Below are 66,327 nucleotides of genomic sequence, written 5' to 3'. Positions count from 1 at the left end.
AGTGTCAGACAGTGTCGGAGAGTTTCAGAGGGTGTCAGAGAGTGTCACAGACTGTCAGAGAGTGTCCGAGAGATTGCAGAGAGTGTCAGAGAGTTTCAGAGAGCTTCAGAGAGCTTCAGAGATTGTCAGAGAGTGACAGAGAGTTTCAGAGAATTGTCAGAGTGTGTCAGAGCGTTTCAGAGCGTTTCAGATTGTGTCAGAGAGTGTCAGAGAGTGTTACAGAGCTTCAGAGAGTGTCAGAGAGTGTCTGAGAGTTTCAGAGAGTTTCAGAGAGTGTCAAAGAGTTTCAGAGAGTGTCAAAGAGTTTCACAGAGTGTATTAGAGAGTCAAAGAGTTTCACAGTGTGTCACAGAGTGTCAAAGAGTTTCAGAGAGTGTCAGAGAGTGTCAGAGAGTGTCAGAGAGTTTCAGAGAGTTTCAGAGAATGTCAGAGAGTGTCTGAGAGTTTCAGAGAGTGTCAGAGAGTTTCAGAGAATGTCGGAGAGTTTCTGAGAGTTTCTGTGAGTGCAAGAGAGTGTCACAGAGTGTCAGAGACTGTCAGTGAGTGAAAGAGAGTTTCAGGGAGTTTCACAGATTGTCAGCGAGTTTCAGAGAGTGCCAGATCGTGTCAGAGAGTGTCAGAGTGATTGCAGAGAATGTCAGAGAGTGTGGGAGAGCTTCAGAGTTTCCGAGAGTTTCAGAGAGTTTCAGAGAGCTTCAGAGATTGTCAGAGAGTGACAGAGAGTTTCAGAGAATTGTCAGAGTGTGTCAGAGCGTTTCAGAGAGTTTCAGAGTGTGTCAGAGAGTGTCTGAGAGTGTCAGAGAGTGTCACAGAGCTTCAGAGAGTGTCAGAGAGTGTCTGAGATTTTCAGAGAGTTTCAGGAAGTGTCAAAGAGTTTCAGAGAGTGTCAGAGAGTGTCAGAGAGTGTCGGACAGTTTCAGAGAGTGTCAGAGAGTGTCAGAGAGTTTCAGCGATTGTCTGAGCGTGTCAGAGATTGCCAGAGAGTTTCTGAGAGTTTCTGAGAGAGTCAGAGAGTGTCAGAGAGTTTCATAGAGTGTCACAGACCGTCAGAGAGTGTCAGAGAGATTGCAGAGAGTTTCAGAGAGTGTCAGGGAGCTTCAGAGAGTTACAGAGAGTTTCAGAGAGCTTCCGACAGTGTCAGAGAGTGTCAGATAGTGACAGAGTGTTTCAGTGAGTGTCAGAGTGTTTCAGAGAGTTTCAGAGAGTGTCAGAGATTGTCTGAGAGTGTCAGAGAGTTTCAGAGAGTTTCACAGAGTGTCAGAGAGTTTCAGAGAGTGTCAGAGAGTGTCAGAGAGTGTCTGAGAGTGTCAGAGACTGTCAGAGAATGTCGGAGAGTTTCTGAGAGTATCTGTGAGTGTCTGAGTGAGTCAGAGAGTTTCACAGTGTGTCACAGATTGTCAGAGAGTTTCAGAGAGTGTCAGAGAGTGTCTGAGAGTGTCAGAGACTGTCAGAGAATGTCGGAGAGTTTCTGAGAGTATCTGTGAGTGTCTGAGAGTATCAGAGAGTGTCAGAGAGTGTCAGAGAATGTCGGAGAGTTTCTGAGATTATCTGTGAGTGTAAGAGAGTGTCAGAGGGTTCTGAGAGTTTCTGAGTGCTTCAGGGAGTGTCACAGAGTGTCAGAGACTGTGAGAGAGTGTGAGAGAGTTTCAGAGAGCTTCACAGAGTGCCAGAGAGTGTCTGAGAGTGTCAGAGAGTGTCAGAGAATTTCGGAGAGTTTCTGAGAATATCTGTGAGTGTAAGAGAGTGTCAGAGGGTTCTGAGAGATTCTGAGTGTGTCAGGGAGTTTGACAGAGTGTCAGAGACTGTCAGAGACTTTCAGAGAGTTTCAGAGAGTTTCAGAGTGTGTCTGAGAGTGTCAGAGAGTGTCACAGAGCTTCAGAGAGTGTCAGAGAGTGTCTGAGATTTTCAGAGAGTTTCAGGAAGTGTCAAAGAGTTTCAGAGAGTGTCAGAGAGTGTCAGAGAGTGTCGGACAGTTTCAGAGAGTGTCAGAGAGTATCAGAGAGTTTCAGAGAGCTTCAGAGATCTTCAGAGATTGTCAGAGAGTGACAGAGAGTTTCAGAGAATTGTCAGAGCGTTTCAGAGCGTTTCAGAGCGTTTCAGAGTGTGTCAGAGAGAATCAGAGAGTGTTACAGAGCTTCAGAGAGTGTCAGAGTGTGTCTGAGAGTTTCAGAGAGTTTCAGAGAGTGTCAGAGAGTGTCAGAGAGTGTCGGAGAGTTTCAGAGAGTGTCAGAGAGTTTCAGAGAGTTTCAGAGAGTGTCAGAGATTGTCTGAGAGTGTCAGAGAGTTTCAGAGAGTTTCAGAGGGTGTCAGAGAGTATCAGAGAGTGTCACAGTGTGTCACAGAGTGTCAGAGAGTTTCAGAGAGTGTCAGAGAGTGTCTGAGAGTGTCAGAGAGTGTCACAGAGCTTCAGAGAGTGTCTGAGATTTTCAGAGAGTTTCAGGAAGTGTCAAAGAGTTTCAGAGAGTGTCAGAGAGTGTCAGAGAGTTTCAGACAGTGTCAGAGAGTTTCAGCGATTGTCTGAGCGTGTCAGAGATTGCCAGAGAGTTTCTGAGAGTTTCTGAGAGTGTCAGAGAGTGTCAGAGAGTTTCAGAGAGTGTCATAGACCGTCAGAGAGTTTCAGAGAGATTGCAGAGAGTTTCAGAGAATGTCAGAGAGCTTCTGAGAGTTTCAGAGAGTTTCAGAGAGCTTCCGAGAGTGTCAGAGAGTGTCAGAGAGTGTCGGACAGTTTCAGTGAGTGTCAGGGAGTTTCAGAGAGTTTCAGAGAGTGTCAGAGATTGTCTGAGAGTGTCAGAGAGTTTCAGAGAGTTTCACAGAGTGTCAGAAAGTATCAGAGAGTGCCACAGTGTGTCACAGAGTGTCAGAGAGTTTCAGAGAGTGTCGGAGAGTGTCAGAGAGTGTCTGAGAGTGTCAGAGACTGTCAGAGAATGTCGGAGAGTTTCTGAGAGTATCTGTGAGTGTCTGAGAGGGTCAGAGAGTTTCACAGTGTGTCACAGATTGTCAGAGAGTGTCAGAGAGTGTCTGAGAGTGTCAGAGACTGTCAGAGAATGTCGGCGAGTTTCTGAGAGTATCTGTGAGTGTCTGAGAGTATCAGAGAGTGTCAGAGAGTGTCAAAGAGTGTCAGAGAGTGTCAGACAGTGTCGGAGAGTTTCAGAGAGTGTCAGAGTGTGTCACAGACTGTCAGAGAGTGTCAGAGATATTGCAGAGAGTGTCAGAGAGTTTCAGAGAGCTTCAGAGATCTTCAGAGATTGTCAGAGAGTGACAGAGAATTGTCAGAGTGTGTCAGAGCGTTTCAGAGCGTTTCAGAGTGTGTCAGAGAGTGTCAGAGAGTGTTACAAAGCTTCAGAGAGTGTCAGAGAGTGTCAGAGAGTGTCTGAGAGTTTCAGAGAGTTTCAGAGAGCGTCAAAGAGTTTCAGAGAGTGTCAGAGAGTGTCAGAGAGTTTCAGAGAGTGTCAGAGAGTGTCAGAGAGTTTCAGAGAGTGTCAGAGAGTTTCAGCGATTGTCTGAGCGTGTCAGAGATTGCCAGAGAGATTCTGAGAGTTTCTGAGAGTGTCAGAGAGTGTCAGAGAGTTTCAGAGAGTGTCACAGACCGTCAGAGAGTGTCAGAGAGATTGCAGAGAGTTTCAGAGAGTGTCAGGGAGCTTCAGAGAGTTTCAGAGAGTTTCAGAGAGCTTCCGAGAGTGTCAGAGAGTGTCAGATAGTGACAGAGTGTTTCAGTGAGTGTCAGAGTGTTTCAGAGAGTTTCAGAGAGTGTCAGAGATTGTCTGAGAGTGTCAGAGAGTTTCAGAGAGTTTCACAGGGTGTCAGAGAGTATCAGAGAGTGTCACAGTGTGTCACAGAGTGTCAGAGAGTTTCAGAGAGTGTCAGAGAGTGTCAGAGAGTGTCTGAGAGTGTCAGAGACTGTCAGAGAATGTCGGAGAGTTTCTGAGAGTATCTGTGAGTGTCTGAGAGAGTCAGAGAGTTTCACAGTGTGTCACAGATTGTCAGAGAGTTTCAGAGAGTGTCAGAGAGTGTCTGAGAGTGTCAGGGACTGTCAGAGAATGTCGGAGAGTTTCTGAGAGTATCTGTGAGTGTCTGAGAGTATCAGAGAGTGTCAGAGAGTGTCAGAGAATGTCGGAGAGTGTCTGAGAGTATCAGAGAGTGTCAGAGACTGCCAGAGACTTTCAGAGAGTTTCAGAGAGTTTCACAGAGTGTCACAGAGTGTCAAAGAGTTTCAGAGAGTGTCAGAGAGTGTCAAAGAGTTTCAGACAGTGTCAGAGAGTTTCAGCGATTGTCGGAGCGTGTCAGAGATTGCCAGAGAGTTTCTGAGAGTTTCTGAGAGTGTCAGAGAGTTTCAGAGAGTGTCACAGACCGTCAGAGAGTTTCAGAGAGATTGCAGAGAGTTTCAGAGAATGTCAGAGAGCTTCTGAGAGTTTCAGAGAGTTTCAGAGAGCTTCCGAGACTGTCAGTGAGTGTCAGATAGTGACAGAGTGTTTCAGTGAGTGTCAGAGAGTTTCAGAGAGTTTCAGAGAGTGTCAGAGATTGTCTGAGAGTGTCAGAGAGTGTCAGAGAGTGTCGGAGAGTTTCAGAGAGTGTCAGAGAGTTTCAGAGAGTGTCAGAGAGTTTCAGCGATTGTCTGAGCGTGTCAGAGAGTTTCAGAGAGATTCTGAGAGTGTCAGAGAGTGTCAGAGAGTTTCAGAGAGTGTCACAGACCGTCAGAGAGTGTCAGAGAGATTGCAGAGAGTTTCAGAGAGTGTCAGGGAGCTTCAGAGAGTTTCAGAGAGTTTCAGAGAGCTTCTGAGAGTGTCAGAGAGTGTCAGATAGTGACAGAGTGTTTCAGTGAGTGTCAGAGTGTTTCAGAGAGTTTCAGAGAGTGTCAGAGATTGTCTGAGAGTGTCAGAGAGTGTCACAGTGTGTCACAGAGTGTCAGAGAGTTTCAGAGAGTGTCAGAGAGTGTCAGAGAGTGTCTGAGAGTGTCAGAGACTGTCAGAGAATGTCGGAGAGTTTCTGAGAGTATCTGTGAGTGTCTGAGAGAGTCAGAGAGTTTCACAGTGTGTCACAGATTGTCAGAGAGTTTCAGAGAGTGTCAGAGAGTGTCTGAGAGTGTCAGGGACTGTCAGAGAATGTCCGAGAGTTTCTGAGAGTATCTGTGAGTGTCTGAGAGTATCAGAGAGTGTCAGAGAGTGTCAGAGAATGTCGGAGAGTGTCTGAGAGTATCAGAGAGTGTCAGAGACTGCCAGAGACTTTCAGAGAGTTTCAGAGAGTTTCACAGAGTGTCACAGAGTGTCAAAGAGTTTCAGAGAGTGTCAGAGAGTGTCAGAGAGTTTCAGACAGTGTCAGAGAGTTTCAGCGATTGTCGGAGCGTGTCAGAGATTGCCAGAGAGTTTCTGAGAGTTTCTGAGAGTGTCAGAGAGTTTCAGAGAGTGTCACAGACCGTCAGAGAGTTTCAGAGAGATTGCAGAGAGTTTCAGAGAATGTCAGAGAGCTTCTGAGAGTTTCAGAGAGTTTCAGAGAGCTTCCGAGAGTGTCAGTGAGTGTCAGATAGTGACAGAGTGTTTCAGTGAGTGTCAGAGAGTTTCAGAGAGTTTCAGAGAGTGTCAGAGATTGTCTGAGAGTGTCAGAGAGTTTCAGAGAGTTTCACAGAGTGTCAGAAAGTATCAGAGAGTGTCACAGTGTGTCACAGAGTGTCAGAGAGTTTCAGAGAGTGTCGGAGAGTGTCAGAGAGTGTCTGAGAGTGTCAGAGACTGTCAGAGAATGTCGGAGAGTTTCTGAGAGTATCTGTGAGTGTCTGAGAGGGTCAGAGAGTTTCACAGTGTGTCACAGATAGTCAGAGGGTGTCAGAGAGTGTCTGAGAGTGTCAGAGACTGTCAGAGAATGTCGGCGAGTTTCTGAGAGTATCTGTGAGTGTCTGAGAGTATCAGAGAGTGTCAGAGAGTGTCAAAGAGTGTCAGAGATTGTCAGACAGTGTCGGAGAGTTTCAGAGAGTGTCAGAGTGTGTCACAGACTGTCAGAGAGTGTCAGAGATATTGCAGAGAGTGTCAGAGAGTTTCAGAGAGCTTCAGAGATCTTCAGAGATTGTCAGAGAGTGACAGAGAGTTTCAGAGAATTGTCAGAGCGTTTCAGAGCGTTTCAGAGCGTTTCAGAGTGTGTCAGAGAGTGTCAGAGAGTGTTACAGAGCTTCAGAGAGTGTCAGAGTGTGTCTGAGAGTTTCAGAGAGTTTCAGAGAGTGTCAAAGAGTTTCAGAGAGTGTCAGAGAGTGTCAGAGAGTGTCGGAGAGTTTCAGAGAGTGTCAGAGAGTTTCAGAGAGTGTCAGAGAGTTTCAGCGATTGTCTGAGCGTGTCAGAGATTGCCAGAGAGATTCTGAGAGTTTCTGAGAGTGTCAGAGTGTCAGAGAGTTTCAGAGAGTGTCACAGACCGTCAGAGAGTGTCAGAGAGATTGCAAAGAGTTTCAGAGAGTGTCAGGGAGCTTCAGAGAGTTTCAGAGAGTTTCAGAGAGCTTCCGAGAGTGTCAGAGAGTGTCAGATAGTGACAGAGTGTTTCAGTGAGTGTCAGAGTGTTTCAGAGAGTTTCAGAGAGTGTCAGAGATTGTCTGAGAGTGTCAGAGAGTTTCAGAGAGTTTCACAGGGTGTCAGAGAGTATCAGAGAGTGTCACAGTGTGTCACAGAGTGTCAGAGAGTTTCAGAGAGTGTCAGAGAGTGTCTGAGAGTGTCAGAGAGTGTCACAGAGCTTCAGAGAGTGTCAGAGAATGTCTGAGATTTTCAGAGAGTTTCAGGAAGTGTCAAAGAGTTTCAGAGAGTGTCAGAGAGTGTCAGAGAGTTTCAGACAGTGTCAGAGAGTGTCAGCGATTGTCTGAGCGTGTCAGAGATTGCCAGAGAGTTTCTGAGAGTTTCTGAGAGTGTCAGAGAGTGTCAGAGAGTTTCAGAGAGTGTCATAGACCGTCAGAGAGTTTCAGAGAGATTGCAGAGAGTTTCAGAGAATGTCAGAGAGCTTCTGAGAGTTTCAGAGAGTTTCAGAGAGCTTCCGAGAGTGTCAGAGAGTGTCAGAGAGTGTCGGACAGTTTCAGTGAGTGTCAGGGCGTTTCAGAGAGTTTCAGAGAGTGTCAGAGATTGTCTGAGAGTGTCAGAGAGTTTCAGAGAGTTTCAGAGAGTGTCAGAAAGTATCAGAGAGTGCCACAGTGTGTCACAGAGTGTCAGAGAGTTTCAGAGAGTGTCGGAGAGTGTCGGAGAGTGTCAGAGAGTGTCTGAGAGTGTCAGAGACTGTCAGAGAATGTCGGAGAGTTTCTGAGAGTATCTGTGAGTGTCTGAGAGGGTCAGAGAGTTTCACAGTGTGTCACAGATTGTCAGAGAGTGTCAGAGAGTGTCTGAGCGTGTCAGAGACTGTCAGAGAATGTCGGCGAGTTTCTGAGAGTATCTGTGAGTGTCTGAGAGTATCAGAGAGTGTCAGAGAGTGTCAGAGAGTGTCAGAGAGTGTCAGACAGTGTTGGAGAGTTTCAGAGAGTGTCAGAGTGTGTCACAGACTGTCAGAGAGTGTCAGAGATATTGCAGAGAGTGTCAGAGAGTTTCAGAGAGCTTCAGAGATCTTCAGAGATTGTCAGAGAGTGACAGAGAGTTTCAGAGAATTGTCAGAGTGTGTCAGAGCGTTTCAGAGCGTTTCAGAGTGTGTCAGAGGGTGTCAGAGAGTGTTACAGAGCTTCAGAGAGTGTCAGAGAGTGTCTGAGAGTTTCAGAGAGTTTCAGAGAGCGTCAAAGAGTTTCAGAGAGTGTCAGAGAGTGTCAGACAGTGTCGGAGAGTTTCAGAGAGTGTCAGAGAGTGTCAGAGAGTTTCAGAGAGTGTCAGAGAGTTTCAGCGATTGTCTGAGCGTGTCAGAGATTGCCAGAGAGATTCTGAGAGTTTCTGAGAGTGTCAGAGAGTCTCAGAGAGTTTCAGAGAGTGTCAGAGAGTGTCAGGGAGCTTCAGAGAGTTTCAGAGAGTTTCAGAGAGCTTCCGAGAGTGTCAGAGAGTGTCAGATAGTGACAGAGAGTTTCAGAGAGTGTCAGAGATTGTCTGAGAGTGTCAGAGAGTTTCAGAGAGTTTCACAGGGTGTCAGAGAGTATCAGAGAGTGTCACAGTGTGTCACAGAGTGTCAGAGAGTTTCAGAGAGTGTCAGAGAGTGTCAGAGAGTGTCTGAGAGTGTCAGAGACTGTCAGAGAATGTCGGAGAGTTTCTGAGAGTATCTGTGAGTGTCTGAGAGAGTCAGAGAGTTTCACAGTGTGTCACAGATTGTCAGAGAGTTTCAGAGAGTGTCAGAGAATGTCTGAGAGTGTCAGGGACTGTCAGAGAATGTCGGAGAGTTTCTGAGAGTATCTGTGAGTGTCTGAGAGTATCAGAGAGTGTCAGAGAGTGTCAGAGAATGTCGGAGAGTGTCTGAGAGTATCAGAGAGTGTCAGAGACTGCCAGAGACTTTCAGAGAGTTTCAGAGAGTTTCACAGAGTGTCAGAGAGTGTCAAAGAGTTTCAGAGAGTGTCAGGGAGTGTCAGAGAGTTTCAGACAGTGTCAGAGAGTTTCAGCGATTGTCGGAGCGTGTCAGAGATTGCCAGAGAGTTTCTGACAGTTTCTGAGAGTGTCAGAGAGTTTCAGAGAGTGTACAGACCGTCAGAGAGTTTCAGAGAGATTGCAGAGAGTTTCAGAGAATGTCAGAGAGCTTCTGAGAGTTTCAGAGAGTTTCAGAGAGCTTCCGAGAGTGTCAGTGAGTGTCAGATAGTGACAGAGTGTTTCAGTGAGTGTCAGAGAGTTTCAGAGAGTTTCAGAGAGTGTCAGAGATTGTCTGAGAGTGTCAGAGAGTTTCAGAGAGTTTCACAGAGTGTCAGAAAGTATCAGAGAGTGTCACAGTGTGTCACAGAGTGTCAGAGAGTTTCAGAGAGTGTCGGAGAGTGTCAGAGAGTGTCTGAGAGTGTCAGAGACTGTCAGAGAATGTCGGAGAGTTTCTGAGAGTATCTGTGAGTGTCTGAGAGGGTCAGAGAGTTTCACAGTGTGTCACAGATTGTCTGAGAGTGTCAGAGAGTATCTGTGAGTGTCTGAGAGTATCAGAGAGTGTCAGAGAGTGTCAAAGAGTGTCAGAGAGTGTCAGACAGTGTCGGAGAGTTTCAGAGAGTGTCAGAGTGTGTCACAGACTGTCAGAGAGTGTCAGAGATATTGCAGAGAGTGTCAGAGAGTTTCAGAGAGCTTCAGAGAGCTTCAGAGATTGTCAGAGAGTGACAGAGAGTTTCAGAGAATTGTCAGAGCGTGTCAGAGCGTTTCAGAGCGTTTCAGAGTGTGTCAGAGAGTGGCAGAGAGTGTTACAGAGCTTCAGAGAGTGTCAGAGAGTGTCTGAGAGTTTCAGAGAGTTTCAAAGAGTGTCAAAGAGTTTCAGAGAGTGTCAGAGAGTGTCAGAGAGTACCAGAGAGTTTCAGAGAGTGTCAGAGAGTGTCAGAGAGTTTCAGAGAGTGTCAGAGAGTTTCAGCGATTGTCTGAGCGTGTCAGAGATTGCCAGAGAGATTCTGAGAGTTTCTGAGAGTGTCAGAGAGTTTCAGAGAGTGTCTGAGATTGTCTGAGAGTGTCAGAGAGTGTCAAAGAATTTCAGAGAGTTTCAGAGAATGTCAGAGAGTGTCAGAGAGTGTCTGAGAGTGTCAGAGAGTGTCAGAGAATGTCGGAGAGTTTCTGAGATTATCTGTGATTGTCAGAGAGTGTTAGAGAGTTTCTGAGAGTATCTGTGAGTGTAAGAGAGTGTCACAGAGTGTCAGAGACTGTCAGTGAGTGACAGAGAGTTTCAGAGAGTTTCACAGAGTGTCAGAGAGTGTCAGAGAGTGTCAGAGTGTGTCAGAGAATGTCAGAGAGATTCTGAGATTACCTGTGAGTGTCAGAGAGTGTCAGAGTGTCAGAGAGTGTCAGAGAATGTCGGAGAGTTTCTGAGAGTATCTGTGAGTGTCAGAGAGTTTCTGAGAGTTTCTGAGTGTTTCAGAGAGTGTCAGAGAGTGTCAAAGAGTGTCAGAGAGTGTCAGAGAGTGTCAGAGAGTTTCAGAGTGTTTCAGTAAGTTTCCGAGAGTTTCTGAGAGTGTCAGTGAGTGTCTGAGAGCGTCAGAGAGTGTCAGAGAGTGTCAGAGGGTGTCACAGAGTGTCAGAGAGTTCATGAGAGTTTCTGAATGTTTCAGTGAGTGTCAGAGAGTGTCACAGGGTGTCAGAGAGTGTCAGAGAGTGTCAGAGAGTTTCAGAGAGTTTCAGTGAGTTTCCGAGAGTTTCTGAGAGTGTCAGAGAGTTTCAGAGAGTTTCAGCGGGTGTCAGAGAGTGTCCGAAAGTTTCAGAGAGTGTCAGATAGTGTCAGAGAGTTTCAGAGAGTGTCACAGACTGTCAGAGAGTTTCAGAGAGCTTCAGAGAGTGTCAGAGAGTGTCAGAGAGTGTCGGAGTGTTTCAGAGATTGTCAGAGAGTGTCAGAGAGTTTCAGAGATTGTCAGACAGTGTCTGAGTGGGTCAGAGAGTGTGAAAGAGTTTCAGAGAGTGTCAGACAGTTTCAGAGAGTGTCAGAGAGATTCAGAGAGTGTCAGAGAGTGTCAAAGAGTTTCAGAGAGTGTCTGAGAGTGTCAGAGAGTACCAGAGAGTTTCTGAGAGTTTCTGAGTGTGTCGGAGAGTGTCAGAGAGTGTCAGAGAGTTTCAGGGAGTGTCACAAAGTGTCAGAGAGTGTCAGAGATTGTCAGAGAGTGTCACAGAGTGTCAGAAAGTGTCAGAGAGTGTCAGAGAGTGTCGGAGAGTTTCAGAGAGTGTCAGAGAGTTTCAGAGAGTGTCAGAGAGTTTCAGCGATTGTCTGAGCGTGTCAGAGATTGCCAGAGAGATTCTGAGAGTTTCTGAGAGTGTCAGAGAGTGTCAGAGAGTTTCAGAGAGTGTCACAGACCGTCAGAGAGTGTCAGAGAGATTGCAGAGAGTTTCAGAGAGTGTCAGGGAGCTTCAGAGAGTTTCAGAGAGTTTCAGAGAGCTTCTGAGAGTGTCAGAGAGTGTCAGATAGTGACAGAGTGTTTCAGTGAGTGTCAGAGTGTTTCAGAGAGTTTCAGAGAGTGTCAGAGATTGTCTGAGAGTGTCAGAGAGTTTCAGAGAGTTTCACAGGGTGTCAGAGAGTATCAGAGAGTGTCACAGTGTGTCACAGAGTGTCGGAGAGTTTCAGAGAGTGTCAGAGAGTGTCAGAGAGTGTCTGAGAGTGTCAGAGACTGTCAGAGAATGTCGGCGAGTTTCTGAGAGTATCTGTGAGTGTCTGAGAGAGTCAGAGAGTTTCACAGTGTGTCACAGATTGTCAGAGAGTTTCAGAGAGTGTCAGAGAGTGTCTGAGAGTGTCAGGGACTGTCAGAGAATGTCGGAGAGTTTCTGAGAGTATCTGTGAGTGTCTGAGAGTATCAGAGAGTGTCAGAGAGTGTCAGAGAATGTCGGAGAGTGTCTGAGAGTATCAGAGAGTGTCAGAGACTGCCAGAGACTTTCAGAGAGTTTCAGAGAGTTTCACAGAGTGTCACAGAGTGTCAAAGAGTTTCAGAGAGTGTCAGAGAGTGTCAGAGAGTTTCAGACAGTGTCAGAGAGTTTCAGCGATTGTCGGAGCGTGTCAGAGATTGCCAGAGAGTTTCTGAGAGTTTCTGAGAGTGTCAGAGAGTTTCAGAGAGTGTCACAGACCGTCAGAGAGTTTCAGAGAGATTGCAGAGAGTTTCAGAGAATGTCAGAGAGCTTCTGAGAGTTTCAGAGAGTTTCAGAGAGCTTCCGAGAGTGTCAGTGAGTGTCAGATAGTGACAGAGTGTTTCAGTGAGTGTCAGAGAGTTTCAGAGAGTTTCAGAGAGTGTCAGAGATTGTCTGAGAGTGTCAGAGAGTTTCAGAGAGTTTCACAGAGTGTCAGAAAGTATCAGAGAGTGTCACAGTGTGTCACAGAGTGTCAGAGAGTTTCAGAGAGTGTCGGAGAGTGTCAGAGAGTGTCTGAGAGTGTCAGAGACTGTCAGAGAATGTCGGAGAGTTTCTGAGAGTATCTGTGAGTGTCTGAGAGTGTCAGAGAGTTTCACAGTGTGTCACAGATTGTCAGAGAGTGTCAGAGAGTGTCTGAGAGTGTCAGAGACTGTCAGAGAATGTCGGCGAGTTTCTGAGAGTATCTGTGAGTGTCTGAGAGTATCAGAGACTGTCAGAGAGTGTCAAAGAGTGTCAGAGAGTGTCAGACAGTGTCGGAGAGTTTCAGAGAGTGTCAGAGTGTGTCACAGACTGTCAGAGAGTGTCAGAGATATTGCAGAGAGTGTCAGAGAGTTTCAGAGAGCTTCAGAGATCTTCAGAGATTGTCAGAGAGTGACAGAGAGTTTCAGAGAATTGTCAGAGCGTTTCAGAGCGTTTCAGAGCGTTTCAGAGTGTGTCAGAGAGTGTCAGAGAGTGTTACAGAGCTTCAGAGAGTGTCAGAGTGTGTCTGAGAGTTTCAGAGAGTTTCAGAGAGTGTCAAAGAGTTTCAGAGAGTGTCAGAGAGTGTCAGAGAGTGTCGGAGAGTTTCAGAGAGTGTCAGAGAGTTTCAGAGAGTGTCAGAGAGTTTCAGCGATTGTCTGAGCGTGTCAGAGATTGCCAGAGAGATTCTGAGAGTTTCTGAGAGTGTCAGAGAGATTGCAGAGAGTTTCAGAGAGTGTCAGGGAGCTTCAGAGAGTTTCAGAGAGTTTCAGAGAGCTTCCGAGAGTGTCAGAGAGTGTCAGATAGTGACAGAGTGTTTCAGTGAGTGTCAGAGTGTTTCAGAGAGTTTCAGAGAGTGTCAGAGATTGTCTGAGAGTGTCAGAGAGTTTCAGAGAGTTTCACAGGGTGTCAGAGAGTATCAGAGAGTGTCACAGTGTGTCACAGAGTGTCAGAGAGTTTCAGAGAGTGTCAGAGAGTGTCTGAGAGTGTCAGAGAGTGTCACAGAGCTTCAGAGAGTGTCAGAGAGTGTCTGAGATTTTCAGAGAGTTTCAGGAAGTGTCAAAGAGTTTCAGAGAGTGTCAGAGAGTGTCAGAGAGTTTCAGACAGTGTCAGAGAGTGTCAGCGATTGTCTGAGCGTGTCAGAGATTGCCAGAGAGTTTCTGAGAGTTTCTGAGAGTGTCAGAGAGTGTCAGAGAGTTTCAGAGAGTGTCATAGACCGTCAGAGAGTTTCAGAGAGATTGCAGAGAGTTTCAGAGAATGTCAGAGAGCTTCTGAGAGTTTCAGAGAGTTTCAGAGAGCTTCCGAGAGTGTCAGAGAGTGTCAGAGAGTGTTGGACAGTTTCAGTGAGTGTCAGGGAGTTTCAGAGAGTTTCAGAGAGTGTCAGAGATTGTCTGAGAGTGTCAGAGAGTTTCAGAGAGTTTCAGAGAGTGTCAGAAAGTATCAGAGAGTGCCACAGTGTGTCACAGAGTGTCAGAGAGTTTCAGAGAGTGTCGGAGAGTGTCGGAGAGTGTCAGAGAGTGTCTGAGAGTGTCAGAGAGTGTCTGAGAGTGTCAGAGAGTGTCACAGAGCTTCAGAGAGTGTCAGAGAGTGTCTGAGATTTTCAGAGAGTTTCAGGAAGTGTCAAAGAGTTTCAGAGAGTGTCAGAGAGTGTCAGAGAGTTTCAGACAGTGTCAGAGAGTGTCAGCGATTGTCTGAGCGTGTCAGAGATTGCCAGAGAGTTTCTGAGAGTTTCTGAGAGTGTCAGAGAGTGTCAGAGAGTTTCAGAGAGTGTCATAGACCGTCAGAGAGTTTCAGAGAGATTGCAGAGAGTTTCAGAGAATGTCAGAGAGCTTCTGAGAGTTTCAGAGAGTTTCAGAGAGCTTCCGAGAGTGTCAGAGAGTGTCAGAGAGTGTTGGACAGTTTCAGTGAGTGTCAGGGAGTTTCAGAGAGTTTCAGAGAGTGTCAGAGATTGTCTGAGAGTGTCAGAGAGTTTCAGAGAGTTTCAGAGAGTGTCAGAAAGTATCAGAGAGTGCCACAGTGTGTCACAGAGTGTCAGAGAGTTTCAGAGAGTGTCGGAGAGTGTCGGAGAGTGTCAGAGAGTGTCTGAGAGTGTCAGAGACTGTCAGAGAATGTCGGAGAGTTTCTGAGAGTATCTGTGAGTGTCTGAGAGGGTCAGAGAGTTTCACAGTGTGTCACAGATTGTCAGAGAGTGTCAGAGAGTGTCTGAGAGTGTCAGAGACTGTCAGAGAATGTCGGCGAGTTTCGGAGAGTATCTGTGAGTGTCTGAGAGTATCAGAGAGTGTCAGAGAGTGTCAGAGAGTGTCAGAGAGTGTCAGACAGTGTCGGAGAGTTTCAGAGAGCTTCAGAGATCTTCAGAGATTGTCAGAGAGTGACAGAGAGTTTCAGAGAATTGTCAGAGTGTGTCAGAGCGTTTCAGAGCGTTTAAGAGTGTGTCAGAGAGTGTCAGAGAGTGTTAAAGAGCTTCAGAGAGTGTCAGAGAGTGTCTGAGAGTTTCAGAGAGTTTCAGAGAGCGTCAAAGAGTTTCAGAGAGTGTCAGAGAGTGTCAGACAGTGTCGGAGAGTTTCAGAGAGTGTCAGAGAGTGTCAGATAGTGACAGAGTGTTTCAGTGAGTGTCAGAGTGTTTCAGAGAGTTTCAGAGAGTGTCAGAGATTGTCTGAGAGTGTCAGAGAGTTTCAGAGAGTTTCACAGGGTGTCAGAGAGTATCAGAGAGTGTCACAGTGTGTCACAGAGTGTCAGAGAGTTTCAGAGAGTGTCAGAGAGTGTCAGAGAGTGTCTGAGAGTGTCAGAGACTGTCAGAGAATGTCGGAGAGTTTCTGAGAGTATCTGTGAGTGTCTGAGAGAGTCAGAGAGTTTCACAGTGTGTAACAGATTGTCAGAGAGTTTCAGAGAGTGTCAGAGAATGTCTGAGAGTGTCAGGGACTGTCAGAGAATGTCGGAGAGTTTCTGAGAGTATCTGTGAGTGTCTGAGAGTATCAGAGAGTGTCAGAGAGTGTCAGAGAATGTCGGAGAGTGTCTGAGAGTATCAGAGAGTGTCAGAGACTGCCAGAGACTTTCAGAGAGTGTCAAAGAGTTTCAGAGAGTGTCAGGGAGTGTCAGAGAGTTTCAGACAGTGTCAGAGAGTTTCAGCGATTGTCGGAGCGTGTCAGAGATTGCCAGAGAGTTTCTGAGAGTTTCTGAGAGTGTCAGAGAGTTTCAGAGAGTGTACAGACCTTCAGAGAGTTTCAGAGAGATTGCAGAGAGTTTCAGAGAATGTCAGAGAGCTTCTGAGAGTTTCAGAGAGTTTCAGAGAGCTTCCGAGAGTGTCAGTGAGTGTCAGATAGTGACAGAGTGTTTCAGTGAGTGTCAGAGAGTTTCAGAGAGTTTCAGAGAGTGTCAGAGATTGTCTGAGAGTGTCAGAGAGTTTCAGAGAGTTTCACAGAGTGTCAGAAAGTATCAGAGAGTGTCACAGTGTGTCACAGAGTGTCAGAGAGTTTCAGAGAGTGTCGGAGAGTGTCAGAGAGTGTCTGAGAGTGTCAGAGACTGTCAGAGAATGTCGGAGAGTTTCTGAGAGTATCTGTGAGTGTCTGAGAGGGTCAGAGAGTTTCACAGTGTGTCACAGATTGTCTGAGAGTGTCAGAGAGTGTCTGAGAGTGTCAGAGACTGTCAGAGAATGTCGGAGAATTTCTGAGAGTATCTGTGAGTGTCTGAGAGTATCAGAGAGTGTCAGAGAGTGTCAAAGAGTGTCAGAGAGTGTCAGACAGTGTCGGAGAGTTTCAGAGAGTGTCAGAGTGTGTCACAGACTGTCAGAGAGTGTCAGAGATATTGCAGAGAGTGTCAGAGAGTTTCAGAGAGCTTCAGAGATCTTCAGAGATTGTCAGAGAGTGACAGAGAGTTTCAGAGAATTGTCAGAGCGTGTCAGAGCGTTTCAGAGCGTTTCAGAGTGTGTCAGAGAGTGTCAGAGAGTGTTACAGAGCTTCAGAGAGTGTCAGAGAGTGTCTGAGAGTTTCAGAGAGTTTCAAAGAGTGTCAAAGAGTTTCAGAGAGTGTCAGAGAGTGTCAGAGAGTACCAGAGAGTTTCAGAGAGTGTCAGAGAGTGTCAGAGAGTTTCAGAGAGTGTCAGAGAGTTTCAGCGATTGTCTGAGCGTGTCAGAGATTGCCAGAGAGATTCTGAGAGTTTCTGAGAGTGTCAGAGAGTTTCAGAGAGTGTCTGAGATTGTCTGAGAGTGTCAGAGAGTGTCAAAGAATTTCAGAGAGTTTCAGAGAATGTCAGAGAGTGTCAGAGAGTGTCTGAGAGTGTCAGAGAGTTTCAGAGAATGTCGGAGAGTTTCTGAGATTATCTGTGATTGTCAGAGAGTGTTAGAGAGTTTCTGAGAGTATCTGTGAGTGTAAGAGAGTGTCACAGAGTGTCAGAGACTGTCAGTGAGTGACAGAGAGTTTCAGAGAGTTTCACAGAGTGTCAGAGAGTGTCAGAGAGTGTCAGAGTGTGTCAGAGAATGTCAGAGAGATTCTGAGATTATCTGTGAGTGTCAGAGAGTGTCAGAGAGTGTCAGAGAGTGTCAGAGAATGTCGGAGAGTTTCTGAGAGTATCTGTGAGTGTCAGAGAGTTTCTGAGAGTTTCTGAGTGTTTCAGAGAGTGTCAGAGAGTGTCAAAAAGTGTCAGAGAGTGTCAGAGAGTGTCAGAGAGTTTCAGAGAGTGTCAGAGGGTGTCACAGAGTGTCAGAGAGTTCATGAGAGTTTCTGAATGTTTCAGTGAGTGTCAGAGAGTGTCACAGGGTGTCAGAGAGTGTCAGAGAGTGTCAGAGAGTGTCAGAGAGTGTCAGAGAGTTTCAGAGTGTTTCAGTAAGTTTTCGAGAGTTTCTGAGAGTGTCAGTGAGTGTCTGAGAGCGTCAGAGAGTGTCAGAGAGTGTCAGAGGGTGTCACAGAGTGTCAGAGAGTTCATGAGAGTTTCTGAATGTTTCAGTGAGTGTCAGAGAGTGTCACAGGGTGTCAGAGAGTGTCAGAGAGTGTCAGAGAGTTTCAGAGAGTTTCAGTGAGTTTCCGAGAGTTTCTGAGAGTGTCAGAGAGTTTCAGAGAGTTTCAGCGGGTGTCAGAGAGTGTCCGAAAGTTTCAGAGAGTGTCAGATAGTGTCAGAGAGTTTCAGAGAGTGTCACAGACTGTCAGAGAGTTTCAGAGAGCTTCAGAGAGTGTCAGAGAGTGTCAGAGAGTGTCGGTGTGTTTCAGAGATTGTCAGAGAGTGTCAGAGAGTTTCAGAGATTGTCAGACAGTGTCTGAGTGGGTCAGAGAGTGTGAAAGAGTTTCAGAGAGTGTCAGACAGTTTCAGAGAGTGTCAGAGAGATTCAGAGAGTGTCAGAGAGTGTCAAAGAGTTTCAGAGAGTGTCTGAGAGTGTCAGAGAGTACCAGAGAGTTTCTGAGAGTTTCTGAGTGTGTCGGAGAGTGTCAGAGAGTGTCAGAGAGTTTCAGGGAGTGTCACAAAGTGTCAGAGAGTGTCAGAGATTGTCAGAGAGTGTCACAGAGTGTCAGAGAGGGTCAGAGAGTTTCAGAGATTGTTAGAGAGTGTCTGAGAGTTTCAGAGAGTGTCAAAGAGTTCCAGAGAGTGTCAGAGAGTGTCAGAGAGTGTCGGAGAGTTTCAGAGGGTTTCAGAGAGTGTCAGAGAGTTTCAGAGAGTGTCTGAGCGTGTCAGAGATTGCCAGAGAGTTTCTGTGAGTTTCTGAGTGTGTCAGAGAGTGTCACAGACTGTCAGAGATTGTCAGAGAGATTGCAGAGATTTTCAGAGAGTGTCAGAGAGCTTCAGAGAGTTTCAGAGAGTTTCAGAGAGCTTCAGAGATTGTCGGAGTGTTTCAGAGAGTTTCAGAGAGTCTCTGAGATTGTCTGAGAGTGTTCGAGAGTGTCAGAGAGTTTCAGAGAGTGTCAGAGAAAGTCAGAGAGTGTCAGAGAGTGTCTGAGATTGTCAGAGAGTGTCAGAGAATGTCGGAGAGTTTCTGAGAGCATCTGTGAGTGTAAGACAGTGTCACAGAGTGTCAGAGACTGTCAGTGAGTGACAGAGAAGTTCAGAGAGTTTCACAGTGTGTCAGATAGTGTCAGAGTGTGTCAGAGAATGTCGGAGAGTTTCTGAGATTATCTGTGAGTGTCAGAGAGTGTCAGAGAGTTTCACAGTGTGTCACAGAGTGTCAGAGAGAGTTAGAGAGTGTCTGAGAGGGTCGGAGAGTGTCAGAGACTGTCAGAGAATGTCGGAGAGTTTCTGAGAGTATCTGTGAGTGTCAGAGAGTTTCACAGTGTGTCACAGAGTGTCCGAGAGTATCAGAGAGTTTCAGAGAGTGTCCGAGAGTGTCATAGAGTGTCAGAGAGTGTCAGAGAATGTCGGAGAGTTTCTGAGAGTATCTGTGAGTGTCAGAGAGTGTCAGAGAGTGTCAGATCGTGTCAGAGAGTTTCAGAGTGTGTCACAGACTGTCCGAGAGTGTCAGAGAGTTTCAGAGAGTGTCAGATCGTGTCAGAGATTGTCAGAGAGATTGCAGAGTGTCTCAGAGAGTGTGGGAGAGCTTCAGAGTTTCAGAGATTTTCAGAGTGTGTCAGAGAGTGTCTGAGAGTGTATGAGAGTGTCAGTGAGTGTCACAGAGCTTCAGAGAATTTCAGAGAGTGTCTGAGAGCTTCAGAGAGTTTCAGAGATTGTCAAAGAGTTTCAGAGAGTGTCAGAGAGTGTCAGAGATTGTCAGTGAGTGACAGAGAAGTTCCGTGAGTTTCACAGAGTGTCAGAGAGTGTCAGAGTGTGTCAGAGAATGTCGGAGAGTTTCTGAGATTATCTGTGAGTGTCAGAGAGTGTCAGAGAGTATCACAGTGTGTCACAGAGTGTCAGAGAGTGTTAGAGAGTGTCCGAGAGTGTCTGAGGGTGTCAGAGACTGTCAGAGAATGTCGGAGAGTATCTGAGAGTATCTGTGAGTATCAGAGACTGTCAGAGAATTTCACAGTGTGTCACAGACTGTCAGAGAGTATCAGAGAGTTTCAGAGAGTGTCCGAGAGTGTCATAGAGTGTCAGAGAGTGTCAGAGAATGTCGGAGAGTTTCTGAGAGTATCTGGAGTGTGAGAGAGTGTCAGAGAGTGTCAGAGAGTGTCAGAGAGTGTCAGATCGTGTCAGATCGTGTCAGAGAGTGTCAGAGAGTTTCAGAGAGTGTTACAGACTGTCCGAGAGTGTCAGAGAGTTTCAGAGAGTTGCAGATCGTGTCAGAGAGTGTCAGAGAGATTGCAGAGAGTCTCAGAGTGTGTGGGAGAGCTTCAGAGTTTCAGAGATTTTCAGAGTGTGTCAGAGAGTGTCAGAGAGTGTCACAGAGCTTCAGAGAGTGTCAGAGAGTGTCTGAGAATTTCAGAGAGTTTCAGAGAGTGTCAAAGAGTTTCAGAGAGTGTCAGAGAGTGTCAGACAGTGTCGGAGAGTTTCAGAGAGTGTCAGAGAGTGTCACAGACTGTCAGAGAGTGTCAGAGAGATTGCAGAGAGTGTCAGAGAGTTTCAGAGTGCTTCAGAGAGCTTCAGAGATTGTCAGAGAGTGACAGAGAGTTTCAGAGAATTGTCAGAGTGTGTCAGAGCGTTTCAGAGCGTTTCAGAGTGTGTCAGAGAGTGTCAGAGAGTGTTACAGAGCTTCAGAGAGTGTCAGAGAGTGTCTGAGAGTTTCAGAGAGTTTCAGAGAGTGTCAAAGAGTTTCAGAGAGTGTCAGAGAGTGTCAGAGAGTGTCGGAGAGTTTCAGAGAGTGTCAGAGAGTGTCAAAGAATTTTAGAGAGTTTCAGAGAATGTCAGAGAGTGTCAGAGAGTGTCTGAGAGTGTCAGAGAGTGTCAGAGAATGTCGGAGAGTTTCTGAGATTATCTGTGATTGTCAGAGAGTGTTAGAGAGTTTCTGAGAGTATCTGTGAGTGTAAGAGAGTGTCACAGAGTGTCAGAGACTGTCAGTGAGTGACGGAGAGTTTCAGAGAGTTTCACAGATTGTCAGAGAGTGTCAGAGAGTGTCAGAGTGTGTCAGAGAATGTCAGAGAGATTCTGAGATTATCTGTGAGTGTCAGAGAGGGTCAGAGAATGTCGGAGAGTTTCTGAGAGTATCTGTGAGTGTAAGAGAGTTTCTGAGAGTTTCTGAGTGTTTCAGAGAGTGTCACAGAGTGTCAGAGAGTGTCAGAGAGTGTCAGAGAGTTTCAGAGAGATTCAGTAAGTTTCCGAGAGTTTCTGAGAGTGTCAGTGAGTGTCTGAGAGTGTCAGAGAGTGTCAGAGAGTGTCAGAGGGTGTCACAGAGTTTCAGAGAGTTCATGAGAGTTTCTGAGTGTTTCAGTGAGTGTCAGAGAGTGTCACAGGGTGTCAGAGTGTGTCAGAGAGTGTCAGAGAGTTTCAGCGAGTGTCAGAGAGTGTCCGAAAGTTTCAGAGAGTGTCAGATAGTGTCAGAGAGTTTCAGAGGGTGTCACAGACTGTCAGAGAGTTTCAGAGAGCTTCAGAGAGTGTCAGAGAGTGTCAGAGAGTGTCGGAGTGTTTCAGAGATTGTCAGAGAGTGTCAGAGAGTTTCAGAGATTGTCAGACAGTGTCTGAGTGGGTCAGAGAGTGTGAAAGAGTTTCAGAGAGTGTCAGACAGTTTCAGAGAGTGTCAGAGAGATTCAGAGAGTGTCAGAGAGTGTCAAAGAGTTTCAGAGAGTGTCAGAGAGTTTCAGAGAGTTTCTGAGAGTGTCAGAGAGTACCAGAGAGTTTCTGAGAGTTTCTGAGTGTGTCGGAGAGTGTCAGAGAGTGTCAGAGAGTTTCAGGGAGTGTCACAAAGTGTCAGAGAGTGTCAGAGATTGTCAGAGAGTTTCAGAGAGTCTCTGAGCGTGTCACAGCGTGTCAGAGAATTTCAGAGAGTGTTAGAGAGTGTCTGAGAGTTTCAGAGAGTGTCAAAGAGTTTCAGAGAGTTTCAGAGAGTGTCAGAGAGTTTCAGAGAGTGTCAGAGAGTTTCAGAGAGTGTCTGAGCTTGTCAGAGATTGCCAGAGAGTTTCTGTGAGTTTCTGAGTGTGTCAGAGAGTGTCAGAGAGTTTCAGAGTGTCACAGACTGTCAGAGATTGTCAGAGAGATTGCAGAGATTTTCAGAGAGTGTCAGAGAGCTTCAGCGAGTTTCAGAGAGCTTCAGAGATTGTCGGAGTGTTTCAGAGAGTTTCAGAGAGTCTCTGAGATTGTCTGAGAGTGTTCGAGAGTGTCAGAGAGTTTCAGAGAGTGTCAGAGAAAGTCAGAGAGTGTCTGAGATTGTCAGAGAGTGTCAGAGAGTGTCAGAGAATGTCGGAGAGTTTGTGAGAGCATCTGTGAGTGTAAGAGAGTGTCACAGAGTGTCAGAGACTGTCAGTGAGTGACAGAGAGTTTCAGAGATTGTCAGACAGTGTCTGAGTGGGTCAGAGAGTGTGAAAGAGTTTCAGAGAGTGTCAGACAGTTTCAGAGAGTGTCAGAGAGATTCAGAGAGTGTCAGAGAGTGTCAAAGAGTTTCAGAGAGTGTCAGAGAGTTTCAGAGAGTTTCTGAGAGTGTCAGAGAGTACCAGAGAGTTTCTGAGAGTTTCTGAGTGTGTCGGAGAGTGTCAGAGAGTGTCAGAGAGTTTCAGGGAGTGTCACAAAGTGTCAGAGAGTGTCAGAGATTGTCAGAGAGTTTCAGAGATTTTCTGAGCGTGTCACAGCGTGTCAGAGAATTTCAGAGAGTGTGAGAGAGTGTCTGAGAGTTTCAGAGAGTGTCAAAGAGTTTCAGAGAGTTTCAGAGAGTGTCAGAGAGTTTCAGAGAGTGTCAGAGAATTTCAGAGAGTGTCTGAGCGTGTCAGAGATTGCCAGAGAGTTTCAGAGAGTGTCACAGACTGTCAGAGATTGTCAGAGAGATTGCAGAGATTTTCAGAGAGTGTCAGAGAGCTTCAGCGAGTTTCAGAGAGCTTCAGAGATTGTCGGAGTGTTTCAGAGAGTTTCAGAGAGTCTCTGAGATTGTCTGAGAGTGTTCGAGAGTGTCAGAGAGTTTCAGAGAGTGTCAGAGAAAGTCAGAGAGTGTCTGAGATTGTCAGAGAGTGTCAGAGAGTGTCAGAGAATGTCGGAGAGTTTCTGAGAGCATCTGTGAGTGTAAGAGAGTGTCACAGAGTGTCAGAGACTGTCAGTGAGTGACAGAGAAGTTCAGAGGGTTTCACAGTGTGTCAGAGAGTGTCAGAGTGTGTCAGAGAATGTCGGAGAGTTTCTGAGATTATCTGTGAGTGTCAGAGAGTGTCAGAGAGTTTCACAGTGTGTCACAGAGTGTCAGAGAGAGCTAGAGAGTGTCTGAGAGGGTCTGAGAGTGTCAGAGACTGTCAGAGAATGTCGGAGAGTATCTGTGAGTGTCAGAGAGTGTCAGAGAGTTTCACAGTGTGTCACAGAGTGTCCGAGAGTATCAGAGAGTTTCAGAGAGTGTCCGAGAGTGTCATAGAGTGTCAGAGAGTGTCAGAGAACGTCGGAGAGTTTCTGAGAGTATCTGTGAGTGTCAGAGAGTGTCAGATCGTGTCAGAGAGTGTCAGAGAGTTTCAGAGAGTGTCACAGACTGTCCGAGAGTGTCAGAGAGTTTCAGAGAGTGTCAGATCGTGTCAGAGAGTGTCAGAGAGATTGCAGAGTGTCTCAGAGAGAGTGGGAGAGCTTCAGAGTTTCAGAGATTTTCAGAGTGTGTCAGAGAGTGTCTGAGAGTGTCACAGAGTGTCACAGAGCTTCAGAGAATTTCAGAGAGTTTCTGAGAGTTTCAGAGAGTTTCAGAGAGTGTCAAAGAGTTTCAGAGAGTGTCAGAGAGTGTCAGAGAGTGTCAGTGAGTGACAGAGAAGTTCAGTGAGTTTCACAGAGTGTCAGAGAGTGTCAGAGTGTGTCAGAGAATGTCGGAAAGTTTCTGATATTATCTGTGAGTGTGAGAGAGTGTGAGAGAGTGTCAGAGAGTGTCAGATCGTGTCAGATCGTGTCAGAGACTGTCAGAGAATTTCACAGTGTGTCACAGACTGTCAGAGAGTATCAGAGAGTTTCAGAGAGTGTCCGAGAGTGTCATAGAGTGTCAGAGAGTGTCAGAGAGTGTCAGAGAATGTCGGAGAGTTTCTGAGAGTATCTGTGAGTGTGAGAGAGTGTGAGAGAGTGTCAGAGAGTGTCAGATCGTGTCAGAGAGTGTCAGAGAGTTTCAGAGAGTGTCACAGACTGTCCGAGAGTGTCAAAGAGTTTCAGAGAGTGTCAGGACGTGTCAGAGAGTCTCAGAGAGATTGCAGAGAGTCTCAGAGTGTGTGGGAGAGCTTCAGAGTTTCAGAGATTTTCAGAGTGTGTCAGAGAGTGTCAGAGAGTGTCACAGAGCTTCAGAGAGTGTCAGAGAGTGCCTGAGAGTTTCAGAGAGTTTCAGAGAGTGTCAAAGAGTTTCAGAGAGTGTCAGAGAGTGTCAGACAGTGTCCGAGAGTTTCAGACAGTGTCAGAGAGTGTCCGAGAGATTGCAGAGAGTGTCAGAGAGTTTCAGAGAGCTTCAGAGAGCTTCAGAGATTGTCAGAGAGTGACAGAGAGTTTCAGAGAATTGTCAGAGTGTGTCAGAGCGTTTCAGAGCGTTTCAGAGTGTGTCAGAGAGTGTCAGAGAGTGTTACAGAGCTTCAGAGAGTGTCAGAGAGTGTCTGAGAGTTTCAGAGAGTTTCAGAGAGTGTCAACGAGTTTCAGAGAGTGTCAGAGAGTGTCAGAGAGTGTCGGAGAGTTTCAGAGAGTGTCAGAGAGTGTCAGAGAGTTTCAGAGAGTGTCAGAGAGTTTCAGCGATTGTCTGAGCATGTCAGAGATTGCCAGAGAGATTCTGAGAGTTTCTGAGAGTGTCAGAGAGTGTCAGAGAGTTTCAGAGAGTGTCACAGACCGTCAGAGAGTGTCAGAGAGATTGCAGAGAGTTTCAGAGAGTCTCTGAGCGTGTCACAGCGTGTCAGAGAATTTCAGAGAGTGTTAGAGAGTGTCTGAGAGTTTCAGAGAGTGTCAAAGAGTTTCAGAGAGTTTCAGAGAGTGTCAGAGAGTTTCAGAGAGTGTCAGAGAGTTTCAGAGAGTGTCTGAGCGTGTCAGAGATTGCCAAAGAGTTTCTGTGAGTTTCTGAGTGTGTCAGAGAGTGTCAGAGAGTTTCAGAGAGTGTCACAGACTGTCAGAGATTGTCAAAGAGATTGCAGAGATTTTCAGAGAGTGTCAGAGAGCTTCAGAGAGTTTCAGCGAGTTTCAGAGAGCTTCAGAGATTGTCGGAGTGTTTCAGAGAGTTTCAGAGAGTCTCTGAGATTGTCTGAGAGTGTTCGAGAGTGTCAGAGATTTTCAGAGAGTGTCAGAGAAAGTCAGAGAGTGTCTGAGATTGTCAGAGAGTGTCAGAGAGTGTCAGAGAATGTCGGAGAGTTTCTGAGAGTATCTGGAGTGTGAGAGAGTGTCAGAGAGTGTCAGAGAGTGTCAGATCGTGTCAGATCGTGTCAGAGAGTGTCAGAGAGTTTCAGAGAGTGTTACAGACTGTCCGAGAGTGTCAGAGAGTTTCAGAGAGTTGCAGATCGTGTCAGAGAGTGTCAGAGAGATTGCAGAGAGTCTCAGAGTGTGTGGGAGAGCTTCAGAGTTTCAGAGATTTTCAGAGTGTGTCAGAGAGTGTCAGAGAGTGTCACAGAGCTTCAGAGAGTGTCAGAGAGTGTCTGAGAATTTCAGAGAGTTTCAGAGAGTGTCAAAGAGTTTCAGAGAGTGTCAGAGAGTGTCAGACAGTGTCGGAGAGTTTCAGAGAGTGTCAGAGAGTGTCACAGACTGTCAGAGAGTGTCAGAGAGATTGCAGAGAGTGTCAGAGAGTTTCAGAGTGCTTCAGAGAGCTTCAGAGATTGTCAGAGAGTGACAGAGAGTTTCAGAGAATTGTCAGAGTGTGTCAGAGCGTTTCAGAGCGTTTCAGAGTGTGTCAGAGAGTGTCAGAGAGTGTTACAGAGCTTCAGAGAGTGTCAGAGAGTGTCTGAGAGTTTCAGAGAGTTTCAGAGAGTGTCAAAGAGTTTCAGAGAGTGTCAGAGAGTGTCAGAGAGTGTCGGAGAGTTTCAGAGAGTGTCAGAGAGTGTCAAAGAATTTTAGAGAGTTTCAGAGAATGTCAGAGAGTGTCAGAGAGTGTCTGAGAGTGTCAGAGAGTGTCAGAGAATGTCGGAGAGTTTCTGAGATTATCTGTGATTGTCAGAGAGTGTTAGAGAGTTTCTGAGAGTATCTGTGAGTGTAAGAGAGTGTCACAGAGTGTCAGAGACTGTCAGTGAGTGACAGAGAGTTTCAGAGAGTTTCACAGATTGTCAGAGAGTGTCAGAGAGTGTCAGAGTGTGTCAGAGAATGTCAGAGAGATTCTGAGATTATCTGTGAGTGTCAGAGAGGGTCAGAGAATGTCGGAGAGTTTCTGAGAGTATCTGTGAGTGTAAGAGAGTTTCTGAGAGTTTCTGAGTGTTTCAGAGAGTGTCACAGAGTGTCAGAGAGTGTCAGAGAGTGTCAGAGAGTTTCAGAGAGATTCAGTAAGTTTCCGAGAGTTTCTGAGAGTGTCAGTGAGTGTCTGAGAGTGTCAGAGAGTGTCAGAGAGTGTCAGAGGGTGTCACAGAGTTTCAGAGAGTTCATGAGAGTTTCTGAGTGTTTCAGTGAGTGTCAGAGAGTGTCACAGGGTGTCAGAGTGTGTCAGAGAGTGTCAGAGAGTTTCAGAGAGTTTCAGTGAGTTTCCGAGAGTTTCTGAGAGTGTCAGAAAATTTCAGAGAGTTTCAGCGAGTGTCAGAGAGTGTCCGAAAGTTTCAGAGAGTGTCAGATAGTGTCAGAGAGTTTCAGAGGGTGTCACAGACTGTCAGAGAGTTTCAGAGAGCTTCAGAGAGTGTCAGAGAGTGTCAGAGAGTGTCGGAGTGTTTCAGAGATTGTCAGAGAGTGTCAGAGAGTTTCAGAGATTGTCAGACAGTGTCTGAGTGGGTCAGAGAGTGTGAAAGAGTTTCAGAGAGTGTCAGACAGTTTCAGAGAGTGTCAGAGAGATTCAGAGAGTGTCAGAGAGTGTCAAAGAGTTTCAGAGAGTGTCAGAGAGTTTCAGAGAGTTTCTGAGAGTGTCAGAGAGTACCAGAGAGTTTCTGAGAGTTTCTGAGTGTGTCGGAGAGTGTCAGAGAGTGTCAGCGAGTTTCAGGGAGTGTCACAAAGTGTCAGAGAGTGTCAGAGATTGTCAGAGAGTTTCAGAGAGTCTCTGAGCGTGTCACAGCGTGTCAGAGAATTTCAGAGAGTGTTAGAGAGTGTCTGAGAGTTTCAGAGAGTGTCAAAGAGTTTCAGAGAGTTTCAGAGAGTGTCAGAGAGTTTCAGAGAGTGTCAGAGAGTTTCAGAGAGTGTCTGAGCTTGTCAGAGATTGCCAGAGAGTTTCTGTGAGTTTCTGAGTGTGTCAGAGAGTGTCAGAGAGTTTCAGAGTGTCACAGACTGTCAGAGATTGTCAGAGAGATTGCAGAGATTTTCAGAGAGTGTCAGAGAGCTTCAGCGAGTTTCAGAGAGCTTCAGAGATTGTCGGAGTGTTTCAGAGAGTTTCAGAGAGTCTCTGAGATTGTCTGAGAGTGTTCGAGAGTGTCAGAGAGTTTCAGAGAGTGTCAGAGAAAGTCAGAGAGTGTCTGAGATTGTCAGAGAGTGTCAGAGAGTGTCAGAGAATGTCGGAGAGTTTGTGAGAGCATCTGTGAGTGTAAGAGAGTGTCACAGAGTGTCAGAGACTGTCAGTGAGTGACAGAGAGTTTCAGAGATTGTCAGACAGTGTCTGAGTGGGTCAGAGAGTGTGAAAGAGTTTCAGAGAGTGTCAGACAGTTTCAGAGAGTGTCAGAGAGATTCAGAGAGTGTCAGAGAGTGTCAAAGAGTTTCAGAGAGTGTCAGAGAGTTTCAGAGAGTTTCTGAGAGTGTCAGAGAGTACCAGAGAGTTTCTGAGAGTTTCTGAGTGTGTCGGAGAGTGTCAGAGAGTGTCAGAGAGTTTCAGGGAGTGTCACAAAGTGTCAGAGAGTGTCAGAGATTGTCAGAGAGTTTCAGAGATTTTCTGAGCGTGTCACAGCGTGTCAGAGAATTTCAGAGAGTGTGAGAGAGTGTCTGAGAGTTTCAGAGAGTGTCAAAGAGTTTCAGAGAGTTTCAGAGAGTGTCAGAGAGTTTCAGAGACTGTCAGAGAATTTCAGAGAGTGTCTGAGCGTGTCAGAGATTGCCAGAGAGTTTCTGTGAGTTTCTGAGTGTGTCAGAGAGTGTCAGAGAGTTTCAGAGAGTGTCACAGACTGTCAGAGATTGTCAGAGAGATTGCAGAGATTTTCAGAGAGTGTCAGAGAGCTTCAGCGAGTTTCAGAGAGCTTCAGAGATTGTCGGAGTGTTTCAGAGAGTTTCAGAGAGTCTCTGAGATTGTCTGAGAGTGTTCGAGAGTGTCAGAGAGTTTCAGAGAGTGTCAGAGAAAGTCAGAGAGTGTCTGAGATTGTCAGAGAGTGTCAGAGAGTGTCAGAGAATGTCGGAGAGTTTCTGAGAGCATCTGTGAGTGTAAGAGAGTGTCACAGAGTGTCAGAGACTGTCAGTGAGTGACAGAGAAGTTCAGAGGGTTTCACAGTGTGTCAGAGAGTGTCAGAGTGTGTCAGAGAATGTCGGAGAGTTTCTGAGATTATCTGTGAGTGTCAGAGAGTGTCAGAGAGTTTCACAGTGTGTCACAGAGTGTCAGAGAGAGCTAGAGAGTGTCTGAGAGGGTCTGAGAGTGTCAGAGACTGTCAGAGAATTTCGGAGAGTATCTGTGAGTGTCAGAGAGTGTCAGAGAGTTTCACAGTGTGTCACAGAGTGTCCGAGAGTATCAGAGAGTTTCAGAGAGTGTCCGAGAGTGTCATAGAGTGTCAGAGAGTGTCAGAGAACGTCGGAGAGTTTCTGAGAGTATCTGTGAGTGTCAGAGAGTGTCAGATCGTGTCAGAGAGTGTCAGAGAGTTTCAGAGAGTGTCACAGACTGTCCGAGAGTGTCAGAGAGTTTCAGAGAGTGTCAGATCGTGTCAGAGAGTGTCAGAGAGATTGCAGAGTGTCTCAGAGAGAGTGGGAGAGCTTCAGAGTTTCAGAGATTTTCAGAGTGTGTCAGAGAGTGTCTGAGAGTGTCACAGAGTGTCACAGAGCTTCAGAGAATTTCAGAGAGTTTCTGAGAGTTTCAGAGAGTTTCAGAGAGTGTCAAAGAGTTTCAGAGAGTGTCAGAGAGTGTCAGAGAGTGTCAGTGAGTGACAGAGAAGTTCAGTGAGTTTCACAGAGTGTCAGAGAGTGTCAGAGTGTGTCAGAGAATGTCGGAAAGTTTCTGAGATTATCTGTGAGTGTGAGAGAGTGTGAGAGAGTGTCAGAGAGTGTCAGATCGTGTCAGATCGTGTCAGAGACTGTCAGAGAATTTCACAGTGTGTCACAGACTGTCAGAGAGTATCAGAGAGTTTCAGAGAGTGTCCGAGAGTGTCATAGAGTGTCAGAGAGTGTCAGAGAGTGTCAGAGAATGTCGGAGAGTTTCTGAGAGTATCTGTGAGTGTGAGAGAGTGTGAGAGAGTGTCAGAGAGTGTCAGATCGTGTCAGAGAGTGTCAGAGAGTTTCAGAGAGTGTCACAGACTGTCCGAGAGTGTCAAAGAGTTTCAGAGAGTGTCAGGACGTGTCAGAGAGTCTCAGAGAGATTGCAGAGAGTCTCAGAGTGTGTGGGAGAGCTTCAGAGTTTCAGAGATTTTCAGAGTGTGTCAGAGAGTGTCAGAGAGTGTCACAGAGCTTCAGAGAGTGTCAGAGAGTGCCTGAGAGTTTCAGAGAGTTTCAGAGAGTGTCAAAGAGTTTCAGAGAGTGTCAGAGAGTGTCAGACAGTGTCCGAGAGTTTCAGAGAGTGTCAGAGAGTGTCCGAGAGATTGCAGAGAGTGTCAGAGAGTTTCAGAGAGCTTCAGAGAGCTTCAGAGATTGTCAGAGAGTGACAGAGAGTTTCAGAGAATTGTCAGAGTGTGTCAGAGCGTTTCAGAGCGTTTCAGAGTGTGTCAGAGAGTGTCAGAGAGTGTTACAGAGCTTCAGAGAGTGTCAGAGAGTGTCTGAGAGTTTCAGAGAGTTTCAGAGAGTGTCAACGAGTTTCAGAGAGTGTCAGAGAGTGTCAGAGAGTGTCGGAGAGTTTCAGAGAGTGTCAGAGAGTGTCAGAGAGTTTCAGAGAGTGTCAGAGAGTTTCAGCGATTGTCTGAGCGTGTCAGAGATTGCCAGAGAGATTCTGAGAGTTTCTGAGAGTGTCAGAGAGTGTCAGAGAGTTTCAGAGAGTGTCACAGACCGTCAGAGAGTGTCAGAGAGATTGCAGAGAGTTTCAGAGAGTCTCTGAGCGTGTCACAGCGTGTCAGAGAATTTCAGAGAGTGTTAGAGAGTGTCTGAGAGTTTCAGAGAGTGTCAAAGAGTTTCAGAGAGTTTCAGAGAGTGTCAGAGAGTTTCAGAGAGTGTCAGAGAGTTTCAGAGAGTGTCTGAGCGTGTCAGAGATTGCCAAAGAGTTTCTGTGAGTTTCTGAGTGTGTCAGAGAGTGTCAGAGAGTTTCAGAGAGTGTCACAGACTGTCAGAGATTGTCAAAGAGATTGCAGAGATTTTCAGAGAGTGTCAGAGAGCTTCAGAGAGTTTCAGCGAGTTTCAGAGAGCTTCAGAGATTGTCGGAGTGTTTCAGAGAGTTTCAGAGAGTCTCTGAGATTGTCTGAGAGTGTTCGAGAGTGTCAGAGATTTTCAGAGAGTGTCAGAGAAAGTCAGAGAGTGTCTGAGATTGTCAGAGAGTGTCAGAGAGTGTCAGAGAATGTCGGAGAGTTTCTGAGAGCATCTGTGAGTGTAAGAGAGTGTCACAGAGTGTCAGAGACTGTCAGTGAGTGACAGAGAAGTTCAGAGGGTTTCACAGTGTGTCAGAGAGTGTCAGAGTGTGTCAGAGAATGTCGGAGAGTTTCTGAGATTATCTGTGAGTGTCAGAGAGTGTCAGAGAGTTTCACAGTGTGTCACAGAGTGTCAGAGAGAGCTAGAGAGTGTCTGAGAGGGTCTGAGAGTGTCAGAGACTGTCAGAGAATGTCGGAGAGTTTCTGAGAGTATCTGTGAGTGTCAGAGAGTGTCAGAGAGTTTCACAGTGTGTCACAGAGTGTCCGAGAGTATCAGAGAGTTTCAGAGAGTGTCCGAGAGTGCCATAGAGTGTCAGAGAGTGTCATAGAACGTCGGAGAGTTTCTGAGAGTATCTGTGAGTGTCAGAGAGTGTCAGATCGTGTCAGAGAGTGTCAGAGAGTTTCAGAGAGTGTCACAGACTGTCCGAGAGTGTCAGAGAGTTTCAGAGAATGTCAGATCGTGTCAGAGTGTGTCAGAGAGATTGCAGAGTGTCTCAGAGAGTGTGGGAGAGCTTCAGAGTTTCAGAGATTTTCAGAGTGTGTCAGAGAGTGTCTGAGAGTGTCAGAGAGTGTCACAGAGCTTCAGAGAATTTCAGAGAGTTTCTGAGAGTTTCAGAGAGTTTCAGAGAGTGTCAAAGAGTTTCAGAGAGTGTCAGAGAGTGTCAGAGAGTGTCAGTGAGTGACAGAGAAGTTCAGTGAGTTTCACAGAGTGTCAGAGAGTGTCAGAGTGTGTCAGAGAATGTCGGAGAGTTTCTGAGATTATCTGTGAGTGTCAGAGACTGTCAGAGAATTTCACAGTGTGTCACAGACTGTCAGAGAGTATCAGAGAGTTTCAGAGAGTGTCCGAGTGTGTCAGAGAGTGTCTGAGAGTGTCAGAGAGTGTCACAGAGCTTCAGAGAATTTCAGAGAGTTTCTGAGAGTTTCAGAGAGTTTCAGAGAGTGTCAAAGAGTTTCAGAGAGTGTCAGAGAGTGTCAGAGAGTGTCAGTGAGTGACAGAGAAGTTCAGTGAGTTTCACAGAGTGTCAGAGAGTTTCAGAGTGTGTCAGAGAATGTCGGAAAGTTTCTGAGATTATCTGTGAGTGTGAGAGAGTGTGAGAGAGTGTCAGAGAGTGTCAGATCGTGTCAGATCGTGTCAGAGACTGTCAGAGAATTTCACAGTGTGTCACAGACTGTCAGAGAGTATCAGAGAGTATCAGAGAGTTTCAGAGAGTGTCCGAGAGTGTCATAGAGTGTCAGAGAGTGTCAGAGAGTGTCAGAGAATGTCGGAGAGTTTCTGAGAGTATCTGTGAGTGTGAGAGAGTGTGAGAGAGATTGTCAGAGAGTGTCAGATAGTGTCAGAGAGTGTCAGAGAGTTTCAGAGAGTGTCACAGACTGTCCGAGATGGTCAGAGAGTTTCAGAGAGTGTCAGGACGTGTCAGAGAGTCTCAGAGAGATTGCAGAGAGTCTCAGAGTGTGTGGGAGAGCTTCAGAGTTTCAGAGATTTTCAGAGTGTGTCAGAGAGTGTCAGAGAGTGTCACAGAGCTTCAGAGAGTGTCTGAGAGTTTCAGAGAGTTTCAGAGAGTGTCAAAGAGTTTCAGAGAGTGTCAGAGAGTTTCAGACAGTGTCGGAGAGTTTCAGAGAGTGTCAGAGAGTTTCACAGACTGTCAGAGAGTGTCCGAGAGATTGCAGAGAGTGTCAAAGAGTTTCAGAGAGCTTCAGAGAGCTTCAGAGATTGTCAGAGAGTGACAGAGAGTTTCAGAGAATTGTCAGAGTGTGTCAGAGCGTTTCAGAGCGTTTCAGAGTGTGTCAGAGAGTGTCAGAGAGTGTTACAGAGCTTCAGAGAGTGTCAGAGAGTGTCTGAGAGTTTCAGAGAGTTTCAGAGAGTTTCAAAGAGTTTCAGAGAGTGTCAGAGAGTGTCAGAGAGTGTTGGAGAGTTTCAGAGAGTGTCAGAGAGTGTCAGAGAGTTTCAGAGAGTGTCAGAGAGTTTCAGCGATTGTCTGAGCGTGTCAGAGATTGCCAGAGAGATTCTGAGAGTTTCTGAGAGTGTCAGAGAGTGTCAGAGAGTTTCAGAGAGTGTCATAGAGTGTCATAGAGTGTCAGATCGTGTCAGAGAGTGTCAGAGAGTTTCAGAGAGTGTCACAGACTGTCCGAGAGTGTCAGAGAGTTTCAGAGAGTGTCAGATCGTGTCAGAGAGATTGCAGAGAGTCTCAGAGTGTGTGGGAGAGCTTCAGAGTTTCAGAGATTTTCAGAGTGTGTCAGAGAGTGTCACAGAGTGTCACAGAGCTTCAGAGAGTGTCTGAGAGTTTCAGAGAGTTTCAGAGAGTGTCAAAGAGTTTCAGAGAGTGTCAGAGAGTGTCAGACAGTGTCGGAGAGTTTCAGAGGCTGTCAGAGAGTGTCACAGACTGTCAGAGAGTGTCCGAGAGATTGCAGAGAGTGTCAGAGAGTTTCAGAGAGCTTCAGAGAGCTTCAGAGATTGTCAGAGAGTGACAGAGAGTTTCAGAGAATTGTCAGAGTGTGTCAGAGCGTTTCAGAGCGTTTCAGAGTGTGTCAGAGAGTGTCAGAGAGTGTTACAGAACTTCAGAGAGTGTCAGAGATTATCTGAGAGTGTCAGAGAGTTTCAGAGAGTTTCACAGAGTGTCAGAGAGTATCAGAGAGTGTCACAGTGTGTCACAGAGTGTCAGAGTGTTTCAGAGAGTGTCAGAGAGTGTCTGAGAGTGTCAGAGACTGTCAGAGAATGTCGGAGAGTTTCTGAGAGTATCTGTGAGTGTCTTAGAGAGTCAGAGAGTTTCACAGTGTGTCACAGATTGTCAGAGAGTTTCAGAGAGTGTCAGAGAGTGTCTGAGAGTGTCAGAGACTGTCCGAGAATGTCGGAGAGTTTCTGAGAGTATCTGTGAGTGTCTGAGAGTATCAGAGAGTGTCAGAGAGTGTCAGAGAATGTCGGAGAGTTTCTGAGATTATCTGTGAGTGTAAGAGAGTGTCAGAGGGTTCTGAGAGTTTCTGAGTGTTTCAGGGAGTGTCACAGAGTGTCAGAGACTGTGAGAGAGTGTCAGAGAGTTTCAGAGAGCTTCACAGAGTGCCAGAGAGTGTCTGAGAGTGTCAGAGAGTGTCAGAGAATTTCGGAGAGTTTCTGAGAATATCTGTGAGTGTAAGAGAGTGTCAGAGGTTTCTGAGAGATTCTGAGTGTGTCAGGGAGTTTCACAGAGTGTCAGAGAATGCCAGAGACTTTCAGAGAGTTTCAGAGAGTTTCACAGAGTGTCAGAGAGTGTCAGAGAGTTTCACAGTGTATCAAAGAGTGTCAAAGAGTTTCAGAGAGTGTCAGAGAGTTTCAGAGAGTTTCAGAGAATGTCAGAGAGTGTCAGAGAGTGTCTGAGAGTGTCAAAGAGTGTCAGAGAGTTTCAGAGAATGTCGGAGAGTTTCTGAGAGTTTCTGTGAGTGTAAGAGAGTGTCACAGAGTGTCAGAGACTGTCAGTGAGTGAAAGAGAGTTTCAGAGAGTTTCACAGATTGTCAGAGAGTTTCAGAGAGTGCCAGATCGTGTCAGAGAGTGTCAGAGTGATTGCAGAGAATGTCAGAGAGTGTGGGAGAGCTTCAGAGTTTCCGAGAGTTTCAGAGAGTTTCAGAGAGCTTCAGAGATTGTCAGAGAGTGACAGAGAGTTTCAGAGAATTGTCAGAGTGTGTCAGAGCGTTTCAGAGAGTTTCAGAGTGTGTCAGAGCGTGTCTGAGAGTGCCAGAGAGTGTCACAGAGCTTCAGAGAGTGTCAGAGAGTGTCTGAGATTTTCAGAGAGTTTCAGGAAGTGTCAAAGAGTTTCAGAGAGTGTCAGAGAGTGTCAGAGAGTGTCGGACAGTTTCAGAGAGTGTCAGAGAGTGTCAGAGAGTTTCAGACAGTGTCAGAGAGTTTCAGCGATTGTCTGAGCGTGTCAGAGATTGCCAGAGAGTTTCTGAGAGTTTCTGAGAGTGTCAGAGAGTGTCAGAGAGTTTCAGAGAGTGTCACAGACCGTCAGAGAGTTTCAGAGAGATTGCAGAGAGTTTCAGAGAATGTCAGAGAGCTTCTGAGAGTTTCAGAGAGTTTCAGAGAGCTTCCGAGAGTGTCAGTGAGTGTCAGATACTGACAGAGTGTTTCAGTGAGTGTCAGAGAGTTTCAGAGAGTTTCAGAGAGTGTCAGAGATTGTCTGAGAGTGTCAGAGAGTTTCAGAGAGTTTCACAGAGTGTCAGAAAGTATCAGAGAGTGTCACAGTGTGTCACAGAGTGTCAGAGAGTTTCAGAGAGTGTCGGAGAGTGTCAGAGAGTGTCTGAGAGTGTCAGAGACTGTCAGAGAATGTCGGAGAGTTTCTGAGAGTATCTGTGAGTGTCTGAGAGGGTCAGAGAGTTTCACAGTGTGTCACAGATTGTCAGAGAGTGTCAGAGAGTGTCTGAGAGTGTCAGAGACTGTCAGAGAATGTCGGAGAGTTTCTGAGAGTATCTGTGAGTGTCTGAGAGTATCAGAGAGTGTCAGACAGTGTCGGAGAGTATCAGAGAGTGTCAGAGTGTGTCACAGACTGTCAGAGATTGTCAGAGATATGGCAGAGAGTGTCAGAGAGTTTCAGAGAGCTTCAGAGAGCTTCAGAGATTGTCAGAGAGTGACAGAGAGTTTCAGAGAATTGTCAGAGTGTGTCAGAGCGTTTCAGAGCGTTTCAGAGTGTGTCAGAGAGTGTCAGAGAGTGTTACAGAGCTTCAGAGAGTGTCAGAGAGTGTCTGAGAGTTTCAGAGAGTTTCAGAGAGTGTCAAAGAGTTTCAGAGAATGTCAGAGAGTGTCAGAGAGTGTCGGAGAGTTTCAGAGAGTGTCAGAGAGTGTCAGAGAGTTTCAGAGAGTGTCAGAGAGTTTCAGCGATTGTCTGAGCGTGTCAGAGATTGCCAGAGAGATTCTGAGAGTTTCTGAGAGTGTCAGAGAGTGTCAGAGAGTTTCAGAGAGTGTCACAGACCGTCAGAGAGTGTCAGAGAGACTGCAGAGAGTTTCAGAGAGTGTCAGGGAGCTTCAGTGAGTGTCAGAGTGTTTCAGAGAGTTTCAGAGAGTGTCAGAGAATGTCTGAGAGTGTCAGAGAGTTTCAGAGAGTTTCACAGAGTGTCAGAGAGTGTCAGAGAGTGTCACAGTGTGTCACAGAGTGTCAGAGAGTTTCAGAGAGTGTCGGAGAGTGTCAGAGAGTGTCTGAGAGTGTCAGAGACTGTCAGAGAATGTCGGAGAGTTTCTGAGAGTATCTGTGAGTGTCTGAGAGAGTCAGAGAGTTTCACAGTGTGTCACAGATTGTCAGAGAGTTTCAGAGAGTGTCAGAGAGTGTCTGAGAGTGTCAGGGACTGTCAGAGAATGTCGGAGAGTTTCCGAGAGTATCTGTGAGTGTCTGAGAGTATCAGAGAGTGTCAGAGAGTGTCAGAGAATGTCGGAGAGTTTCTGAGATTATCTGTGAGTGTAAGAGAGTGTCAGAGGGTTCTGAGAGTTTCTGAGTGTTTCAGGGAGTGTCACAGAGTGTCAGAGACTGTGAGAGAGTGTCAGAGAGTTTCAGAGAGCTTGACAGAGTGCCAGAGAGTGTCTGAGAGTGTCAGAGAGTGTCAGAGAATTTCGGAGAGTTTCTGAGAATATCTGTGAGTGTAAGAGAGTGTCAGAGAGTTCTGAGAGATACTGAGTGTGTCAGGGAGTTTCACAGAGTGTCAGAGACTGTCAGAGACTTTCAGAGAGTTTCAGAGAGTTTCACAGAGTGTCAGAGAGTGTCAGAGAGTTTCACAGTGTGTCACAGAGTGTCAAAGAGTTTCAGAGAGTGTCAGAGAGTGTCAGAGAGTTTCAGAGAGTTTCAGAGAATGTCAGAGAGTGTCAGAGAGTGTCTGAGAGTGTCAGAGAGTGTCAGAGAGTTTCAGAGAATGTCGGAGAGTTTCTGAGAGTTTCTGTGAGTGCAAGAGAGTGTCACAGAGTGTCAGAGAATGTCAGTGAGTGAAAGAGAGTTTCAGGGAGTTTCACAGATTGTCAGCGAGTTTCAGAGAGTGCCAGATCGTGTCAGAGAGTGTCAGAGTGATTGCAGAGAATGTCAGAGAGTGTGGGAGAGCTTCAGAGTTTCCGAGAGTTTCCGAGAGTTTCAGAGAGCTTCAGAGATTGTCAGAGAGTGACAGAGAGTTTCAGAGAATTGTCAGAGTGTGTCAGAGCGTTTCAGAGAGTTTCAGAGTGTGTCAGAGAGTGTCTGAGAGTGTCAGAGAGTGTCACAGAGCTTCAGAGAGTGTCAGAGAGTGTCAGAGAGTGTCGGACAGTTTCAGAGAGTGTCAGAGTGTTTCAGCGATTGTCTGAGCCTGTCAGAGATTGCCAGAGAGTTTCTGAGAGTTTCTGAGAGTGTCAGAGAGTGTCAGAGAGTTTCATAGAGTGTCACAGACCGTCAGAGAGTGTCAGAGAGATTGCAGAGAGTTTCAGAGAGTTTCAGGGAGCTTCAGAGAGTTTCAGAGAGTTTCAGAGAGCTTCCGAGAGTGTCAGAGAGTGTCAGATAGTGACAGAGTGTTTCAGTGAGTGTCAGACTGTTTCAGAGAGTTTCAGAGAGTGTCAGAGATTGTCTGAGATTGTCAGAGAGTTTCAGAGAGTTTCACAGAGTGTCAGAGAGTATCAGAGAGTGTCACAGTGTGTCACAGAGTGTCAGAGAGTTTCAGAGAGTGTCAGAGAGTGTCAGAGAGTGTCTGAGAGTGTCAGAGACTGTCAGAGAATGTCGGAGAGTTTCTGAGAGTATCTGTGAGTGTCTGAGAGGGTCAGAGAGTTTCACAGTGTGTCACAGATTGTCAGAGAGTGTCAGAGAGTGTCTGAGAGTGTCAGAGACTGTCAGAGAATGTCGGAGAGTTTCTGAGAGTATCTGTGAGTGTCTGAGAGGGTCAGAGAGTTTCACAGTGTGTCACAGATTGTCAGAGAGTGTCAGAGAGTGTCTGAGAGTGTCAGAGACTGTCAGAGAATGTCGGAGAGTTTCTGAGAGTATCTGTGAGTGTCTGAGAGTATCAGAGAGTGTCAGACAGTGTCGGAGAGTATCAGAGAGTGTCAGAGTGTGTCACAGACTGTCAGAGATTGTCAGAGATATGGCAGAGAGTGTCAGAGAGTTTCAGAGAGCTTCAGAGAGCTTCAGAGATTGTCAGAGAGTGACAGAGAGTTTCAGAGAATTGTCAGAGTGTGTCAGAGCGTTTCAGAGCGTTTCAGAGTGTGTCAGAGAGTGTCAGAGAGTGTTACAGAGCTTCAGAGAGTGTCAGAGAGTGTCTGAGAGTTTCAGAGAGTTTCAGAGAGTGTCAAAGAGTTTCAGAGAGTGTCAGAGAGTGTCAGAGAGTGTCGGAGAGTTTCAGAGAGTGTCAGAGAGTGTCAGAGAGTTTCAGAGAGTGTCAGAGAGTTTCAGCGATTGTCTGAGCGTGTCAGAGATTGCCAGAGAGATTCTGAGAGTTTCTGAGAGTGTCAGAGAGTGTCAGAGAGTTTCAGAGAGTGTCACAGACCGTCAGAGAGTGTCAGAGAGACTGCAGAGAGTTTCAGAGAGTGTCAGGGAGCTTCAGTGAGTGTCAGAGTGTTTCAGAGAGTTTCAGAGAGTGTCAGAGAATGTCTGAGAGTGTCAGAGAGTTTCAGAGAGTTTCACAGAGTGTCAGAGAGTGTCAGAGAGTGTCACAGTGTGTCACAGAGTGTCAGAGAGTTTCAGAGAGTGTCGGAGAGTGTCAGAGAGTGTCTGAGAGTGTCAGAGACTGTCAGAGAATGTCGGAGAGTTTCTGAGAGTATCTGTGAGTGTCTGAGAGAGTCAGAGAGTTTCACAGTGTGTCACAGATTGTCAGAGAGTTTCAGAGAGTGTCAGAGAGTGTCTGAGAGTGTCAGGGACTGTCAGAGAATGTCGGAGAGTTTCCGAGAGTATCTGTGAGTCTCTGAGAGTATCAGAGAGTGTCAGAGAGTGTCAGAGAATGTCGGAGAGTTTCTGAGATTATCTGTGAGTGTAAGAGAGTGTCAGAGGGTTCTGAGAGTTTCTGAGTGTTTCAGGGAGTGTCACAGAGTGTCAGAGACTGTGAGAGAGTGTCAGAGAGTTTCAGAGAGCTTGACAGAGTGCCAGAGAGTGTCTGAGAGTGTCAGAGAGTGTCAGAGAATTTCGGAGAGTTTCTGAGAATATCTGTGAGTGTAAGAGAGTGTCAGAGAGTTCTGAGAGATACTGAGTGTGTCAGGGAGTTTCACAGAGTGTCAGAGACTGTCAGAGACTTTCAGAGAGTTTCAGAGAGTTTCACAGAGTGTCAGAGAGTGTCAGAGAGTTTCACAGTGTGTCACAGAGTGTCAAAGAGTTTCAGAGAGTGTCAGAGAGTGTCAGAGAGTTTCAGAGAGTTTCAGAGAATGTCAGAGAGTGTCAGAGAGTGTCTGAGAGTGTCAGAGAGTGTCAGAGAGTTTCAGAGAATGTCGGAGAGTTTCTGAGAGTTTCTGTGAGTGCAAGAGAGTGTCACAGAGTGTCAGAGAATGTCAGTGAGTGAAAGAGAGTTTCAGGGAGTTTCACAGATTGTCAGCGAGTTTCAGAGAGTGCCAGATCGTGTCAGAGAGTGTCAGAGTGATTGCAGAGAATGTCAGAGAGTGTGGGAGAGCTTCAGAGTTTCCGAGAGTTTCCGAGAGTTTCAGAGAGCTTCAGAGATTGTCAGAGAGTGACAGAGAGTTTCAGAGAATTGTCAGAGTGTGTCAGAGCGTTTCAGAGAGTTTCAGAGTGTGTCAGAGAGTGTCTGAGAGTGTCAGAGAGTGTCACAGAGCTTCAGAGAGTGTCAGAGAGTGTCAGAGAGTGTCGGACAGTTTCAGAGAGTGTCAGAGTGTTTCAGCGATTGTCTGAGCCTGTCAGAGATTGCCAGAGAGTTTCTGAGAGTTTCTGAGAGTGTCAGAGAGTGTCAGAGAGTTTCATAGAGTGTCACAGACCGTCAGAGAGTGTCAGAGAGATTGCAGAGAGTTTCAGAGAGTTTCAGGGAGCTTCAGAGAGTTTCAGAGAGTTTCAGAGAGCTTCCGAGAGTGTCAGAGAGTGTCAGATAGTGACAGAGTGTTTCAGTGAGTGTCAGACTGTTTCAGAGAGTTTCAGAGAGTGTCAGAGATTGTCTGAGATTGTCAGAGAGTTTCAGAGAGTTTCACAGAGTGTCAGAGAGTATCAGAGAGTGTCACAGTGTGTCACAGAGTGTCAGAGAGTTTCAGAGAGTGTCAGAGAGTGTCAGAGAGTGTCTGAGAGTGTCAGAGACTGTCAGAGAATGTCGGAGAGTTTCTGAGAGTATCTGTGAGTGTCTGAGAGGGTCAGAGAGTTTCACAGTGTGTCACAGATTGTCAGAGAGTGTCAGAGAGTGTCTGAGAGTGTCAGAGACTGTCAGAGAATGTCGGAGAGTTTCTGAGAGTATCTGTGAGTGTCTGAGAGGGTCAGAGAGTTTCACAGTGTGTCACAGATTGTCAGAGAGTGTCAGAGAGTGTCTGAGAGTGTCAGAGACTGTCAGAGAATGTCGGAGAGTTTCTGAGAGTATCTGTGAGTGTCTGAGAGTATCAGAGAGTGTCAGACAGTGTCGGAGAGTATCAGAGAGTGTCAGAGTGTGTCACAGACTGTCAGAGATTGTCAGAGATATGGCAGAGAGTGTCAGAGAGTTTCAGAGAGCTTCAGAGAGCTTCAGAGATTGTCAGAGAGTGACAGAGAGTTTCAGAGAATTGTCAGAGTGTGTCAGAGCGTTTCAGAGCGTTTCAGAGTGTGTCAGAGAGTGTCAGAGAGTGTTACAGAGCTTCAGAGAGTGTCAGAGAGTGTCTGAGAGTTTCAGAGAGTTTCAGAGAGTGTCAAAGAGTTTCAGAGAGTGTCAGAGAGTGTCAGAGAGTGTCGGAGAGTTTCAGAGAGTGTCAGAGAGTGTCAGAGAGTTTCAGAGAGTGTCAGAGAGTTTCAGCGATTGTCTGAGCGTGTCAGAGATTGCCAGAGAGATTCTGAGAGTTTCTGAGAGTGTCAGAGAGTGTCAGAGAGTTTCAGAGAGTGTCACAGACCGTCAGAGAGTGTCAGAGAGACTGCAGAGAGTTTCAGAGAGTGTCAGGGAGCTTCAGTGAGTGTCAGAGTGTTTCAGAGAGTTTCAGAGAGTGTCAGAGAATGTCTGAGAGTGTCAGAGAGTTTCAGAGAGTTTCACAGAGTGTCAGAGAGTGTCAGAGAGTGTCACAGTGTGTCACAGAGTGTCAGAGAGTTTCAGAGAGTGTCGGAGAGTGTCAGAGAGTGTCTGAGAGTGTCAGAGACTGTCAGAGAATGTCGGAGAGTTTCTGAGAGTATCTGTGAGTGTCTGAGAGAGTCAGAGAGTTTCACAGTGTGTCACAGATTGTCAGAGAGTTTCAGAGAGTGTCAGAGAGTGTCTGAGAGTGTCAGAGACTGTCAGAGAATGTCGGAGAGTTTCCGAGAGTATCTGTGAGTCTCTGAGAGTATCAGAGAGTGTCAGAGAGTGTCAGAGAATGTCGGAGAGTTTCTGAGATTATCTGTGAGTGTAAGAGAGTGTCAGAGGGTTCTGAGAGTTTCTGAGTGTTTCAGGGAGTGTCACAGAGTGTCAGAGACTGTGAGAGAGTGTCAGAGAGTTTCAGAGAGCTTGACAGAGTGCCAGAGAGTGTCTGAGAGTGTCAGAGAGTGTCAGAGAATTTCGGAGAGTTTCTGAGAATATCTGTGAGTGTAAGAGAGTGTCAGAGAGTTCTGAGAGATACTGAGTGTGTCAGGGAGTTTCACAGAGTGTCAGAGACTGTCAGAGACTTTCAGAGAGTTTCAGAGAGTTTCACAGAGTGTCAGAGAGTGTCAGAGAGTTTCACAGTGTGTCACAGAGTGTCAAAGAGTTTCAGAGAGTGTCAGAGAGTGTCAGAGAGTTTCAGAGAGTTTCAGAGAATGTCAGAGAGTGTCAGAGAGTGTCTGAGAGTGTCAGAGAGTGTCAGAGAGTTTCAGAGAATGTCGGAGAGTTTCTGAGAGTTTCTGTGAGTGCAAGAGAGTGTCACAGAGTGTCAGAGAATGTCAGTGAGTGAAAGAGAGTTTCAGGGAGTTTCACAGATTGTCAGCGAGTTTCAGAGAGTGCCAGATCGTGTCAGAGAGTGTCAGAGTGATTGCAGAGAATGTCAGAGAGTGTGGGAGAGCTTCAGAGTTTCCGAGAGTTTCCGAGAGTTTCAGAGAGCTTCAGAGATTGTCAGAGAGTGACAGAGAGTTTCAGAGAATTGTCAGAGTGTGTCAGAGCGTTTCAGAGAGTTTCAGAGTGTGTCAGAGAGTGTCTGAGAGTGTCAGAGAGTGTCACAGAGCTTCAGAGAGTGTCAGAGAGTGTCAGAGAGTGTTGGACAGTTTCAGAGAGTGTCAGAGTGTTTCAGCGATTGTCTGAGCCTGTCAGAGATTGCCAGAGAGTTTCTGAGAGTTTCTGAGAGTGTCAGAGAGTGTCAGAGAGTTTCATAGAGTGTCACAGACCGTCAGAGAGTGTCAGAGAGATTGCAGAGAGTTTCAGAGAGTTTCAGGGAGCTTCAGAGAGTTTCAGAGAGTTTCAGAGAGCTTCCGAGAGTGTCAGAGAGTGTCAGATAGTGACAGAGTGTTTCAGTGAGTGTCAGACTGTTTCAGAGAGTTTCAGAGAGTGTCAGAGATTGTCTGAGATTGTCAGAGAGTTTCAGAGAGTTTCACAGAGTGTCAGAGAGTATCAGAGAGTGTCACAGTGTGTCACAGAGTGTCAGAGAGTTTCAGAGAGTGTCAGAGAGTGTCAGAGAGTGTCTGAGAGTGTCAGAGACTGTCAGAGAATGTCGGAGAGTTTCTGAGAGTATCTGTGAGTGTCTGAGAGGGTCAGAGAGTTTCACAGTGTGTCACAGATTGTCAGAGAGTGTCAGAGAGTGTCTGAGAGTGTCAGAGACTGTCAGAGAATGTCGGCGAGTTTCTGAGAGTATCTTTGAGTGTCTGAGAGTATCAGAGAGTGTCAGAGAGTGTCAAAGAGTGTCAGAGAGTGTCAGACAGTGTCGGAGAGTTTCAGAGAGTGTCAGAGTGTGTCACAGTCTTTCAGAGAGTGTCAGAGATATTGCAGAGAGTTTCAGAGAGTTTCAGAGAGCTTCAGAGATCTTCAGAGATTGTCAGAGAGTGACAGAGAGTTTCAGAGAATTGTCAGAGTGTGTCAGAGCGTTTCAGAGCGTTTCAGAGTGTGTCAGAGAGTGTCAGAGAGTGTTACAGAGCTTCAGAGAGTGTCAGAGAGTGTCTGAGAGTTTCAGAGAGTGTCAAAGAGTATCAGAGAGTGTCAGAGAGTGTCAGAGAGTGTCGGAGAGTTTCAGAGAGTGTCAAAGAGTTTCAGAGAGTTTCAGAGAGTGTCAGAGAGTTTCAGCGATTGTCTGAGCGTGTCAGAGATTGCCAGAGAGATTCTGAGAGTTTCTGAGAGTGTCAGAGAGTTTCAGAGAGTGTCACAGACCGTCAGAGAGCGTCAGAGAGATTGCAGAGAGTTTCAGAGAGTGTCAGGGAGCTTCAGAGAGTTTCAGAGAGTTTCAGAGAGCTTCCGAGAGTGTCAGAGAGTGTCAGATAGTGACAGAGTGTTTCAGTGAGTGTCAGATTGTTTCAGAGAGTTTCAGAGAGTGTCAGAGATTGCCTGAGAGTGTCAGAGAGTTTCAGAGAGTTTCACAGGGTGTCAGAGAGTATCAGAGAGTGTCACAGTGTGTCACAGAGTGTCAGAGAGTTTCAGAGAGTGTCAGAGAGTGTCTGAGAGTGTCAGAGACTGTCAGAGAATGTCGGAGAGTTTCTGAGAGTATCTGTGAGTGTCTGAGAGAGTCAGAGAGTTTCACAGTGTGTCACAGATTGTCAGAGAGTTTCAGAGAGTGTCAGAGAGTGTCTGAGAGTGTCAGGGACTGTCAGAGAATGTCGGAGAGTTTCTGAGAGTATCTGTGAGTGTCTGAGAGTATCAGAGAGTGTCAGAGAGTGTCAGAGAATGTCGGAGAGTGTCTGAGAGTATCAGAGAGTGTCAGAGACTGTCAGAGACTTTCAGAGAGTTTCAGAGAGTTTCACAGAGTGTCAGAGAGTGTCAGAGAGTTTCACAGTGTGTCACAGAGTGTCAGAGAGTGTCAGAGAGTGTCTGAGAGTGTCAGAGAGTTTCACAGTGTGTCACAGAGTTTCAGAGAGTTTCACAGAGTGTCAGAGAGTGTCAGAGAGTTTCACAGTGTGTCACAGAGTGTCAGGGAATGTCGGAGAGTGTCTGAGAGTATCAGAGAGTGTCAGAGACTGTCAGAGACTTTCAGAGAGTTTCAGAGAGTTTCACAGAGTGTCTGAGAGGGTCAGAGAGTTTCACAGTGTGTCACAGATTGTCAGAGAGTGTCAGAGAGTGTCTGAGAGTGTCAGAGACTGTCAGAGAATGTCGGCGAGTTTCTGAGAGTATCTGTGAGTGTCTGAGAGTATCAGAGAGTGTCAGAGAGTGTCAAAGAGTGTCAGAGAGTGTCAGACAGTGTCGGAGAGTTTCAGAGAGTGTCAGAGTGTGTCACAGTCTGTCAGAGAGTGTCAGAGATATTGCAGAGAGTGTCAGAGAGTTTCAGAGAGCTTCAGAGATCTTCAGAGATTGTCAGAGAGTGACAGAGAGTTTCAGAGAATTGTCAGAGTGTGTCAGAGCGTTTCAGAGCGTTTCAGAGTGTGTCAGAGAGTGTCAGAGAGTGTTACAGAGCTTCAGAGAGTGTCAGAGAGTGTCTGAGAGTTTCAGAGAGTTTCAGAGAGTGTCAAAGACTTTCAGAGAGTGTCAGAGAGTGTCAGAGAGTGTCGGAGAGTTTCAGAGAGTGTCAAAGAGTGTCAGAGAGTTTCAGAGTGTCAGAGAGTTTCAGCGATTGTCTGAGCGTGTCAGAGATTGCCAGAGAGATTCTGAGAGTTTCTGAGAGTGTCAGAGAGTTTCAGAGAGTGTCACAGACCGTCAGAGAGCGTCAGAGAGATTGCAGAGAGTTTCAGAGACTGTCAGGGAGCTTCAGAGAGTTTCAGAGAGTTTCAGAGAGCTTCCGAGAGTGTCAGAGAGTGTCAGATAGTGACAGAGTGTTTCAGTGAGTGTCAGATTGTTTCAGAGAGTTTCAGAGAGTGTCAGAGATTGTCTGAGAGTGTCAGAGAGTTTCAGAGAGTTTCACAGGGTGTCAGAGAGTATCAGAGAGTGTCACAGTGTGTCACAGAGTGTCAGAGAGTTTCAGAGAGAGTCAGAGAGTGTCTGAGAGTGTCAGAGACTGTCAGAGAATGTCGGAGAGTTTCTGAGAGTATCTGTGAGTGTCTGAGAGAGTCAGAGAGTTTCACAGTATGTCACAGATTGTCAGAGAGTTTCAGAGAGTGTCAGAGAGTGTCTGAGAGTGTCAGGGACTGTCAGAGAATGTCGGAGAGTTTCTGAGAGTATCTGTGAGTGTCTGAGAGTATCAGAGAGTGTCAGAGACTGTCAGAGAATGTCGGAGAGTGTCTGAGAGTTTCAGAGAGTGTCAGAGATTGTCTGAGAGTGTCAGAGAGTTTCAGAGAGTTTCACAGAGTGTCAGAAAGTATCAGAGAGTGTCACAGTGTGTCACAGAGTGTCAGAGAGTTTCAGAGAGTGTCGGAGAGTGACAGAGAGTGTCTGAGAGTGTCAGAGACTGTCAGAGAATGTCGGTGAGTTTCTGAGAGTATCTGTGAGTGTCTGAGAGGGTCAGAGAATGTCAGAGAGTGTCAAAGAGTGTCAGAGAGTGTCAGACAGTGTCGGAGAGTTTCAGAGAGTGTCAGAGTGTGTCACAGACTGTCAGAGAGTGTCAGAGATATTGCAGAGAGTGTCAGAGAGTTTCAGAGAGCTTCAGAGAGCTTCAGAGATTGTCAGAGAGTGACAGAGAGTTTCAGAGAATTGTCAGAGTGTGTCAGAGCGTTTCAGAGCGTTTCAGAGTGTGTCAGAGAGTGTCAGAGAGTGTTACAGAGCTTCAGAGAGTGTCAGAGAGTGTCTGAGAGTTTCAGAGAGTTTCAGAGAGTGTCAAAGAGTTTAAGAGAGTGTCAGAGAGTGTCAGAGAGTGTCGGAGAGTTTCAGAGAGTGTCAGAGAGTGTCAGAGAGTTTCAGAGAGTGTCAGAGAGTTTCAGCGATTGTCTGAGCGTGTCAGAGATTGCCAGAGAGATTCTGAGAGTTTCTGAGAGTGTCAGAGAGTGTCAGAGAGTTTCAGAGAGTGTCACAGACCGTCAGAGAGTGTCAGAGAGACTGCAGAGAGTTTCAGAGAGTGTCAGGGAGCTTCAGAGAGTTTCAGAGAGTTTCAGAGAGCTTCCGAGAGTGTCAGAGAGTGTCAGATAGTGACAGAGTGTTTCAGTGAGTGTCAGAGTGTTTCATAGACTGTCAGAGAGTGTCAGAGAATGTCTGAGAGTGTCAGAGAGTTTCAGAGAGTTTCACAGAGTGTCAGAGAGTATCAGAGAGTGTCACAGTGTGTCACAGAGTGTCAGAGAGTTTCAGAGAGTGTCAGAGAGTGTCTGAGAGTGTCAGAGACTGTCAGAGAATGTCGGAGAGTTTCTGAGAGTATCTGTGAGTGTCTGAGAGAGTCAGAGAGTTTCACAGTGTGTCACAGATTGTCAGAGAGTTTCAGAGAGTGTCAGAGAGTGTCTGAGAGTGTCAGGGACTGTCAGAGAATGTCGGAGAGTTTCTGAGAGTATCTGTGAGTGTCTGAGAGTATCAGAGAGTGTCAGAGAGTGTCAGAGAATGTCGGAGAGTGTCTGAGAGTATCAGAGAGTGTCAGAGACTGTCAGAGACTTTCAGAGAGTTTCAGAGAGTTTCACAGAGTGTCAGAGAGTGTCAGAGAGTTTCACAGTGTGTCACAGAGTGTCAAAGAGTTTCAGAGAGTGTCAGAGAGTTTCAGACAGTGTCAGAGAGTTTCAGCGATTGTCTGAGCGTGTCAGAGATTGCCAGAGAGTTTCTGAGAGTTTCTGAGAGTGTCAGAGAGTGTCAGAGAGTTTCAGAGAGTGTCACAGACCGTCAGAGAGTTTCAGAGAGATTGCAGAGAGTTTCAGAGAATGTCAGAGAGCTTCTGAGAGTTTCAGAGAGTTTCAGAGAGCTTCCGAGAGTGTCAGTGAGTGTCAGATAGTGACAGAGTGTTTCAGTGAGTGTCAAAGTGTTTCAGAGAGTTTCAGAGAGTGTCAGAGATTGTCTGAGAGTGTCAGAGAGTTTCAGAGAGTTTCACAGAGTGTCAGAAAGTATCAGAGAGTGTCACAGTGTGTCACAGAGTGTCAGAGAGTTTCAGAGAGTGTCGGAGAGTGTCAGAGAGTGTCTGAGAGTGTCAGAGACTGTCAGAGAATGTCGGAGAGTTTCTGAGAGTATCTGTGAGTGTCTGAGAGGGTCAGAGAGTTTCAGTGTGTCACAGATTGTCAGAGAGTGTCAGAGAGTGTCTGAGAGTGTCAGAGACTGTCAGAGAATGTCGGAGAGTTTCTGAGAGTATCTGTGAGTGTCTGAGAGTATCAGAGAGTGTCAGAGAGTGTCAAAGAGTGTCAGAGAGTGTCAGACAGTGTCGGAGAGTTTCAGAGAGTGTCAGAGTGTGTCACAGACTGTCAGAGAGTGTCAGAGATATTGCAGAGAGTGTCAGAGAGTTTCAGAGAGCTTCAGAGAACTTCAGAGATTGTCAGAGAGTGACAGAGAGTTTCAGAGAATTGCCAGAGTGTGTCAGAGCGTTTCAGAGCGTTTCAGAGTGTGTCAGAGAGTGTCAGAGAGTGTTACAGAGCTACAGAGAGTGTCAGAGAGTGTCTGAGAGTTTCAGAGAGTTTCAGAGAGTGTCAAAGAGTTTAAGAGAGTGTCAGAGAGTGTCAGAGAGTGTCGGAGAGTTTCAGAGAGTGTCAGAGAGTGTCAGAGAATTTCAGAGAGTGTCAGAGAGTTTCAGCGATTGTCTGAGCGTGTCAGAGATTGCCAGAGAGATTCTGAGAGTTTCTGAGAGTGTCAGAGAGTGTCAGAGAGTTTCAGAGAGTGTCACAGACCGTCAGAGAGTGTCAGAGAGACTGCAGAGAGTTTCAGAGAGTGTCAGGGAGCTTCAGAGAGTTACCGAGAGTGTCAGAGAGTGTCAGATAGTGACGGAGTGTTTCAGTGAGAGTCAGAGTGTTTCAGAGAGTGTCAGAGAGTGTCAGAGAATGTCTGAGAGTGTCAGAGAGTTTCAGAGAGTTTCACAGAGTGTCAGAGAGTATCAGAGAGTGTCACAGTGTGTGACAGAGTGTCAGAGAGTTTCAGAGAGTGTAAGAGAGTGTCAGAGAGTGTCTGAGAGTGTCAGAGACTGTCAGAGAATGTCGGAGAGTTTCTGAGAGTATCTGTGAGTGTCTGAGAGAGTCAGAGAGTTTCACAGTGTGTCACAGATTGTCAGAGAGTTTCAGAGAGTGTCAGAGAGTGTCTGAGAGTGTCAGGGACTGTCAGAGAATTTCGGAGAGTTTCTGAGAGTATCTGTGAGTGTCTGAGAGTATCAGAGAGTGTCAGAGAGTGTCAGAGAATGTCGGAGAGTTTCTGAGATTATCTGTGAGTGTAAGAGAGTGTCAGAGGGTTCTGAGAGTTTCTGAGTGTTTCAGGGAGTGTCACAGAGTGTCAGGGACTGTGAGAGAGTGTCAGAGGGTTTCAGAGAGCTTCAGAGAGTTTCAGAGAATGTCAGTGAGTGTCAGAGAATGTCAGAGACTGTCAGAGAGTTTCAGAGAGTTTCAGAGAGTGTCTGAGATTGTCTGAGAGTGTCAGAGAGTGTCAGAGAGTTTCAGAGAGTGTCAGAGAGTGTCAGAGAGTGTCAAAGAGTTTCAGAGAGTTTCAGAGAATGTCAGAGAGTGTCAGAGAGTGTCTGAGATTGTCAGAGAGTGTCAGAGAATGTCAGAGAGTTTCTGAGAGCATCTGTGAGTGTAAGAGAGTGTCACAGAGTGTCAGAGACTGTCAGTGAGTGGCAGAGAAGTTCAGAGAGTTTCACAGAGTGTCAGAGTGTGTCAGAGAATGTCGGAGAGTTTCTGAGATTATCTGTGAGTGTCAGAGAGTGTCAGAGAGTTTCACAGTGTGTCACAGAGTGTCACAGAGTGTTAGAGAGTGTCAGATAGTGTCTGAGAGTGTCAGAGACTATCAGAGAATGTCGGAGAGTTTCTGAGAGCATCTGTGAGTGTCAGAGAGTGTCAGAGAGTTTCACAGTGTGTCACAGAGTGTCAGAGAGTGTTAGAGAGTGTCTGAGAGTGTCTGAGAGTGTCAGAGACTGTCAGAGAATGTCGGAGAGTTTCTGAGCGTATCTGTGAGTGTCAGAGAGTGTCAGAGAGTTTCGCAGTGTGTCACAGAGTGTCAGAGAATATCAGAGAGTTTCAGAGAGTGTCCGAGGGTGTCATAGAGTGTCAGAGAGTGTCAGAGATTGTCGGAGAGTTTCTGAGAGTATCTGTGAGTGTCAGAGAGTGTCAGAAAGTTTCACAGTGTGTCACAGAGTGTCAGAGAGTTTCAGAGAGTGTCGGAGAGTGTCAGAGAGTGTCTGAGAGTGTCATAGACTGTCAGAGAATGTCGGAGAGTTTCTGAGAGTATCTGTGAGTGTCTGAGAGGGTCAGAGAGTTTCAGTGTGTCACGGATTGTCAGAGAGTGTCAGAGACTGTCAGAGAATGTCGGAGAGTTTCTGAGAGTATCTGTGAGTGTCTGAGAGTATCAGAGAGTGTCAGAGAGTGTCAAAGAGTGTCAGAGAGTGTCAGAGTGTGTCACAGACTGTCAGAGAGTGTCAGAGATATTGCAGAGAGTGTCAGAGAGTTTCAGAGAGCTTCAGAGAGCTTCAGAGATTGTTAGAGAGTGACAGAGAGTTTCAGAGAATTGTCAGAGTGTGTCAGAGCGTTTCAGAGCGTTTCAGAGTGTGTCAGAGAGTGTCAGAGAGTGTTACAGAGCTTCAGAGAGTGTCAGAGAGTGTCTGAGAGTTTCACAGAGTTTCAGAGAGTGTCAAAGAGTTTAAGAGAGTGTCAGAGAGTGTCAGAGAGTGTCGGAGAGTTTCAGAGAGTGTCAGAGAGTGTCAGAGAGTTTCAGAGAGTGTCAGAGAGTTTCAGCGATTGTCTGAGCGTGTCAGAGATTGCCAGAGATATTCTGAGAGTTTCTGAGAGTGTCAGAGAGTGTCAGATAGTTTCAGAGAGTGTCACAGACCGTCAGAGAGTGTCAGAGAGACTGCAGAGAGTTTCAGAGAGTGTCAGGGAGCTTCAGAGAGTTTCAGAGAGTTTCAGGGAGCTTCCGAGAGTGTCAGAGAGTGTCAGATAGTGACAGAGTGTTTCAGAGAGTGTCAGAGAGTGTCAGAGAATGTCTGAGAGTGTCAGAGAATTTCAGAGAGTTTCACAGAGTGTCAGAGAGTATCAGAGAGTGTCACAGTGTGTCACAGAGTGTCAGAGAGTTTCAGAGAGTGTCAGAGAGTGTCAGAGAGTGTCTGAGAGTGTCAGAGACTGTCAGAGAATGTCGGAGAGTTTCTGGGAGTATCTGTGAGTGTCTGAGAGAGTCAGAGAGTTTCACAGTGTGTCACAGATTGTCAGAGAGTTTCAGAGAGTGTCAGAGAGTGTCTGAGAGTGTCAGGGACTGTCAGAGATTGTCGGAGAGTTTCTGAGATTATCTGTGAGTGTAAGAGAGTGTCAGAGGGTTCTGAGAGTTTCTGAGTGTTTCAGGGAGTGTCACAGAGTGTCAGAGACTGTGAGAGAGTGTCAGAGAGTTTCAGAGAGCTTCAGAGAGTTTCAGAGAATGTCAGTGAGTGTCAGAGAATGTCAGAGACTGTCAGAGAGTGTCAGAGAGTTTCAGAGAGTGTCAGAGAGTGTCAGAGAGTGTCAAAGAGTTTCAGAGAGTTTCAGAGAATGTCAGAGAGTGTCAGAGAGTGTCTGAGATTGTCAGAGAGTGTCAGAGAATGTCAGAGAGTTTCTGAGAGCATCTGTGAGTGTAAGAGAGTGTCACAGAGTGTCAGAGACTGTCAGTGAGTGGCAGAGAAGTTCAGAGAGTTTCACAGAGTGTCAGAGTGTGTCAGAGAATGTCGGAGAGTTTCTGAGATTATCTGTGAGTGTCAGAGAGTGTCAGAGAGTTTCACAGTGTGTCACAGAGTGTCACAGAGTGTTAGAGAGTGTCAGAGAATGTCTGAGAGTGTCAGAGACTGTCAGAGAATGTCGGAGAGTTTCTGAGAGTATCTGTGAGTGTCAGAAAGGGTCAGAGAGTTTCACAGTGTGTCACAGAGTGTCAGAGAGTGTTAGAGAGTGTCTGAGAGTGTCTGAGAGTGTCAGAGACTGTCAGAGAATGTCGGAGAGTTTCTGAGCGTATCTGTGAGTGTCAGAGAGTGTCAGAGAGTTTCACAGTGTGTCACAGAGTGTCAGAGAATATCAGAGAGTTTCAGAGAGTGTCCGAGGGTGTCATAGAGTGTCAGAGAGTGTCAGAGATTGTCGGAGAGTTTCTGAGAGTATCTGTGAGTGTCAGAGAGTGTCAGAGAGTTTCACAGTGTGTCACAGAGTGTCAGAGAGTGTTAGAGAGTTTCAGAGAGTGACACAGACAGTCCGAGAGTGTCAGAGAGTTTCAGAGAGTGTCAGATCGTGTCAGAGAGTGTCAGAGAGATTGCAGAGAGTGTCAGAAAGTTTCAGAGAGTCTCAGAGAGTGGCTGAGAGTGTCAGAGAGTGTCAGAGAGTGTCTGAACAAAGAACAAAGAACAAAGATAATTACAGCACAGGAACAGGCCCTTCGGCCCTCCAAGCCTGCGCCGATCCAGATCCTCTCTCTAAACATGTCGCCTATTTTCTAAGCTTCTGTATCTCTTTTCTTCCTGCCCATTCATGTATCTGTCCAGATACATCTTGAAAGACTCCATCGTGCCCGCATCTACCACCTCCGCTGGCAATGCGTTCCAGGTGCCCACCACCCTCTGCGTAAAGAACTTTCCACGCATATCCCCCCTAAACATTTCCCCTTTCACTTTGAACTCGTGTCCTCTAGTAATTGAAACCCCCACTCTGGGAAAAAGCTTCTTGCTATCCACCCTGTCTATACCTCTCATGATTTTGTACACCGAGAATGTCTGAGAATGTCTGAGAGTGTCAGAGACTGTCAGAGAATGTCGGAGAGTTTCTGAGAGTATCTGTGAGTGTCAAAGAGTGTCAGAGAGTGTCAGAGAGTGTCAGATCGTGTCAGAGAGTGTCAGAGAGTTTCAGAGAGTTTCAGCGAGTGTCTGAGATTATCTGAGAGTGTCAGAGAGTGTTAAAGAGTCTCAGAGAGTGTCAGAGAGTGTCAGAGACTTTCAGAGAGTGTCAGAGAGTGTCAGAGACTTTCAGAGAGTGTCAGAGAGTGTCAGAGAGTGTCTGAGAGTGTCAGAGAGTGTCAGAGAGTGTCAGAGAGTGTCAGAGTGTGTCAGAGAATGTCGGAGAGTTTCTGAGATTATCTGTGAGTGTCAGAGAGTGTTAGAGAGTGTCTGAGAGTGTCTGAGAGTGTCAGAGAGTGTCAGAGACTTTCAGAGAGTGTCAGAGAGTGTCAGAGAGTGTCTGAGAGTGTCAGAGAGTGTCAGAGAGTGTCAGAGTGTGTCAGAGAATGTCGGAGAGTTTCTGAGATTATCTGTGAGTGTCAGAGAGTGTTAGAGAGTGTCTGAGAGTGTCTGAGAGTGTCTGAGAGTGTCTGAGAGTTTCAGAGAGTTTCAGCGAGTGTCTGAGATTGTCTGAGAGTGTCAGAGAGTGTTAAAGAGTTTCAGAGAGTGTCAGATCGTGTCAGAGATTGTCAGAGTGTTTCACAGAGTGTCAGAGAGTGTCTGAGAGTGTCAGAGAGTGTCAGAGAATGTCGGAGAGTTTCTGAGATTATCTGTGAGTGCAAGAGAGTGTCAGAGGGTTCTGAGAGTTTCTGAGTTTGCCAGGGAGTGTCACAGAGTGTCAGAGACTGTCAGAGAGTGTCAGAGAGTTTCAGAGAGTTTCACAGAGTGTCAGAGAATGTCTGAGAGTGTCAGAGAATGTCAGAGAATGTCGGAGAGTGTCTGAGAGTATCTGTGAGTGTATGAGAGTGTCAGAGGGTTCTGAGAGTTTCTGAGTGTGTCAGCGAGTGTCACAGAGTGTTAGAGAGTGTCAGAGAGTGTCAGAGAGTTTCAGAGTTTCACAGAGTATCAGAGAGTGTCAGAGAGTGTCAGAGAGTGTTAGAGAGTGTCTGAGAGTGTCTGAGAGTGTCTGAGAGTGTCTGAGAGTGTCTGAGAGTGTCTGAGAGTTTCAGAGAGTTTCAGCGAGTGTCTGAGATTGTCTGAGAGTGTCAGAGAGTGTTAAAGAGTTTCAGAGAGTGTCAGATCGTGTCAGAGATTGTCAGAGTGTTTCACAGAGTGTCAGAGAGTGTCTGAGAGTGTCAGAGAGTGTCAGAGAATGTCGGAGGGTTTCTGAGATTATCTGTGAGTGCAAGAGAGTGTCAGAGGGTTCTGAGAGATTCTGAGTTTGCCAGGGAGTGTCACAGAGTGTCAGAGACTGTCACAGAGTGTCAGAGAGTTTCAGAGAGTTTCACAGAGTGCCAGAGAGTGTCAGAGAGTGTCAGAGAGATTCATAGAGTGCCAGAGAGTGTCAAAGAGTTTCAGAGAGTGTCAGAGAGTTTCAGAGAGTTTCTGAGAGTGTCAGAGAGTGCCAGAGAGTTTCTGAGAGTTTCTGAGTGTGTCCGAGAGTGTCAGAGAGTGTCAGAGAGTTTCAGGGAGTGTCACAAAGTGTCAGAGAGTGTCAGAGAGTTTCAGAGAGTGTCAGAGAGGGTCAAAGAGTTTAAGAGAGTCTCTGAGAGTGTCACAGCATGTCAGAGAGTTTCAGAGAGTGTTAGAGAGTGTCTGAGAGTTTCAGAGAGTTTCAGAGAGTGTCAAAGAGTTTCAGAGAGTGTCAGAGAGTGTCGGAGAGTTTCAGAGAGTTTCAGAGAGTGTCAGAGTGTGTCAGAGAGTTTCAGAGAGTGTCACAGATTGTCAGAGAGTGTCAGAGAGCTTCAGAGAGTTTCAAATAGTTTCAGAGTGCTTCAGAGAGTGTCGGAGAGTGTCAGATAGTGACAGAGAGTTTCAGTGAGTGTCAGAGACTTTCAGAGAGTTTCAGAGAGTGTCTGAGATTGTCTGAGAGTGTCAGAGAGTGTCAGAGAGTGTCAGAGAGATTCAGAGAGTGTCTGAGATTGTCAGAGACTGTCAGAGAGTGTCAGAGAGTGTCAGAGAGTGTCAGAGTGTGTCAGAGAATGTCGGAGAGTTTCTGAGATTATCTGTGAGTGTCAGAGAGTGTCTGAGAGTTTCACAGCGTGTCACAGAGTGTCAGAGAGTGTTAGAGAGTGTCTGAGAGTGTCTGAGAGTGTCAGAGACGGTCAGAGAATGTCAGAGAGTTTCTGAGAGTATATGTGAGTGTCAGAGAGTGTCAGAGAGTTTCACAGTGTGTCACAGAGTGTCAGAGAGTATCAGAGAGTTTCAGAGAGTGTCCGAGAGTGTCATAGAGTGTCAGAGAGTATCAGAGAATGTCGGAGAGTTTCTGAGAGTATCTGTGAGTGTCAGAGAGTGTCCGAGAGCGTCAGAGAGTGTCAGATCGTGTCAGAGAGTTTCAGAGAGCGACACAGACAGTCCGAGAGTGTCAGAGAGTTTCAGAGCGTGTCAGATCGTGTCAGAGAGTGTCAGAGAGATTGCAGAGAGTGTCAGAGAGTTTCAGAGAGTCTCAGAGAGTGGCTGAGAGTGTCAGAGAGTGTCAGAGATTTTCAGAGAGTTCCAGAGAGCTTCAGAGAGTGTCAGACAGTGTCAGAAAGTTTCAGAGATTGTCAGAGAGTTTCGGAGAGTGTCAGAGAGGTTCAGAGAGTTTCTGAGTGTGTCAGAGAGTGTCAGAGAGTTTCTGAGAGTTTCTGAGTGTGTCTGAGAGTGTCAGAGAGTGTCAGAGATTGCCAGAGAGTTTCTGAGATTTTCGGAGACTTTCAGAGAGTGTCAAGAGTTTCAGAGAGTGTCACAGACTGTCAGAGAGCGTCAGAGAGATTGCAGAGAGTGTCAGTGAGTTTGGGGAGCTTCAGAGTTTCAGAGAGTTTCAGAGAGCTTCAGAGAGTGTCAGAGAGTGACAGAGAGTTTCAGAGAATTGTCAGAGAGTTTCAGAGTTTGTCAGAGATAGTCTGAGATTGTCAGAGAGTGTCAAAGAGTTTCAGAGAGTGTCAGAGAGTGTCTGAGAGTGTCAGAGAGTTTCAGAGAGTGTCACAGAATTTTTGAGACTTTCTGAGTGTTTCAGAGAGTGTCAGAGAGTGTCACTGAGTGTCAGAGTGTGTCAGAGAGTATCAGAGAGTTTCAGAGAGTTTCAGTCAGTTGCCGAGAGTTTCTGGGAGTGTCAGATCGTGTCAGAGAGTGTCAGAGTGTTTCAGAGAGTGTCAGAGAGTGTCAGAGATTTTCAGATAGTTCCAGAGAGCTTCAGAGACTGTCAGAGAGTGTCAGAAAGTTTCTGAGATTGTCAGAGAGTTTCGGAGAGTGTCAGTGAGGTTCAGAGAGTTTCTGAGTGTGTCATAGAGTTTCAGAGAATTTCTGAGAGTTTCTGAGTGTGTCAGAGAGTGTCAGAGAGTGTCAGCGACTGTCAGAGAGTGTCACAGAATTTCTGAGAGTTTCTGAGTGTTTCAGAGAGTGTCAGAGAGTGTCACTGAGTGTCAGAGAGTGTCAGAGAGTTTCAGAGAGTTTCAGTGAGTTGCCGAGAGCTTCTGAGAGTGTCAGAGAGTTTCAGAGAGTTTCAGAGAGTGTCAGAGAGTGTCAGAGATTGCCAGAGAGTCTCTGAGATTTTCTGAGACTTTCAGAGATTGTCAAGAGTTTCAGAGAGTGTCACAGACTGTCAGAGTGCGTCAGAAAGATTGCAGAGAGTGTCAGAGAGTTTGGGAGAGCTTCAGAATTTCAGACAGTTTCAGAGAGTTTCAGAGTGTGTCAGACATTGTCTGAGAGTGTCAGAGAGTTTGAGAGTGTTTCAGAGAGTGTCAGAGATTGTCAGAGAGTGTCTGAGATTGTCAGAGTGTCAGAGATTATCAGAGAGTATCAGAGAGTGTCAGAGAGTTTCTGAGAGTTTCTGAGTGTTTCAGAGAGTGTCAGAGAGTGTCACAGAGTGTCAGAGAGTGTCAGAGAGTGTCAGAGAGTTTCAGAGAGTTTCTGAGTGTTTCAGAGAGTGTCAGAGAGTGTCACAGAGTGTCAGAGAGTGTCACACAGCGTCAGAGAGTTTCTGAGAGTTTCTGAGTGTTTCAGAGAATGTCAGAGAGTGTCACAGAGTGTCAGAGAGTGTCAGAGAGTTTCAGAGAGTTTCAGTGATTTTCCGAGAGTTTCTGAGATTGTCAGAGAGTGTCAGAGAATGTCGGAGAGTTTCTGAGAGCATCTGTGAGTGTAAGAGAGTGTCACAGAATTTCAGAGACTGTCAGGGAGTTTCAGAGAGTGTCTGAGATTGTCTGAGAGTGTCAGAGAGTGTCAGAGAGTTTCAGAGAGTTTCAGAGAATGTCAGAGAGTGTCAGAGAGTGTCTGAGAGTGTCCGAGAGTGTCAGAGAGTGTCTGAGAATGTCGGAGAGTTTCTGAGAGTATCTGTGAATGTAAGAGAGTGTCACAGAGTATCAGTGACTGTCAGTGAGTGACAGAGAGTTTCAGAGAGTTTCACAGAGTGTCAGAGAGTGTCAGAGTGTGTCAGAGTGTGTCAGAGAATGTAGGAGAGTTTCTGAGATTATCCGTGAGTGTCAGAGACTGTTAGAGAGTTTAACAGTGTGTCACAGAGTGTCAGAGAGTGTAAGAGAGTGTCTGAGAGTGTCTGAGAGTGTCAGAGACTGTCAGAGAATGTCGGAGAGTTTCTGAGAGTATCTGTGAGTGTCAGAGAGTGTCAGAGAGTTTCACAGTGTGTCACAGAGTGTCAGAGAGTGTCTGAGACTGTCAGAGACTGTCAGAGAATGTCGGAGAGTTTCTGAGAGTATCTGTGATGGTCACAGAGTGTCAGAGAGTTTCAGAGGGAGTCAGATCGTGTCAGACAGTGTCACAGAGTTGCAGAGAGTGTCAGAGAGTGTCTGAGTGTGTCAGAGAGTGTCAGAGATTTTCAGAGAGTTTCAGAGAGCTTCAGAGAGTGTCAGAGAGTGTCAGAAAGTTTCAGAGAGTTTCTGAGTGTGTCAGAGAGTGTCAGAGAGTGTCAGAGATTGCCAGAGAGTTTCTGAGATTTTCGGAGACATTCAGAGTTTGTCAAGAGTTTCAGAGAGTGTCACAGACTGTCAGAGAGTGTCAGAGAGATTACAGAGAGTGTCAGAGAGTTTGGGAGAGCTTCAGAGTTTCAGAGAGTTTCAGAGAGCTTCAGAGTGTCAGAGAGAGACAGAGAGTTTCAGAGAATTGTCAGAGAGTTTCAGAGTGTGTCAGAGATAGTCTGAGAGTGTTAGAGAGTGTCAAAGAGTTTCGGAGAGTGTCAGAGAGTGTCACACAGCCTCAGAGAGTTTCTGAGAGTTTCTGAGTGTTTCAGAGAGTGTCAGAGAGTGTCACAGAGTGTCAGAGAGTGTCAGAGAGTTTCAGAGAGTTTCAGTGATTTTCCGAGAGTTTCTGAGATTGTCAGAGAGTGTCAGAGAATGTCGGAGAGTTTCTGAGAGCATCTGTGAGTGTAAGAGAGTGTCACAGAATTTCAGAGACTGTCAGGGAGTTTCAGAGAGTGTCTGAGATTGTCTGAGAGTTTCAGAGAGTGTCAGAGATTGTCAGAGAGATTCAGAGAGTTTCAGAGAGTGCCAGAGAGCTTCAGAGAGTGTCAGAGAGTGTCAGAGCGTGTCAGAGAGTTTCAGAGAGTGTCAGAGAGTGTCAGAGAGTGTCTGAGAGATTCAGAGAGTGTCAGAGAGTGTCAGAGAGTTTCAGAGAGCTTCAGAGAGTGTCAGGGAGTGTCAGAGAGTGTCAGAGAGTTTCAGAGAGAGTCAGAGAGTGTGAGAGAGCTTCTGACAGTGTCTGAGAGTGTCAGAGAGTGTCAAAGAGTTTCAGAGAGTGTCAGAGAGTGTCAGAGAGTGTCAGAGAGGTTCAGATAGTGTCAGAGAGTTTCAGAGACTTTCTGAGAGTGTCGGAGAGTGCCTGAGAGTTTCTGACAGTTTCTGAGTGTGTTGGAGAGTTTCAGAGAGTGTGAGAGTGTTTCAGAGAGTGTCACAGAGTTTCAGAGAGTGTCAGAGATTTTCAGAGAGTTTCAGAGATCTTCAGAGAGTGTCAGAGAGTGCCAGAAATTTTCAGAGAGTGTCACAGAGTGTCAGAGAGTTTCAGAGAGTTTCAGAGATTTTCCGAGAGTTTCTAAGAGTGTCAGAGAGTGTTAGAGATTGTCAGAAAGTTTCAGAAAGTGTCAGATAGTATCAGAGAGTTTCAGAAAGTGTCAGAGAGTGCCTGAGAGTGTCAGAGAGTGTCAGAGAGATTCAGAGAGTTTCAGAGAGTGCCAGAGAGCTTCAGAGAGTTTCAGAGAGTGTCAGAGCGTGTCAGAGATTTTCAGAGAGTGTCAGAGAGTGTCAGCGAGTGTCTGAGAGATTCAGAGAGTGTCAGATGGTGTCAGAGAGTTTCAGAGAGTTTCAGAGACTTTCTGAGAGTGTCAGAGAGTGCCTGAGAGTTTCAGAGAGTGTCACGGAGTGTCAGAGAGTGTCAGAGAGTTTCAGAGAGTGTCACAGAGTGTCAGTGAGTGTCAGAGAGTATCAGAGAGGGTCAGCGAGAATCAGAGAGTGTCAGCGAGTGTCAGAGAGTTTCAGAGACTTTCTGAGAGTGTCAGAGAGTTCCTGAGAGTTTCTGACAGTTTCTGAGTGTGTCGGAGAGTGTCAGAGAGTGTCAGAGTGTTTTAGAGAGTGTCACAGAATTTCAGAGTGTGTCAGAGATTTTCAGAGAGTTTCAGAGATCTTCAGAGAGTGTCAGAGAGTGCCAGAAAGTTTCAGAGAGTGTCACAGAGTGTCAGAGAGCTTCAGAGAGATTCAGAGAGTGTCAGGGAGTGTCAGAGAGTGTCAGAGAATTTCAGAGAGTGTCAGACAGTATCTGAGAGTGTCAGAGAGTGCCGAAGATTTTCAGAGAGTGTCAGAGTGTCAGAGAGTTTCAGAGAGTGTCAGAGAGTGTCAGAGAGTTTCAGAGAGTGTCAGAGAGTTTCAGAGAGTGTCACAGAGTGTCAGTGAGTGTCAGAGAGTTTCAGAGAGTGTCAGATAGTGTCAGTGAGTGTTAGAGACTATCAGAGACTTTCAGTGAGAGTCAGAGAGTGTCAGCGAGTGTCAGAGAGTGTCAGAGAGTTTCTGAGAGTTTCTAAGTTTGTCGGAGAGTGTCACATAGTGTCACAGAGTGTCAGAGAGTGTCAGAGAGTTTCAGAGATTTTCTGAGAGTTTCTGAGAGTGTCAGAGAGTGTCAGAGATTGTCAGAGAGTGTCAGAGAGATTCAGAGAGTTTTAGAGAGTGCCAGAGAGCTTCAGAGAGTTTCAGAGAGTGTCAGAGCGTGTCAGAGAGTTTCAGAGAGTGTCAGAGAGTGTCAGAGAGTGTCTGAGAGATTCAGAGAGTGTCAGAGAGTGTCAGAGAGTTTCAGAGAGCTTCAGAGAGTGTCAGGGAGTGTCAGAGAGTGTCAGAGAGTTTCGGAGAGTTTCAGAGAGAGTCAGACAGTGTCTGAGAGTGTCAGAGAGTGTCAAAGAGTTTCAGAGAGTGTCAGAGAGTGTCAGAGAGTGTCAGAGAGGTTCAGATAGTGTCAGAGAGTTTCAGAGACTTTCTGAGAGTGTCAGAGAGTGCCTGAGAGTTTCTGACAGTTTCTGAGTGTGTTGGAATGTTTCAGAGAGTGTCAGAGTGTTTCAGAGAGTGTCACAGAGTTTCAGAGAGTGTCAGAATTTTCAGAGAGTTTCAGAGATCTTCAGAGAGTGTCAGAGAGTGCCAGAAATTTTCAGAGAGTGTCACAGTGTGCCAGAGAGCTTCAGAGAGTTTCAGAGAGTGTCAGAGCGTGTCAGAGATTTTCAGAGAGTGTCAGAGAGTGTCAGCGAGTGTCTGAGAGATTCAGAGAGTGTCAGAGAGTGTCAGAGAGTTTCAGAGAGTTTCAGAGAGTGTCAGAGAGTGTCAGAGAGTTTCAGAGAGCTTCAGAGAGTGTCAGGGAGTGTCAGAGAGTGTCAGAGAGTTTCGGAGAGTTTCAGAGAGAGTCAGACAGAGTCTGAGAGTGTCGGAGAGTGTCAAAGAGTTTCAGAGAGTGTCAGAGAGTGTCAGAGAGTGTCAGAGAGTTTCAGAGACTTTCTGAGAGTGTCAGAGAGTTCCTGAGAGTTTCTGACAGTTTCTGAGTTTGTCGGAGAGTTTCAGAGAGTGTCAGAGTGTTTCAGAGAGTGTCACAGAGTGTCAGAGAGTTTCAGAGATTTTCAGAGAGTTTCAGAGATCTTCAGAGAGTGTCAGAGAGTGCCGGAATGTTTCAGAGAGTGTCACAGAGTGTCAGAGAGCTTCAGAGAGATTCAGAGAGTGTCAGGGAGTGTGAGAGAGTCAGAGAATTTCAGAGAGTGTCAGAGAGTTTCAGAGAGTGTCAGACAGTATCTGAGTGTGTCAGCGAGTGCCGAAGAGTTTCAGAGAGTGTCAGAGAGTTTCAGAGAGTGTCACAGAGCGTCAGTGAGAGTCAGAGAGTTTCGGAGAGTGTCAGAGAGTGTCAGAGAGTGTCAGCGAGAATCAGAAAGTGTCAGCGATTGTCAGAGAGTGTCAGAGAGTTTCAGAGAGTGTCAGAGAGTGTCAGAGCGTGTCAGAGAGTTTCAGAGAGTGTCACAGAGTGTCAGTGAGTGTCAGAGAGTTTCAGAGAGTGTCAGTTAGTGTCAGTGAGTGTCAGAGAGTATCAGAGACTTTCAGTGAGAGTCAGAGAGTTTCAGCGAGTGTCAGAGAGTGTCAGAGAGTTTCTGAGAGTTTCTGAGTTTGTCGGAGAGTGTCAGAGAGTGTCAGAGAGTTTCGAGATTGTCACAGAGTTTCAGAGAGTGTCAGAGAGTTTCAGAGATTTTCTGAGAGTTTCAGAGATCTTCAGAGAGTGTCAGAGAGTGCCAGAAAGTTTCAGAGAGTGTCACAGAGTGTCAGAGAATTTCAGAGAGTGTCAGAGAGTTTCAGAGAGTGTCAGAAAGTATCTGAGAGTGTCAGAGAGTGCCAAAGAGTTTCAGAGAGTGTCAGAGAGTGTCAGAGAGTTTCAGACAGTGTCACAGATTGTCAGTGAGTGTCAGAGAGTATCAGAGAGTGTCAGCGAGTATCAGAGAGTGTCAACGAGTGTCAGAGAGTGTCAGAGAGTTTCAGAGAGTGTCAGAGAGTGTCAGAGAGTGTCAGAGAGTTTCAGAGAGTGTCACAGAGCGTCAGTGAGTGTCAGAGAGTTTCAGAGAGTGTCAGATAGTGTCAGTGAGTGTTGGAGAGTATCAGAGACTTTCAGTGACAGTCAGAGAGTGTAGGCGAGTGTCAGAGAGTGTCAGAGAGTTTCTGAGAGTTTCTGCGTTTGTCGGAGAGTGTCATAGAGTGTCAGAGATTTTCAGAGATTTTCTGAGAGTTTCTGAGAGTGTCAGAGAGTGTCAGAGACTGTCAGAAAGTTTCAGAAAGTGTCAGATAGTATCAGAGAGTTTCAGAAAGTGTCAGAGAGTGTCAGAGAGTGTCAGAGAGTGTCAGAGAGTGTCAGAGTTTCTGAGAGATTCAAAGAGTGCCAGAGAGCTTCAGAGAGATTCAGAGAGTGTCTGAGCGTGTCAGAGAGTTTCAGAGAGTGTCAGAGACTGTCTGAGAGATTCAGAGAGTGTCACAGAGTGTCAGAGAGTTTTGGAGAGTGTCACAGAGTGTCAGAGAGTTTCAGAGAGTTTCTGAGAGTTTCTGAGAGCTTCTGAGAGTGTCAGAGAGTGTCAGAGAGTGTCAAAGAGTGTCAGAAAGTTTCAGAAAGTTTCAGATAGTGTCTGAGAGTTTCAGAAAGAGTCAGAGAGTGTCAAACAGTGTCAAAGAGTTTCAGAGAGTGTCAGAGAGTGTCAGAGACTTTCAGAGAGTGTCAGAGAGTGCCAGAGAGCTTCAGAGAGTTTCAAAGAGTGTCAGAGCGTGTCAGCGAGTGTCTGAGAGATTCAGAGAGTGTCAGAGAGTGTCAGAGAGTTTCAGAGAGTTTCAGAGAGTGTCAGAGAGTGTCAGAGAGTTTCAGAGAGCTTCAGAGAGTGTCAGGGAGTGTCAGAGAGTGTCAGAGAGTTTCGGAGAGTTTCAGAGAGAGTCAGACAGAGTCTGAGAGTGTCGGAGAGTGTCAAAGAGTTTCAGAGAGTGTCAGAGAGTGTCAGAGAGTGTCAGAGAGGTTCAGATAGTGTCAGAGAGTTTCAGAGACTTTCTGAGAGTGTCAGAGTGCCTGAGAGTTTCTGACAGTTTCTGAGTTTGTCGGAGAGTTTCAGAGAGTGTCAGAGTGTTTCAGAGAGTGTCACAGAGTGTCAGAGAGTGTCAGAGATTTTCAGAGAGTTTCAGAGATCTTCAGAGAGTGTCAGAGAGTGCCAGAAAGTTTCAGAGAGTGTCACAGAGTGTCAGTGAGTGTCAGAGAGTATCAGAGAGTGTCAGCGAGAATCAGAGAGTGTCAACGAGTGTCAGAGAGTGTCAGAGAGTTTCAGAGAGTGTCAGAGAGTGTCAGAGAGTTTCAGAGAGTGTCACAGAGCGTCAGTGAGTGTCAGAGAGTTTCAGAGAGTGTCAGATAGTGTCAAAGAGTGTTAGAGAGTATCAGAGACTTTCAGTGACAGTCAGAGAGTGTAGGCGAGTGTCAGAGAGTGTCAGAGAGTTTCTGAGAGTTTCTGCGTTTGTCGGAGAGTGTCAGAGAGTGTCAGAGAGTTTCGGAGAGTGTCACAGAGTGTCAGAGAGTGTCAGAGAGTTTCAGAGATTTTCTGAGAGTTTCTGAGAGTGTCAGAGAGTGTCAGAGACTGTCAGAAAGTTTCAGAAAGTGTCAGATAGTATCAGAGAGTTTCAGAAAGTGTCAGAGAGTGTCAGAGAGTGTCTGAGAGTGTCAGAGAGTGTCTGAGAGTGTCAGAGAGTGTCAGAGAGTTTCTGAGAGATTCAAAGAGTGCCAGAGAGCTTCAGAGAGATTCAGAGAGTGTCTGAGCGTGTCAGAGAGTTTCAGAGAGTGTCAGAGACTGTCTGAGAGATTCAGAGAGTGTCACAGAGTGTCAGAGAGTTTTGGAGAGTGTCACAGATTATCAGAGAGTTTCAGAGAGTTTCAGAGAGTTTCTGAGAGCTTCTGAGAGTGTCAGAGAGTGTCAGAGAGTGTCAGAGAGTGTCAAAGAGTGTCAGAAAGTTTCAGAAAGTTTCAGATAGTGTCTGAGAGTTTCAGAAAGAGTCAGAGAGTGTCAAACAGTGTCAAAGACTTTCAGAGAGTGTCAGAGAGTGCCAGAGAGCTTCAGAGAGTTTCAGAGAGTGTCAGAGCGTGTCAGAGATTTTCAGAGAGTGTCAGAGAGTGTCAGCGAGTGTCTGAGAGATTCAGAGAGTGTCAGAGAGTGTCAGAGAGTTTCAGAGAGTTTCAGAGAGTGTCAGAGAGTGTCAGAGAGTTTCAGAGAGCTTCAGAGAGTGTCAGGGAGTCTCAGAGAGTGTCAGAGAGTTTCGGAGAGTTTCAGAGAGAGTCAGACAGAGTCTGAGAGTGTCGGAGAGTGTCAAAGAGTTTCAGAGAGTGTCAGAGAGTGTCAGAGAGTGTCAGAGAGGTTCAGATAGTGTCAGAGAGTTTCAGAGACTTTCTGAGAGTGTCAGAGTGCCTGAGAGTTTCTGACAGTTTCTGAGTTTGTCGGAGAGTTTCAGAGAGTGTCAGAGTGTTTCAGAGAGTGTCACAGAGTGTCAGAGAGTGTCAGAGATTTTCAGAGAGTTTCAGAGATCTTCAGAGAGTGTCAGAGAGTGCCAGAAAGTTTCAGAGAGTGTCACAGAGTGTCAGAGAGCTTCAGAGAGATTCAGAGAGTGTCAGGGAGTGTCAGAGAGTGTCAGAGAATTTCAGAGAGTGTCAGAGAGTTTCAGAGAGTGTCAGAGAGTATCTGAGAGTGTCAGAGAGTGCCGAAGAGTTTCAGAGAGTGTCAGAGAGTGTCAGAGAATGTCAGAGAGTTTCAGAGAGTGTCACAGAATGTCAGTGAGTGTCAGAGAGTATCAGAGAGTGTCAGCGAGTGTCAGAGAGTGTCAGAGAGTTTCAGAGAGTGTCAGAGAGTGTCAGAGCGTGTCAGAGAGTTTCAGAGAGAGTCACAGAGTGTCAGTGAGTATCAGAGAGTTTCAGAGAGTGTCATTTAGTGTCAGTGAGTGTCAGAGAGTATCAGAGACTTTCAGTGAGAGTCAGAGAGTTTCAGCGAGTGTCAGAGAGTGTCAGAGAGTTTCTGAGAGTTTCTGAGTTTGTCGGAGAGTGTCAGAGAGTGTCAGAGAGTTTCGGAGAGTGTCACAGAGTTTCAGAGAGTGTCAGAGAGTTTCAGAGATTTTCTGAGAGTTTCAGAGATCTTCAGAGAGTGTCAGAGAGTGCCAGAAAGTTTCAGAGAGTGTCACAGAGTGTCAGAGAATTTCAGAGAGATTCAGAGAGTTTCAGAGAGTGTCAGACAGTATCTGAGAGTGTCAGAGTGTGCCGAAGAGTTTCAGAGAGTGTCAGAGAGTGTCAGAGAGTTTCAGACAGTGTCACAGAGTGCCAGTGAGTGTCAGAGAGTATCAGAGAGTGTCAGCGAGAATCAGAGTGTGTCAGAAAGTTTCAGAAAGTTTCAGAAAGTTTCAGAAAGTTTCAGATAGTGTCTGAGAGTTTCAGAAAGAGTCAGAGAGTGTCAAACAGTGTCAAAGAGTTTCAGAGAGTGTCTGAGAGTGTCAGAAAGTTTCAGAGAGTGTCAGAGAGTTTCAGAGAGTTTCAGAGAGTGTCAGAGAGTTTCAGAGACTTTCTGAGAGTACCAGAGAGTGTCAGAGAGTGTCTGAGAGTGTCAGAGAGTTTCAGAGAGTTTCAGAGAGTGTCAGAAAGTTTCAGAGAGTGTCAGAGAGTTTCAGAGAGTTTCAGAGAGTGTCAGAGAGTTTCAGAGAGTTTCAGAGAGCTTCAGAGAGTGTCAGGGAGTGGCAGAGTGTGTCAAAGAGTTTCAGAGAGTGTCAGAGAGTGTCAGAGGGTGTCAGAGAGGTTCAGATAGTGTCAGAGAGTTTCAGAGACTTTCTGAGAGTGTCAGAGAGGGCCTGAGAGTTTCTGACAGTTTCTGAGTGTGTCGGAGAGTGTCAGAGAGTGTCAGAGTGTTTCAGAGAGTGTCACAGAGTTTCAGAGAGTGTCAGAGATTTTCAGAGAGTTTCAGAGATCTTCAGAGAGTGTCAGAGAGTGCCCGAAAGTTTCAGAGAGTGTCACAGAGTGTCAGAGAGCTTCGGAGAGTGTCACAGCGTGTCAGAGAGTGTCAGAGAGTTTCAGAGATATTCTGAGAGTTTCTGAGAGTGTCATAGAGTGTCAGAGATTGTCAGAAAGTTTCAGAAACTGTCAGAGAGTTTCAGAAAGTGTCAGAGAGTTTCAGAAAGTGTCGGAGAGTGTCAGAGCGTGTCTGAGAGTGTCAGAGAGTGTCTGAGAGTGTCAGAGAGTGTCAGAGAGTTTCAGAGAGTTTCCGAGAGTGACAGAGAGCTTCAGAGTGATTCAGAGAGTGTCAGAGCTTGTCAGAGAGTTTCAGAGAGTGTCAGAGAGTGTCAGAGACTGTCTGAGAGATTCAGAAAGTGTCTGAGAGTGTCAGAGAGTGTCTGAGAGTGTCAGAGAGTTTCAGAAAGTGTCAGAGAGTGTCAGAGAGTGTCTGAGAGTGTCAGAGAGTGTCTGAGAGTGTCAGAGAGTGTCAGAGAGTTTCTGAGAGATTCAAAGAGTGCCAGAGAGCTTCAGAGAGATTCAGAGAGTGTCTGAGCGTGTCAGAGAGTTTCAGAGAGTGTCAGAGACTGTCTGAGAGATTCAGAGAGTGTCACAGAGTGTCAGAGAGTTTTGGAGAGTGTCACAGAGTGTCGGAGAGTTTCAGAGAGTTTCAGAGAGTTTCTGAGAGCTTCTGAGAGTGTGAGAGAGTGTCAGAGAGTGTCAGAGAGTGTCAAAGAGTGTCAGAAAGTTTCAGAAAGTTTCAGATAGTGTCTGAGAGTTTCAGAAAGAGTCAGAGAGTGTCAAACAGTGTCAAAGACTTTCAGAGAGTGTCAGAGAGTGTCAGAGACTTTCAGAGAGTGTCAGAGAGTGCCAGAGAGCTTCAGAGAGTTTCAGAGAGTGTCAGAGCGTGTCAGAGATTTTCAGAGAGTGTCAGAGAGTGTCAGCGAGTGTCTGAGAGATTCAGAGAGTGTCAGAGAGTGTCAGAGAGTTTCAGAGAGTTTCAGAGAGTGTCAGAGAGTGTCAGAGAGTTTCAGAGAGCTTCAGAGAGTGTCAGGGAGTGTCAGAGAGTGTCAGAGAGTTTCGGAGAGTTTCAGAGAGAGTCAGACAGAGTCTGAGAGTGTCGGAGAGTGTCAAAGAGTTTCAGAGAGTGTCAGAGAGTGTCAGAGAGTGTCAGAGAGGTTCAGATAGTGTCAGAGAGTTTCAGAGACTTTCTGAGAGTGTCAGAGTGCCTGAGAGTTTCTGACAGTTTCTGAGTTTGTCGGAGAGTTTCAGAGAGTGTCAGAGTGTTTCAGAGAGTGTCACAGAGTGTCAGAGAGTGTCAGAGATTTTCAGAGAGTTTCAGAGATCTTCAGAGAGTGTCAGAGAGTGCCAGAAAGTTTCAGAGAGTGTCTGAGAGTGTCAGAGAGTGTCAAAGAGTTTCAGAGAGTGTCAGAGAGTGTCAGAGAGTGCCAGAGAGTGTCAGAGAGGTTCAGATAGTGTCAGAGAGTTTCATAGACATTCTGAGAATGTCAGAGAGTGCCTGAGAGTTTCTGACAGTTTCTGAGTGTGTCGGAGAGTTTCAGAGAGTGTCAGAGAGTTTCAGAGAGTGTCACAGAATGTCAGTGAGTGTCAGAGAGTATCAGAGAGTGTCAGCGAGTGTCAGAGAGTGTCAGAGAGTTTCAGAGAGTGTCAGAGAGTGTCAGAGCGTGTCAGAGAGTTTCAGAGAGAGTCACAGAGTGTCAGTGAGTGTCAGAGAGTTTCAGAGAGTGTCATTTAGTGTCAGTGAGTGTCAGAGAGTATCAGAGACTTTCAGTGAGAGTCAGAGAGTTTCAGCGAGTGTCAGAGAATGTCAGAGAGTTTCTGAGAGTTTCTGAGTTTGTCGGAGAGTGTCAGAGAGTGTCAGAGAGTTTCGGAGAGTGTCACAGAGTTTCAGAGAGTGTCAGAGAGTTTCAGAGATTTTCTGAGAGTTTCAGAGATCTTCAGAGAGTGTCAGAGAGTGCCAGAAAGTTTCAGAGAGTGTCACAGAGTGTCAGAGAATTTCAGAGAGATTCAGAGAGTTTCAGAGAGTGTCAGACAGTATCTGAGAGTGTCAGAGTGTGCCGAAGAGTTTCAGAGAGTGTCAGAGAGTGTCAGAGAGTTTCAGACAGTGTCACAGAGTGCCAGTGAGTGTCAGAGAGTATCAGAGAGTGTCAGCGAGAATCAGAGTGTGTCAGAAAGTTTCAGAAAGTTTCAGAAAGTTTCAGAAAGTTTCAGATAGTGTCTGAGAGTTTCAGAAAGAGTCAGAGAGTGTCAAACAGTGTCAAAGAGTTTCAGAGAGTGTCTGAGAGTGTCAGAAAGTTTCAGAGAGTGTCAGAGAGTTTCAGAGAGTTTCAGAGAGTGTCAGAGAGTTTCAGAGACTTTCTGAGAGTACCAGAGAGTGTCAGAGAGTGTCTGAGAGTGTCAGAGAGTTTCAGAGAGTTTCAGAGAGTGTCAGAAAGTTTCAGAGAGTGTCAGAGAGTTTCAGAGAGTTTCAGAGAGTGTCAGAGAGTTTCAGAGAGTTTCAGAGAGCTTCAGAGAGTGTCAGGGAGTGGCAGAGTGTGTCAAAGAGTTTCAGAGAGTGTCAGAGAGTGTCAGAGGGTGTCAGAGAGGTTCAGATAGTGTCAGAGAGTTTCAGAGACTTTCTGAGAGTGTCAGAGAGGGCCTGAGAGTTTC

This window comes from Heterodontus francisci, chromosome 25 (assembly GCF_036365525.1).
Source record: "Heterodontus francisci isolate sHetFra1 chromosome 25, sHetFra1.hap1, whole genome shotgun sequence".
Classification (NCBI taxonomy): Eukaryota; Metazoa; Chordata; class Chondrichthyes; order Heterodontiformes; family Heterodontidae; genus Heterodontus; species Heterodontus francisci.
This window is presented reverse-complemented; position numbering follows the sequence as displayed.